At 38.1% G+C, this 61,699-nt stretch overlaps 6 protein-coding genes across 6 annotated transcripts in view; 3 read left to right on the forward strand and 3 right to left on the reverse strand.

Annotated features, from left to right (window-relative positions):
- Nucleotides 1-1,780: 1,780 nt before the first annotated feature.
- LOC143890686 (AP2/B3-like transcriptional factor family protein) lies at nucleotides 1,781-12,523 on the reverse strand. The gene is made up of 7 exons (XM_077395368.1): nucleotides 12,196-12,523; nucleotides 11,996-12,100; nucleotides 11,278-11,312; nucleotides 11,009-11,171; nucleotides 10,637-10,843; nucleotides 9,428-9,518; nucleotides 1,781-1,998 (listed from the first exon to the last, which is right to left on the reverse strand). Exons 1-7 carry the CDS (start codon nucleotides 12,325-12,327, stop codon nucleotides 1,991-1,993), a joined length of 741 nt encoding a protein of 246 aa, XP_077251483.1. The 5' UTR covers nucleotides 12,328-12,523; the 3' UTR covers nucleotides 1,781-1,990.
- Nucleotides 12,524-14,809: 2,286 nt separating this feature from the next.
- Nucleotides 14,810-22,945, reverse strand: LOC143889500 (uncharacterized). Its single transcript, XM_077393743.1, has 7 exons — nucleotides 22,510-22,945; nucleotides 18,605-18,662; nucleotides 18,316-18,396; nucleotides 18,099-18,134; nucleotides 17,322-17,540; nucleotides 17,105-17,243; nucleotides 14,810-15,601 (listed from the first exon to the last, which is right to left on the reverse strand). The coding sequence occupies exons 1-7, from the start codon at nucleotides 22,683-22,685 to the stop codon at nucleotides 15,141-15,143; spliced, it is 1,170 nt and encodes a 389-aa protein (XP_077249858.1). The 5' UTR covers nucleotides 22,686-22,945; the 3' UTR covers nucleotides 14,810-15,140.
- Nucleotides 22,946-23,846: 901 nt separating this feature from the next.
- LOC143890570 (uncharacterized) lies at nucleotides 23,847-24,947 on the forward strand. The gene has a single exon (XM_077395290.1). The coding sequence runs from the start codon at nucleotides 23,847-23,849 to the stop codon at nucleotides 24,945-24,947; it is 1,101 nt and encodes a 366-aa protein (XP_077251405.1).
- A 16,909-nt stretch (nucleotides 24,948-41,856) lies between these two features.
- LOC143890687 (cyclin-dependent kinase inhibitor 3-like) lies at nucleotides 41,857-43,124 on the reverse strand. Its single transcript, XM_077395369.1, has 4 exons — nucleotides 42,743-43,124; nucleotides 42,566-42,609; nucleotides 42,226-42,405; nucleotides 41,857-42,097 (listed from the first exon to the last, which is right to left on the reverse strand). Exons 1-4 carry the CDS (start codon nucleotides 43,070-43,072, stop codon nucleotides 42,028-42,030), a joined length of 624 nt encoding a protein of 207 aa, XP_077251484.1. The 5' UTR covers nucleotides 43,073-43,124; the 3' UTR covers nucleotides 41,857-42,027.
- Nucleotides 43,125-55,415: 12,291 nt separating this feature from the next.
- LOC143889502 (uncharacterized) lies at nucleotides 55,416-59,994 on the forward strand. Its single transcript, XM_077393745.1, has 2 exons — nucleotides 55,416-55,558; nucleotides 58,949-59,994. Exon 2 carries the CDS (start codon nucleotides 58,980-58,982, stop codon nucleotides 59,502-59,504), a length of 525 nt encoding a protein of 174 aa, XP_077249860.1. The 5' UTR covers nucleotides 55,416-55,558; nucleotides 58,949-58,979; the 3' UTR covers nucleotides 59,505-59,994.
- A 1,652-nt stretch (nucleotides 59,995-61,646) lies between these two features.
- Nucleotides 61,647-61,699, forward strand: part of LOC143889501 (uncharacterized) — a 1,347-nt gene continuing 1,294 nt past the window's right edge. The window contains exon 1 of the mRNA XM_077393744.1: nucleotides 61,647-61,699. This exon is cut by the window's right edge and continues 181 nt beyond it. The gene's annotated coding sequence lies outside the window, so the exon portion shown is untranslated.

Consider the following 61,699-nt stretch of genomic DNA (forward strand, 5'->3'; position numbering starts at 1 on the left):
GTTTAACATGGAAAACTTTCATTCAAGTTTATAAACATGCCTTATAATGGAAAGAGAGGGGAGAGGGGTAAAAATACACACCTTTCCATTAAATGGAAGCTTTCTGCAATGGAATGGTGGTTTCTAGTGAAGATTTTTAAGATTTTCAAATCCAATAACGTTTTTTTCCAATATTTGTTGAAAATGGAGGCGTTGTGCAATGCAATGAAGGGTTAGGAAGGCTTTCACATCTAAAAATGAGGTTTTCAGCAATAGAATGGAGCCTTTGGCATCTAACAATAGAGGTTTTTGGGTTTTTCATACGTACGTTTTTTTAGTAGGTGGGAGGAAGAAGAAGAAGAGGGAAAAAGGTGGGTTTTGGGATTTGTTTTTCTCTAAATGTAATCATTTCAAAAAGGTGATTTGATAGGGAGAGAGAGAGAGAGAGTCAAGGGCATTTTAGTCATATGCACTCTTGATTGGTGATTTAGAAAACACCCCTCTTGAAATGTCATAGTCAGTAGAAACCCCTTCTATTTGGTCATTTTCCCAACATTTTTCGGTGGTGGTAGGATGCATGCACGTTAAAGGCCAAAAATGCGGTGGGGCCTGCATTGTATGGGTGATCCAAACCATTCATTAGTTGAGCCCTGATGTAGATAGGGTGTGTTCAACAAATCTTCTTCATTGGATGATCCTAACCCTCTGATCCGTTGAGGTTTCAATACTGTACCGTCAATTTTAAACATGAATAAATCAGAGGGTTAGGATCATCCTTGGATGTTCTAGGCCCCTTTTTCACAAGTTACTCCTTCCCTTACTAAAAAATGAAGCATGTTGTTGTCATTATTGCCAAATGTTAAGTACCTAACCAATACGCCAAAAAGCCCTAAGACTAAAGGAACATGTTAGGTTGGGGCCAAGGAATAAAATTTCTCTTTCAGCCTCAGCCGAAAACTGGTGGAAATTTCGATGAAAATCTTATAATTTCGGTTTCAGTTTTAAATTTCTGTCCCGAACAAAATCTGAAATTTCAGTATTTCAGCCAAAATTTAAAACCATGGTTGGGGCTTGAAACCACTTAGGATCGTAACATTTCACCATTTACGCAAACACGATGATGGTGTTGGCTCTAATATCAAATGTTGTATACCTAACCAATATGCTAAAAAGCACAAGGACTGATGGAACACAAGAGTCTAGACCTTTAAACTACTGAGAATAGTACGCACCCTCCGATGACTTCAACTCCCACAGCCCTTTTCACAAGTTGCCCCCTCTGTGATTCAAACAAAAAATGAGGTATTTGCTCTGATACCAAATTTTAGTTATCCAACCAATACACCAAAAGCCCCATGACTGATGGAACACGTTAGTTAGGCTAGGCCCTTAAACCACTTAGGATTGTAACATAATTAGCCTGGTCTGTGTGGCGAACTTGTCTAACTTCATTTGTATGAGTAGATGCAAAGGTTCTAAACAACCCCTGTATAATACAATAGAATATGGTAATGACAATACAAACCGTCATTCAATTGGCCCAACAGAGTCATGCTTCTGTAATCAATATTTTGAAAAACACAAGTGAAACCAACTTGTGAAATGCTCCCGTCGATTTTAAACCTGGACAAATCATAAGAAATGTCATGCAGAACATACTACTTTTTTTCCTTGCCCCTTCTATCTATCTGATTAATCTAGCATAATTTCCATTCCTAATGTCTATAAGAATAATTTCACTTGGGAATCATTAACTTAAGAAGTGAAAAGTCATCATCAAACAGCATAAATAACAAGTGTGTTACAATGGATTTTGTCATGAGATTACACAGACATGAGTGCAGTAGAACATGGTAACAGATACAAAACTATGAAGAGAAGTGTTAAAGAGTTTCCACAGAAACAAAATATACAGATATAGGGAGCAAAAGCAGTGGACAAAACTGAGTGTTAATACTCTGGTTGCTCCTCCCAACAAGCATAATTTTTGGAAGCCAAATCGCTTGTGGCTTCATTTACCTGCAAAAAAGAAATGAGTGAATTAGATGTTATGTACTACATAATATACAATGCGCATTATTGATGCAAACCCAATTGCAAACTAGTACTAAAGGACTAGCAGCATGCATAGAAGAAAGACGAAAGCAATGGATGCAAAAATAACAACATGCTAACACCAGCAATGATTTCCACACACATCAATTTGCAAAATTAAAAGAAAAGTGGAGTTGTTTTTCAATTTTGCAAAACGATTGTCATGAACTTAGAATACTTCCCAGATTTTCCTGGATTTATTTTGATGGATTCCAAACCTTAAAAAGTTATGTGGATAGTATTGCCTTAAGCAGCCGTTGTACGAAAAATTTGTGTTTTTGTTTCCTAAGAGTAGAAAAAAAAAAGAAGATCAAATTATTCATACAAAAGCACTTCTATTAAGTTGTAAAGCGAGAATCTGAACAGCTGGGACTGAATAGGAATTTCTAGTTAAATTATAGCAGTTTTATAGAAGCTAACATTTAGTTTTTTTCTATGTGCAGGGAAAAATAGATCAATTTTTTCATACAACAGCTGCTCTAAGCATGTGATACGATGAAAGAGTGCAATAGAATAAAAAACAAGGATTGGGTTACCTACTCCTAACAGTCAAAGCGAGCCCTTTAATTCTCAAGAATTAAAATAAATCTTAGTGAAAGAATTTTGAATCAAGAATTAATCAAGGGAGATGATAAATTCGCACCCCTTGTAGGATAATATGTACCCCTTAGTGTGAATTGTGGGCAGACTTTAACGCTTTTTGACGTCAATTCATGTGAAAAGGGGTATGAATTACGCTACAGGGGGGTATGAAGAAATCATCGCCCTTAATCAAATATCCCCTCCAACATTTTACATTTGTAGGCAAATTGGTAAGAAATTATATATAAATAGATAAATCCAGAAATGAATTAAACAAAACATAAAATTAAAATGAGTGTAACAATCCTAGATTCAATTCTAGTTTATGTACCAGAACAAAATGGTACAGAATTGACACAAACGATCTACTGTTTTCTGCGGAACTAATAGAATAGGATGTATGACAAATACGATCTATTGTACAATACGGGACTATTATAATAAGATCTACGAGGGAAATCATTTAAACAGTTAGTGTTTTTATGTTTGTGCTGTGGGACAATTTCCGATCTAGTTTTGATGAGAAGGCTCTGTCAAAATACTCGATTCGGTCGAAATTTCCAAACTTGTTTAGTTCAATCCTCGGGCAAGTCAATCTAGCAAGTGGCTTCTACTAGCTTTGACACACATCAATTATTGAATACAAACTATAGATTTGTGCACAAAAAATTTATAGCCATTAATTTATTTAGTCTATACTATGATTTAGCTAACCCTTGGAATTTATTACTGTGATGCCGTGTCCAACACGACACACGTGTCGACACTCCTTTGGACACTTTTAAATGTACTGCTAAAGTGTTAGACTGAATGTGGGCATTTTGACATGTTCTGTACCATGTCAAGTATGACATTCTATTTTATTATAGAATATTGCATTTTCCTCATTTATTATAAACTCTTCTTTTATTAAAAACTCCTTTTTTTGCACTTCTTTAGCTAATATTTATATTCCCTCCCCTAAACCTAAAACCCTAAACAAACTCTTATTCAAATATTATATTCACTGTATCATATTGGTCTCCATTTCTCATTGTATATTGGAGACGGAAGAGAACTAGATTAAATTGATCAATGCGTTTTATTTGATTAACTCATGTTTTTTTTTTATATTATTACTAATTAATTCTAAGATTTATTAGTTCGTCAAATGAATATCATATTTATATTGTTACAAATTATGATAATAATTAGTAATTTTATATGTATGCACATGTCCTAATTTCTAGATTTTTAGATGTTGCTATGTCAGACTACTCGTATCAGTGTCAAAACTCGACACACGAATCTGTATCCACAAATTATGATTATATATACTTTCAATTTTAGCTGTGTCCATGTTCCTAAATTTTGGGGGTTTGCCATGTCTGACACTCAGTGTTCTTGTCCACAAATCATAGAGTCTATATGTATAAAATGTAGATTCTTGACAATTTATCGATTCTCAAGTGGTGAAAACTCTAAAAAGCAAACAAAAGCAGGACTCCAAAACAAAAGTGACACCAGTCGCTACAGTCGATTTCGTTTTACCTTCACAGAATTCTAGCTTGGCCCTACTGAATAAATCAACAACTCCTATGACTCACTTGAGTAAATAAAATACTGTCTATCAAATATTGACATGCTTTAGTTTCCTCAACTCTATCTTGTCCGAGTTCTTTCCCAAGTACATGTTCTGATGTGAACTTCTATTTCGCCGTTCGTTTTCGATTCAGGATGATTGAAGAGTACTATTGTGTCTGTTCACTGTGAAGAATTCTAGTCATTACTTCTTGATATTGTCCTTGTATGCCAGTGATAGCATTTCATAGAATTTTCTTCATGAAAATTTTCTAAAGGATTCATTAGCCGACCCCAACTAGTTTGGGACAAAGGCGTAGTTGAGTTGAGTTGAGTTGTACGCCAGTGATAGCATATTAAGATGATATGACTTAATGTTAATTCACAAAGAAATTGCGGGTCAATCAAAAGGATAGCTAAATACATTAAAAAAACTAAGAAGATTTTAAACCATTTCAGTATGAAGAATTATAAGTTTATAACCCTATTGATGTTTTAATCGAGAATAAACGAAAATTGAAGAGTCGTGCAAAATTTGAGCTAGAGAGCGCAGAGAATGAGTGTTGAAGATAATCGAGAAGAAAAAATTTAGCAAGAAACGAAGGATTAGCCATCCATCCCTTTTGCTAATCTTTTGTAATGAGGCTCATTAGCAAATTATACCAATATCCCATACACGACAAAAATGCTTTAGCAAAATAATCAAAGATGAAATGACGTTAATCAAAGGTGAAATGATGTTAAGAGGCTCATTAGCAAATTATACCAATATCCATACACGACAAAAATGCTTTAGAAAAATAATCAAAGATGAAATGACGTTAATCAAAGGTGAAATGATGTACCTATTCCTATATAACATGGGCAATATGAAAAACATTGTCCCTAACACACCCTCCTCCCCCTCTCCTTCAGGCTAGAGTTTAGATGACAATCGTGCCTAGCTTAGAGAGAACCTCATGAAGTTTTCCCTTTCCAATTGCCACTATTAAAATCCGTACAAATTTATCTTAAGATTACATGCAAAAATATTGATCACATATCTTATACTCTTCCCCCTAAGAAAATGATAATCTACCTCAATGCGGTTTTGTTCCCCCATGTAATAAAAGATTATAGGAGACCTTCCCCTATTCAAAGCGACTATTTTTTTTTTTTGATCGGTAATTTGGGGTTAGGCAGACCCTCACCAGATATATTAAAGAAACAAAAGGATTACATACAATAATAAATAGCTCCAGAGGAGTCTTCTAATACAATAGAGAGCAGTTCCTGAGGAAGGTCGATAGCATTTATAGGGTGGCCTTTGAGAGGGCAAGTAGTCTTTGAGAGATAATCTGCAGCCTTATTCCCTTCTCTCCAGATGTGAGAAATGGTCCAGGACCTGAAGCTGGTTAGCAAAAGCTCAATTTTTTCCAGGGTTATGATTTTCCTCCATGGGCATGTGATTTCCTTCTGCAGAACTTTGACAGCTACAAGGGAATCAAATTCTATCCATAGGAGATTACAGCGATTCGGATCAACGAGTTGGAGGCCCCTGAAAATTGCTTCTATTTCTAGTTCAGAGATGGAGGACGAGCAGAGACTTGCTGCTGGATAATCAATAGAGTAGAGGCTCACATGGTTACCATTACTGTTGCGAAGAAGCCCTCCAATGCTTCCTTCACCATTAGCCAACGAAGCATCAGCATTTAGCTTAAGGGAGTCGGGTTGAGGAGGAATCCATGAGCATGATTTCAGTTGAGGGGATCTGGAGAAGCATGGCAAGTTCCAAATTTCTGAGATTTTGAAGTTTTCTTCAGTTGATATGTCATCCAGCTTGAGAAAAAGGATTTTTTCTCTAGCTACTCTGAATATCATGTTCTTGATGTTCTGCTTGTGAGTCTTCTTATTTTCATGCACTCTGCTATTTCTTTCCTGCTAAATGAAATGAATGGCAGAGGTGAACAGAATTCGGATGAAGCTATATGATTGTCCTTTCGATCTGAATTTCCTTCTGAGCCATAGTTCTTCTTCAGGTAGGGATCGTTTCTGCTTCTTGCGATCACATATACGCCTAAGGATTGCCCTCCATATACAGGCAGTGAAACTGCAGTTAAAGAAGAGGTGATCAGCTGATTCGGGTTCAGTATAACAGAGGGAGCAGGATTTGTTCCTCGATGGACCTAGGAAGTGAAGGTTATCTTTTGTGCTGAGCCTATTTTGTATAGCCAACCAAGCGGTAGTACTGAATTTCGGAATGTGGCCCGGGAACCAAATGGACGATGCCCACTGGACTTCTGGTTTTGGGGGTCTGATTGTGTTCCAAGCGCTACGGAGAGAGAATTTTCCAGAGGCTTGGGGTTTCCAAATGATTTTAGAATCCAAGTTGTCAGAGAAGAGAGCACCATCTAAAATCATTTTGAACTCCCAAAGTTGGGGCAGAGTCAGGATCATGAAGGACTCTTATATCAAAATGGCTAGGAAAGAAGAGATTTTTTTCAAGCAGAAATCCAGAGTCCAATGGCTGGCCCTTGGAGATTCTAACTCTGCTTTTTTCCACTCTGCTATGGTGGCTCGTCGCAACAAAAACAGTATCCAAGGCACTATTACTCCTGATGGCTCCTACTCCTCAGATCCAGAGGTAATCTCAAATGTAATGGTGGACTTCTTCAACAATATTCTCAACTCAAATGGCCTCAACCCCGAAGCCCATAGCATTCCTGACCCTATTGGAATCCTCTCCCCCAATCAGATTGAGGCCTTATCCAAACCATTCTCCATGGATGAATCAGGGAAACCATCTTTGCATCTGATGGAAGCAAAGCCCCCGGCCCAGATGGTTTCAATGGTGATTTTTATAAATCTTTTTGGTACCTCATCAAAGAAGACATCACTGAGGCCATCCTTTCTTTTTTCATTAAAGGAAAGATGCTCCCGGAACTAAATTGCACCTTCATTACCCTTGTCCCTAAATCCCCTGATGCCTCCTCCCCTGAGAATTACCGTCCCATTGCCCTCTGCAACTTTCTATACAAAATCATCTCCAAACTGATGGCAAATAGGCTTAAATTGATCATGGATAACCTAATTAGCCCTTTCCAGTCGGCTTTCATCCAAGGTAGGACCATTCAAGACAACAGTCTTCTCTCCCACGACCTTTGCCACAATTTCCATAGGAAAAACTCTACAAAAGCAATGTGCATTAAAATGGACCTCCGAAAGGCTTTTGATAGTGTGAACCACCACTCCCTGATCACCTTCCTCACAAAAATTGGTTTTCCAAACATCTGGTGCCTATGGATCCACCAATGCATTTCCACTCCCACATTCTCAATCTTGGTTAACGGATCCCCTCAAGGATTTTTCAAATCCTCTAATGGTCTTAGACAAGGAGATCCTCTCTCCCCCCTTCTCTTTTGCTTTGTCATGGAAATGCTTTCTTGCCTCCTTGAATCCTTCTTCTCTTCTGGCAAAATATCCTTCCCCTTCGTTAGAAAAGAGCTCACCATTTCCCACCTTTTTTTCGCTGACGATGTAATGATTTTTGCTTCCCCAATCCCCTCTTGTGCTGCCGAGATCATTAGATGTCTCAACAAATTCAAATCTTTCTCTGGTCTCGAATTTAACCCTGCAAAAAGTGAATTTTTTTTTTCAGGTTCAGTAAATAGCACTAGAAGAGCAGTTTGCACCATCCTTCGGATGAGTGAAGGCTCATTGCCTATCAAGTACTTGGGACTTCCCCTTATCACCTCTAGACTCACAGCTGCTGACTGCCTCCCCATCTTGGAAAAAATTCAGAAGCGGATCTCTGTCTGGACCAACAAGAGCCTCTCAAGAGCAGGTAGGGCAGAACTTATCAAATCTGTATTAAGCACCTACCAGGTCTACTGGTCGGCGGCTTTTCACATTCCCCGCTCTGTCCTGGAAAAAATTGAGAAAATTTTCAGAGATTTCTTCTGGTCGGGTTGCAAAAGGGAGAGGAAATGGCATAATATTTCCTGGGAGACCATATGTAATCCGAAGAGAGAAGGTGGGCTGGGGATCAGAAGCCTGATAGATATGAATAGAGCTGCTCAAATTAAACAACTATGGCACATTCTCAATGGGAAAAACATCCCCTGGGTCAGATGGTTTGATCTAAAATACCTCAGGAACAGAAGTATCTGGAGCATCAAAATGCCCAGCAACCCATCCTGGGCTGCCAGAAGTATCATCAATGCTAGATCCTTTATCCTCCCGAATGTCTGCTACATCGTAAACCCTCTCTCAAAGCTGAACTTTTGGAATGACCCCTGGCACCCAAATGGGCCGATTTCATCTCAAACATCCGTCCTCTCCAACTTCATTCCCCCTTCTGCTTCCATTCTCAGAACTTTCGAAGAAGGTTGGTGGAATATGATCCTATTCAAAGCGACTATATACCTCAATGAGCAATAGTTTTCTCCATGGCAACAAGTTGTTGAAAACTCAACAACCATGCAGCTAACCGTAACAACCTTAGTTATCAATTCCGTTCCGTTCCGGCTGGAACGCACCGGAATTCCGGTTCCGGTCCGGATGCCGGAACGGAATGCCTATATTTTCTGTTCCGGTCCGGATTCCGGCCGGAATGGGGTTGGAAAGTTGGAAAAATAAAAAAAATTCAAAATTTACAGAAATGCCCTTATGGCTGTTGGAGAGTGTATTTTACATATTTACCCTTGTTTTATAACCGTGGATGTGATGTTTGGAGGGCTATTTTAGTCTTTTTGCAAAAAATTAGAAAAAAATTCAAAAAATTCCCCTCGCCGGAGTGGCAAAAAATTTACCATACCCACTGGATTTTTTTCATATTTTTAACTATTTTTTTTTTAAAAAAATTCCCCTCGCCGGAGCGGAACGAAAAGTTTCGAACGAAACGTTCCATTCTAGTAGCCAAAACGGAACGGCGACCGGAACGGAATTTATAACTAAGGTAACAACCATATACAAGGCCATCAATAGCATGCTAACATAATAACTAAATGTAAAAAGATAGAAATTATTATTATTGGATTCTTAAAACAGTTGCCTTGCTTCAGAGTAAAAGAACACAAAACTAACGACAGAATAACTATAATGTAAAAAGATAGAAATTATTATTATTGGATTCTTTAAACAGTTGCCTTGCTTCAGAGTAAAAGAACACAAAACTAACGACAGAATAACTATAATGTAAATTAACTATTGAAAGTGTTTGGAGTACGTTTACCTGCTTTGATTCGTTTGGCATCAGGAACCAATGTTAGAAGATCTAGAGCTCCATTCACTGCTTCTGAATCATTCACCCTTATTATGTAGACCTAGAAGAGATTGGGTTAAGATAAGTAGCAGACAATTATGGGTTATTGCAGCCTTCAAAGCAATGGTAAAAAATCCATATTTAAAAATAATGCACGAGACCACCAAAAGAGATAATCTCTCTGCTAGAAAGCACCTTCTATATTACTGGTCGAGGCATGCATAACAAACATTGTAGCCGCAAACCTTTTTGTGACATTTGAGAAAAAAGGCATTGGCAGATAAAAAAATAGCATGAATGTTTCAAAGAAAGAATGATTGAACAAGAATATTGAGTAGATGTATGTCAGTATGTAGTAGACACACAGAGCTCGGACTCGGATGCAACCCTTAACCCAATAATCTCAAACTTTTATAACAAATTATTGTGTCTCTTCATTTCTACATTATAAACGTGACTAGAAGCTCGGTTCGTTGAATCAAATTATATAATTGGTTCATTGAATCAATTAATCTTTAGTTCATTACATTTTGATACCAAATTGGTAGTAAGAACAAGGTGGAAAATTTCTTCTGATCAATTTAAAAATAATGTTTTATGTGATGATCATATAATCCAGCCCAAACAAACAATCCTAATAGATAATAAGGAAAACTAGTACAGCACTGTCTCATGTTGGCGATCTGAAAAGAAAAAGGCCTAAACTGAAGAAATTAGCACTAGGATGATTTCATCCAAAAGTATTTGTGATATGAATAAAAAAAAGGAACTTTTACAGTCATTTTGTATTTAAACAATCCATTTCCCTACTTCTAAAGATTTGTGAAATACATTATTAATATGTTAATAATTGTCTATAGCTTTGTGGAAAGGGAATTAAAGAAGCTGAAAAAAATTTAATAACTTTTTGTGTGCTATGCGATTTGTTCCAATATGTTTTGCTTTGTAATTTCAGCATTCATGTTTCTAATAGAAGAAACTAATCAATAACCAGTCAATAGAATAAAAGTATGAATAAGAACCAAGCACAAAAAGAGTGCCAGCCAAAAGATTTGGATTGTTAATGTGATTATGAGATAAAGTATTTTAAGGGGCAGCATCAAACTTAAAGAAAACATTGAAAAACTACAACTAACTATTAATAGTCATAACTTACCAAGGGATCTAGCTAGTTATTACCTTGAATTTTGTAGGGTTAACTAATTGGAAAACCAAAGCATCCCCATCAACTAACTCATGAGCAATAGAAAATCCTCTCCACCCAGCACTTAATCCTGTCTTTTGAGCGAGAAATTTTGTATCATATTCATCGTCGTTTTCATCCACCAAGGTAATTATTTCATCTCTCTTTGGTAGGTTCAACTTACAGAAATCCGTTCGAAGCCCCTGTTGTCAATGTTAAGACAAATAAATTTAGTACTAAAAATGGAATATTATTCACAGTCTATGTATGAAAACCAATGCCTAGTAATCTATCATTGATATATGATGTGAGAAATGATTTATCAATTGATTTTCAACGCTTTTCTTTAGATAAACAAACATGCTTACCAGCCAAAAACCACCAGTGACATGTGATTGGAGCATGGGCTTTACAAAGCTAGGGAATTCAGTTCCTAGATTAGACTCAACCTGATTTGCTTTCTCAATTGCATATTCTCTGGCTTCATCTGAAGCATATACGCGATTCAATAATGATCTCCGGTTATAGCTTCTAGTAAATCCCCAAAAGGACAATCAGATGATACCCAATCTACAAGTTTCAACAAACAATTTTGATCTGAAAGAAAGATTTAGAATCTTTAAATGCACTCACTGACCTTTTTCTAGGTATCTCCACATAAAGAGGAATTGTCTGTCCACACATCATGAGAGGTATAAATCAAAAGCATTGTTATAATATTTAGCAGGAAACTAGCATCCCAATCAATATGGTTCAATATCATGAAACCATAAAATGAATTTATAGTTTTGCCAAGAAAATGATATCCAATAAGTGATTCCAAAATCTATAGAAAATGACCAACATATGATATAAGTACTTACTGCTTGGACCCGGGTAGAACTCACCCTTAAAAGCCAGCTGTTAAGAGGAGGGTACCCAAGTCCTTATAAGCCCATCCCCATCCATTCACTTTTCTGATGTGGGTCCTTCCCTAGGGGGGATTTTCTCCGTCCTTGAGGGTACACAAGGGTTACCAAGTCTTTTGAGGGAAAGGGGTTTTCTCCATCCCCAAAAAGGTACACCAGGGTTACCACTGTTAAAAGTATTTTGAAAATAAAAACGGGTGTGAAGTGACCGTTGATTTGACTTTTTCAAGACGTATTTATTTCTTTTATGGGGATTTGAGCTCCCTTCCTTTGTCATTTAGTGAATGTGGCTCCAATAAATGATGCCCGTTTTTTTTTTTTTTTCAAAACGGAATCCCGTTTTCCTAGCAGTGCTCAAAGTTTAAATAACACCAACTCCAACAGCTTAAGCTTTTGGAGTAATTGGTTGTTGATGAAAGAGATAGAAAGAAGAACGAAATTACTCACGTCCTTATAATCAGGAGGGGGCTTGTTAGCAACACGCGAAGACCTTCTAACTTCAACTAAAGCCAGATCTTCTTTCTGAATAAATCGTGGCTTCGCGGGCTTGGCCTATCAATGACAAGAAATGTGGAAGATAAAGATTAAAAAAAAAAAGGTTATTTGAAAGATAAAATGATTCAAAACAAAGAGGGAAAAAGACGAACAGGGGAGGGCTTTGGGGAGGCATTTTTCAGAGTCTGAGAGAGCTGGGAGAGGTTGAGATCTTCCATCCTTTTCTTGTTTTCTTCCAATCTTTGGCGACGACATTCCTCGTAGGCAAGCTTACCCACCACCATTTCTGAATAGTTTCAAAAATACCCAGTTGTTCAAATCTTCTAAAAGATAACAAAAGAGAAGAGGAAAAACCAAATACGGAGAGAGAGAGATAGGGGAAGATGAAAAGGCTGAAAACTTTTTTAAGAGAAAAGGGGATGCTATTTAGGAAGCACTGGAAATGACCGTTGAAGTCCTCGTTTTGGGGTAGAAAAAAAGAAGTAAGGGGCGAGTTGATGAAGCTCACTCAGTACGGATATGAGCGCCAGAACAAATTTAAATTCAAATTAGGTGGTATAAGGGACATTCCTTTGTTTTGATAATGGCACTTGTCTTTATTTCTAATTTTCTATAATGTATTGGTATTCCGGGCCCATGCTATGCATGGGTGTAAAATGCTGGGGCCCAGACCATCAAACACGAGGTGTCAAATGATGAACCCCACGCTCATTTATAGGTTTGAATAGAGATGATGGACCCCACCTCATAATATTATTACGAGTAAAATCGTAGGGCCCCATCCTATGCATAGGTTTGGGAATATGGTGGGTCCCACCCCCATCAAAAAATTTAGCTGTAAAACGGTGCCCCCATCCCATCCATAATATGAGGTGTAAAATGGTGGGTTCCAACTTCCACCCTATGCATGGGTTTGTGTGGAGATGGTGAGCCCACTGGATCAAAACATGAGGTGTAAAATAGGGCCCCCACCTAGGCTAAGCATGGTTATAAAATGTTGGGCCCCACCCATCATAGCATGAGGAGCAAAATAGCAGCACCACGCACCTGATCAAGCCTAAAATGGTGCCCCTGCCCATGCTATGCTTGGGTATAGAATGTTGGGCCAACCCTATTAAAACAAAACATGTGGTATAAAGAAAAGGTTTTCCAACAAAAAAAATTCTTAGAAATAAAGCAAATGGCAGTAAAAAGAAACACGTTTAGTATATGATGCTGCTCAAATTTGTAACAGTCTAACAAAGTTTGGAGAGCCCGGATTGGAGGTCCTGCCTCTTGCTGGATTCTGCTCGGCGAGCCAATCCAACCTGCGACCTGCGTCCACAAACAAAACATTAAGGACCAGCAGGAGTCGAAACTCTAGGGGAACCCTTCGACACTCAAGTCAAATTGAGGCTCCAAGAGAAAGGAGAGCTGAACGGAGTTATTAGGAGGAGATCACTAGTATTCTCAACGGGTATGCGCACCTGAGGGATTATCTCACCGAAGGGGTGGAGTGCCAAATGTATATTCTCGTGGTCCTCCTCTTTTGAATTGGGGGGGGGGGGGGGGGGGGGGGGTTCCCTCTTTTAGGTGGGAGTTCCAGTTTCCTCGGCGTAATGTGTCGGTGACGTGTAACGCATATATAGCTGAAGATATCGGTGTGGCAGTGCATGTGTGTTCAATCCTGGAAGGTGATTCAACAGGATAGGATATCCGGTGGTGACAGCTTGGCAGCTAATTTTAAACAAGCCCTTGTACGGCAAAAACCAGATTCTGATGGTGTTAGCTTATGATGGTGATAGAACGTCCAGGAGCTTCCTTCTGGATGATGCTAGGTGCTTAGTAAGCCAAAGGAGAGGGGGTCGAGCAGGCTCTACTCGGAGTCGGATTCGCCCATTGACTTGACCGCGTGGCTTCGGTATAGTGGTGGCGCGCCACGTGTAACTATCATAGCGGGGCTTGCTTTTTCCACCCCCAACAGTATATTTTATAGGGGATTTGTTGGGCACTTTCACAGAAAGTCATTTTGCGGCAGTCACTGGCCCTCACATGAATTAAATGAATAAGACAAAATGTGTTAAAATGTATTCTCTCTTGCAAAAGTGAGACTCATGAGCAAGGTACTTGTATGCTGCATCAAGGCACTTAGTACTAGCCCCTTATCGAACTCATTATCCAAACGGCAACCATAAGTCCATCCAAGCGAGGTTTTAAATTTCGACTGAGATATGAAATTTCGGGTTTCGGTCGAGACTGATACCTAAATTGGGTAAACTTGAAACATTGCAAAATTTCGATTTAAGGGATATCACCCAAAAAATTGGATTTTATTCATTATTTAATACTATCTCGAAATTTCGGTAATTTCGCCAAAATTTTGTATGGATACGGGATAAAAATATGATAAGAAGAGAAATTATATGGTCGCCGCCCTTTATATGTAAAGGGCAGAGAGAGAAAATATCTACCACCTTGATATTTGATCAAGGTAAAAGTAAAAAAAGGAAGCTCATGCTGGATCAAAAATCAAGGGGAAGAGTTTTTTCTCTCTCTGCCCTTCTTGGTGGACCGTCGGCCACCATATAAAAACTCAACAAAAGAAATTATATGGTGGCCTTTCTATCATAATTATTGACTAAAAATAGGTGACCTTGTGACTAAATCTATTATATGTTTTCAACAACATTTACCCTATGAAATCTCTTGCTCTCTGAAGATGTAAACAACCTCTTGTTTTTCCATGTATTTCTGCGCATAACATATACTTCCTAATAACTTTGCAAAGAATTGAAAGGGCAATTTTTACATTTTTTTTTTCTACAACTGTTATGTTAATGATGATGATCTTACTTCCACAAGAAGCTCACCTGTAAGTAAGTTTAATACCTCCATAACCTCCTGTACATTTCATGCCAAAAAAGGGCTACAACATATAAAACAACTTCACCCTGCAAAAAGCAAAACACCCATCACCTTTGATTCTACCTCTCATCTGTAGTTGTAAGCGTATGGGGGCAAATATAGTACAAGCTCTCAATCACTGATCTCTTTCAATCCCACCATGTTTCCATAACAGGCATTTTCAAACTTGAGTTTCCTTTCACATTCAGGAATTTTACAGTCTGGAGCGGCGAATGCATTTCATAGGATTGAAAGGGGCATTCCGACGGCTTGAATAAAAAGTTTGCTTATTTAAGGACCCAATTGGCTTTATGTCCCAATCTTCAATGTTCTTGGGTACACACACATCGAAGAGGATTTTTCCAAGAACGCTGTGGGCGCTGAGGCTTGGGGGGTTCTGTGGATTAATCAATCTTTCCTTTTGATCATCCTGCACAGAACCCACATCTTTACCTTCAAGATAATCCATTGAACTAGGCAAGAAAAAGTGATCACTTGGCCCGTTTGCCACTCTACGCAGACTTTCATTTGAGCTCACTGCTGCTTCATGCAGATTGTAGACAGACTCAGATATCTTGTTGGGTTTTTGCATCCTCTGAGAAAATATAAAAGCAGCCTTCTCAAGTAATTCGGTCACAGATGCTTTGTAATCGTTTGGATTATGCCTCAAGTGACCTGCAAGGGCATCAAGTCACCCAATTTTATTTTATTTTTTAGTGGTAAAAAATTCGACTGCAAGTAACAAAAAAGCAGTTAATTGATTAAAATTGCTACAATTGAGACAATAAAATGTTTATTTCTAGTGCATATTGATGTAGAACGTGATAAAATTAGGGGTTTTCACTAATCTTTGCTTGATTGCAATTAATCTCAAAGGGTGCTTACATAGAGCACTTACATGATTAACAAAGAATGAAATCAAGATAATTAAAGAAACAATCCCCTTCAAACGTATGTGGATTGAAAATCAACATACCTTTGATTACAATGAAATTCCCAGATAAAATGAAATTAAACTTCAATTATGTACATTTTACATGCATGGGGCCTAGAATGGGACTGGTTGTAATGGGTTAGAGTTGTGGTTTCCTGCCAGTTCAACAACTTCGATTATGTACTTTCACATGCATGTGGCCTAGAACACCCTTTCTTTTATTTTTTATTTTTGGGTTTTTTCCTTGTATGTGTGAAATCCTTGGATTAGAATATGGATAATTAGGCTTTTCATTTTTGTTTTTATATACCTAAGTTTTCCTCTTTTAGGGATTTTATTGCTGTGTAAAATATTTGCATAAATGTAAACCTCATCATAATATAGTAATATAAGGCAGATAATAGCTACAAGGAAATTTAGATTTATAAGATAGTTAATACCTAAAGGGAAGTTTACAATTTTAAGGTTTTAAAAAGCCTCACGTGGATACATATTTTCCCATTATATTTAGTATAGATGAAAGGTAAAAAGATAAATATTATGAATATGGGTTTCGAAAATAGCCTACAAGCAAATGCAAGTGAGGGTTGAACCAGCACACTCGAGTTAGTGCCCATCAATCTTGAGACCTTACCCAAGAGGAAGGGAAATAGGAATGTGGGAAGAGGTGTGAGATCATAAAATTGGCCCAAGAGGCACCATAAACTGCTAAAAGGGAATCAGAGGAAATCTCAAATATAATCAATTGAAATACCCATAACCGACTACACCTTATGTTGGAAATCTAGTGACAATTATTCCTTGAATCACAAAATACAGAAATCAGATTACTCATATTGAAAGAATAGTATATTATTTTTCATTTAGAATTATAAAGATGTGTTGATTAGTTTGCGTAAATGCCTTCCACACAAATATGAAATGTCTTCTATAATAATATGCCCTATTCTTCAAATAAGATGCATGGTAATCCGTTTAGTTCCTCGTACAAATAAAATAATATCTGGATCGCAGGTAAGAAATAAAGATTAGAAAAAATAATTGTTTCATTTAAACCTTAGATTCACAACTGCCTACATCAATAAAGCATAAAAATCAAAATCTTTTCATTACGCGATTTCTCATCATACTTAAGATGCTGGCGTGTTTCATGCATAACAAATAGTAACTTGATGTCTTAACCTACTTTCCAAAATCCCTAGAATTAAAAAGGCATGTATCATGGCATATCGTTTAGAACAGACCTACATGAGGAGAACCGTTCCATTTCACTAGTTTAACATCACCTCCAAGCTCTCGGAGACGCTGGGCAAAATTGCAGACTATTTGATGGGGAGCAAGGTCATCATCTTCTGAGCATAAAATGAGAAATGGACCCATGTTCTGCCAAAAGTGATGCTAAATAAATTGCATAGAAAAGGGAAATGAGCACTTTGAATGCATATGAGTTGGAAAACTTACAACTGAAGAGTACAGGGTCTGCCAATACTTAGCACGTTGGGCTTCAAATCTGCTTGGAAAGAGAGAATCCAGACCAGTAGCAATGGCTCTTGCGATCCATGACACTACCCTTGGCGGTTGGGCCATGACGAATTGAGAACCCAAACCACTGGTAAAATCTACAGGACTAGAGTCATATATATGTCCGCAAATGCAGTTTCTGACCAGCTGATATTCATCCTTCACAAGAAAAGAAAAGGATAATCAGGAAAACTTCTATAGTATTACTTTCAAATTTCAGAGACAATAACTAAATGAGGCTGCTTGTCAGGATTCCATACATTATACTATATCTTAAACAGAGAGTGAATGAACTCAAAAGCTCTAGATGCTCGCTTGAATTGATAATCTGACTCCTTCGGCAGCACTTATCGTAAATTTTTGCATAATTTTTGACGGATATCTTGGAAAAGTTTTCATAACAGAGTGAATCATGAGATAGTATTCCAGTATATACTATTCGTCCAATTGCAGAAAGAAAGCACAATGGTGGAGAAAATGAGTATATCATTTATAAGCATTTACTTGCAGCGGTTGGTAACTTTAATCACTACCATTACCTTGGGATTTATTCTGAAAATTCAGAACACACTAAAATATACATCAGGAATATTAGACTCCCATGGGCTCAAAATGCAGGGAACTACTTTCTGTTTGTTGCATTTACTTGAGCTAAACGACATAAACTACATCAAGTAAAATTAAATCTCAAAAAATATATAAAAGAAGAAAGCATACCAGATCAAGTTGTGCTTCACACTTCCCATTAATTATCTGCGGAAAATGGCAGAAAAGATTAGTAATTATAGCCAAAGTAGCAATCGTTCACATCCACTTGATTTTTACCAGCGAATAGAATTAGGAATTAGAAACATAAATGAAATCGGTGCATATTAAAAAAAACAAATCACATCATTCACGCAAATGGAATGTTGAATTTTTTTGAAAAAATTACCTGAAGAACCTTGTACATGCAAGCTTTTGGTCCATTGGAGAATGCTGCAAATATGATGGGTAATGACCTAATCTTCACTTCCTGCATTTACAGTCCAACTAAAATGAATAAACAATCCTCAGTCCACAAATTGAATTTTACTGAAACCACAACCCAGAGGACATTATTAAGATGTACAATCAAATCATGCATGAGTTCATACTTTATGGCAAGTTCACTTGGAATATTGAATGCGGTGACTACTGAATAGAAACCCCGATTGTAGTGGGTGTACCATAATAACACTGACCTTAACAAGCTCATCAAGAACACCACATGCTAGTGTTGTAGCCTTCTCAGGAAAAAACCTGTCGCAAATATTGCAACTTAAATATATAGGAACCGAAATTTTCAACCTAAATAATTTACTTCTCCACAAAAAGCATAGTAGTAAAGAAATCATCCTTAGCCTTTCCAATCTCCTATATCCTCTCTATAAAAAAAATCTGAAATAATATGTAATTTTAGAGAGCATCAGTAAGTCCTGACTCCTGAGAGGGAATCGAACTTCATAGAAACCAGGACAAAGCACTTTTTCCATCCATGCTTAGTGAGTTTGAGGAACACTTTAAACTAGGGGTGGTACAAAAAAATAAAGATTACCATCAACAGTTACTGAAAGATGACGGTCAGAAATGTAGTGAACCAACAGTTTCCTTTTTGAACTATGGTAGAAACATGGTATAACTAATCCTGGGCACTTTTTCCTTTAAAGAAAAGAAACCCCACGTGGTGTAAGTAATCCTGGGCACTTTCCCCTTAAAAGAAAAGACACCCCAGCAACAATACACTGTGACTCTTGTTCATACCTCACACTAGCCTAGAAAGTTAATACTACAAAGATCTTAAGTGGTGAAGGGATTTAAATTTTTTTTTTCTTTGAGTGATGACGAGTGAAAGGAATTCACGATTTTAGAAGAAGTCTTCATTGGACACATTAGCCTTCTACAGTTATTTGCTTTTCCTAGAATAATTATCCTTGGAAATTTTTTATTATTATGAGTATCCCTATGCAAGTAAAAGCAAGCAACAGTAGAAGGGAAACTTAACAAAGCCAATAAAGTAAGCAAATAAGTAGTTTTAAAAGTATAACATCTAGCTTCCTTATAGGTATTTTCGATACATCCTCTTCACAGTTATAACATAATGTTAAATCAAACTCATGTATTTCAATACTTGTGAAACCTGGCAACTCATTCTATCAACAAGCACGTTACGGTTGACTAAATCACAAGGCAATAAAACTATAGTATAGAAGGTCACTTATTAGAGATGAAATCTCACTGCAACTGAAAGATATTAAATAAAACATATATTGATTATTGAGAAAATCCAAGCTCTAGAGCTAAACTGTAGCAATAAAAATAAAAATGAGCTTACAATTCTGGTTAAATAAATCAGAGTCTAACATCCATAAGCATTGAAGCTAAATCACGCAGACCAATTCACTATAAGTACATGAGCAAATCTAGCCAAAAAACGTGTGCACACAATCACACAGCCACAGGTACCCATGCTAAGCATCATACTTTTCAGAATGTGACAATTCTGGAAACAAAATAGTACTCCCTCAAGAGTTGCGCAATGCCACTGTGTGCTTTATATTCTAAATCATTGGAGGAGAAATATTATTAATATCTCTGTATACTTTCGTTATTGGAAATTCTAGAATAGTCGGTGAGTAGTGATTTATCTTTCCAGTATGTCCCAAGGAGTGCCAGTGAGTTGGTGGATAGGTTGGCTAAATCAGGTGCAAGTACAGAAACTTTGTAAATAGGATGATCTCTGCCCTACGACGTAGCCTTCTAAATTTACTTTCATAAATCCAGTTATCTTTCTCAAAAAAATGAGTGTAGCAACACCCTTAAGTCATCTGATAGAATTCAAAAACTCCCATCCAATCTAAACCTTCAATTCTCTGTTTAATAAATAAAAGCTCCACCTCTGTCAATTGAGAATCCATTAGGGTGTGTTAGGTTGCACAAAAGCTTGGCAGCCGTCGGAATTTGGCTTGGATTTGGAATGCCAATTCATGTTTGGTTGCAAAAATAGCATTGCACTCCCCTTTGACTCCCTAGGATGTCTCCCATGCAATAATTGGATGTCTGTTGACGTGGAATTCTTGTCCCCTCCTTAAGACTTTCAAACCAAATTCTCCCCAAAACAAGGAATTTTGCTTCAATTTTCTAGGGAATGATGCTCTCTCTCTCTACCTATATTGGTAATGACACCCCTACTTATTCTCTTACTCCTTGAGCATATGCTGCGGAACCAAACACTACTTACACTATTCTCCGATGTAATTTGTAGAAAAATCAAGTGCATGTCTCCTCCCTTTTGACTTCTTATTCCACTACTCTCTGAGCCACCCCTATCGCATCCAAACATAGCCTTACTGTCCATCCCGCTTGCTGCCAGTGCACCATTAGCTCTAGGAAGGGCTTGTAACTATCCATTTTCCCTAATTCAATTAATAGAATGCTAGAAAGACTTTGTACAGCCCTATCATGCCTATGAATGAGAGATTTTACGAAATCAATGTCAGACATCCTCGAGTACATGAGGAACACAGTCACACATATCTCCCACAAAGGTAACACAAATTTTTTAGGCAAATGCTACTGCTATTCATATGGAAAATGATCAAGCCATAGTACTGAGATGGGGATGCCAAGTGTGGGGGCCCACCAATAAAGCTAGATTATACAAGATAGACAAAGTAGCAAAACTCTAATCTTATTCATGTTTAAGAAACCTGTGGTATAAAACAACTAGCATTTGTACTCACAAGAAGGGATTCACATCTTTGACCTTCATCATGACTCGTGAGACAGATCTTGTACTTTGTGTTTCAATTTAGAGGCGTATACACTTCATCCAATTCCACCCAAACTCCACCACACAAAGGAAATTAAGTTGATTTTGTGTTGATCTCATGTACTAACACAAACATCGGGACATGCAATCTCCACTGAAGATCCTCATAACCCAAAACCTTGTAGCTCTACTATCTAACCAGCGAAAGAAAAACCCCTTCTCCTCCACTCCACCTCTCCCCAAACCCCCACAATGTTTGCCTATAGTAGTTCAAACGATTGAGCATCCCTATATATCTTGAAAATCAGCAGCCACTGAAAATCCGGCAATTCTAGATTATGATACCAGTTGGGGGTAAATTTCGGCATCCAATCACAAGTTGACACATGGCACTAGAAAGCTCGAAGGTTGGAGAGGAGAGAAGGGTAACTTCACAGCTCTCCTGGAAGCCCTAGAAACCCTAAAACTACAGCTCCCAAAGGGATAAACTTTGAAACCGAGAATCCAGGAAATCAGCCCAATCAGTGGGAAGTCCCAGAAAGGCAATATACCTTTCTTGCCTAGGACTATACTCTATAAAAAGGGGACCAAAACTCAAGGTACACATCTCACATTTGATGTTCATATTCATTGAGCCCTCAGAGAGCTCAGCCCGTATTGTTGCCTATTCTAACTTAGGCATCCGAGAGTCCCCAGAGTCCAACTCTGATCCTCCTTCGGAGGCTGTTACCCATCCGTAGGTCATCTTCTCGGGAGCCAGTTCAGCACGTTCGTTGTCCGAGAGCCTAGTCTATTACATTTTAGGGGCAACAATACCCAAGGCAATTCCATACATAGCATGATCCATGCTAATTGATGGAACCATCGAGATTACCGACAGAAAGCAATCAACCACCATCAAATTAACATTCTCAAGAACCCAACAAAGACAGCTAACTAGGACAAAATCAGGATAAAGTAACTAGGATAAAATCAGCACAACCCATAATCCAATCTTTATCTAAACAAAGAAAAACCCAATCTTTAAAAGATACCCATTCAAATTTCGTCGAACCCAACAAACTACAAACATCAGAAAACAATACTAACCTAACTAGGATAAAATCAGGATAAGTAATTAGGATGATATCAGCACAACCCATAACCCAATCTTTGTCCAAACAAAGAAAACCCCATTCTTTACAAAAAATAAAAAAATAAAAAAAATCATTCAAATTTCGTCGAACCCAACAAACTACAAACATCAGAAAACAATATAAATCTGATAATTCAACCAATAAATCAACAACTAATGATTAAAAGCAAGAAAAAAAGTTGGGGAAAGATGAAGAGAGTCACATATTAAGAAATTCGGGATGACAAATGAGGGAATTCCATCCGAGGGAAGCATAGAGCTGAACGTAGGGCTTCAAATGATTCTCCAGACTCGAAATCCAAGCGAAAATAACGACGATTCCTTGAACCTTTCCTACCTCTTTTCTCCCCCAATAAAACCTACCCCCATCTCCCCACATTTTTTCCTCCAAAACCCAGAAAAGAATAAACGAAGCAGAGAAATTTAGGGTTTTATTCGTCCCTAGAAACCCTCGATTTTCTCCACCTCAAAAACCTGTTTTTTTATCTCCGCTTCCCATTTTCTTCATCTAAATCTCTCTATCAATCAGACTGAAATGCATGACAGAAAGAGGGAGAGAGAGAGAGACAGAGCTTAGCTACTATCTGGTACTAAAATGCGCATGGATGCGTAGGCTAACTTAGTTTTGTTTTAGCCATTCCTCTGTGGGTTGTCTTTTGTTTGTGCATAATGCCCTCTTTCATTATCCTCCTTTTTGTTTGTTTTATTTGTCTTTTTCCCCCAGTTTAGTGGGTTACATTTAGCATTGCTGTTTAATAAATGATAAGGACTTTAAGAAGAGAATGTGCCCCAATCATGAATCTGTTGTGGGTCCCATAATAGATAAATTGTATTGCAAAATCAACAACCCAATCGGACGATCCTGATTGCACAATCTTACAATACTAAGCAGAGGCTTGCATAGTAGTTGGGCTAGTAAGGGTCCCAGTATGATATGAGACAGGTTTAAAAGGCCTAGCCTAACACATTCCATTAGCTCATAGGCTTTTGGCATATTGGTTAAGTACCCAACATTTGGTATCAGAACTAACATGTCCTATGATCGAGTCATGGATGGCATAATCTGTGAAAAGAGCCCTAAAAAAGTGGGATGCTGAAGTGTGGTGGAATGTTATTGTCATTAAGTGGGACCTGCTGAGGTATGGGACCAGGTTAGACACAACCTGGTATTGGATAGGCTTACGGTTAGATACCTAGCACTAAAATAGATGATTTTCATGCAATGAATTCTGCATTATGGTCCAATTATTGTAGGGTCCACTAGATATTTAACATTGGGTGTGTGCCATTTTTATGAGGGATGTCAACGTGTCATTCTTTTTTTAAAAGTAAGAATTTATCTAGGACACCTTAAATTTTATTGATAAGAATAAAAGATAGAAGACGACATAAAATCTTGCCTCTAGGCCTCAGGAAACAAGAAAACTACTTTAGAAAACCCCCTACCCCAATAAGGAAAAAACATTATTTATTGCGTATATAAGGAATATACAGTTACACGTGGTCGTATCTAGCTGCTCATCTGGACTCTTTTGGAAAGATGGCTCAAACTATGAAAAGCGCCTGGAATCTCCTTCGTTCCAAATCCCAGAAGGTCCAATGGTTCTCATCCATCTGGTTGAAAGGGTCTATCCTCAAGCATAGTTTCATTGGCTGGCTTGCTATCCAAAATAAGCTTACTTCTCGAGACAGATTGGCTTTTCTTGGCCCAAACAGAGAGACAAAATGTGTTCTCTGCAAATCCTTGAGTGAAAGCACTGATCACCTGTTCTTCCGATGCTCATTCTCAGCCTGGATATGGAGATCCGTGCTTTGGAGATTCTCTATCCGTCGAAAACCCTTTAAATCTCTGAAAGATGAAGAGGACTGGATAAGGACTAACTTCAAAGGTAAGCTGCAAGCTACCACTGCTCTCAGAATTGCTTTCAATGCAGCCATTTACCATATATGGTTCGAAAGGAATTCTCGAATCCACGAATTGAAATCCACTCACAAGCAGAGTATACTCTCTGATATTCTCTACTCCATTCGAACCAGTTGCATCCACCTCCATCTAGATGAAGCTCCATCTTTCAGAGGGAAATGCCTAGCCAGTAATCTCCACCTCCCCTGTTTCAAGGCCACACAACCAGCTAAACTCTGTTCTTGGGTCCCTCCGGCCACCCACCTTGCTAAGATTAACACAGACGCATCTCTTTCTGATGTTGGGGGAGGTTTAGGAGGATTAATTAGAGAAGGCTCCGGCAAGATTACAGCTGCTTTCTCCAGTAATTATGATCCTAGTCCCATCCAGGAACTTGAGTTAGAAGCCATACATTATGGATTAAAGCTTGCCATAACTCTCAACCTGCATTGTGTGTGGATTGAATCTGATTCCCTGTTAGCGGTCAATGTCATTAATGGCAAATCAGAGTGCCTCTGGAAAAAGTTGCAGACTCTCTACAACATTCAATCCCTGCTATCCACTATGGAGACCTGGGAAGTTTCTCATGTTTGGAGAGAAGCCAACCGTGGAGCTGACTTCCTTTCCAAGATAGATTGCCCGGTTAAGGGGGAAAACATTCCTGTGCATCGTCTTTCTAAACCCCTCCTTGACATTGCTGTGGAAGATTCCCTGGGAGTCCTTTACCCTCGAAAATAATGTTGTGGCTCTCCTGTTTCATTATGAGCTTGCTGCCTAGTCTGTTAACCTCTTCTGAGGTAGTCAGACTCATAGACCACAGTGTTAGCTATTATTTTGCTGCTCTTTTGATTTATTGGATTTTGTATTGCTGGGAGCTTGTTCCCTTCTTGCTGGCCTTTGAGCCTCCTTAACTCTTGTACTTTTCTGGTTTTTTTTAATGCATCTGGTCCGGGTCTTGCCTAACCCCAATTACTCACCAAAAAAAAAAAAAGATGGCTCATATCTACTAGGAATGTGCCCCATTCCAGGATTGTTCGAATAATTAGGGGTGTCAATGGACCGACCTTTCTTTCAGTCACAAGCTGTTCGGATCCTTCATATACTTTATTGGTCAAATCCAACCCTGTCCCCCATTCTAGTAGGACACAATCCTTCATATCCTTTATTTTGTCTTATTAATTTATTGGTCAAATCCAACCCTGTTCCCCATTCCTGCGAATGTGAGTGGCCAAATGGCTTTCCGCAAAATTGCCAGTAAAACCCATATCTTTAATGATCTTATATGTTATAGGGCTACTGGCAAAACAGGATTTTGTTTGAGAAATTGATGTTAGGAAATTATCCTAACGGTGGATGTGGGCATGTGCAAGATCAACGGCCTAGATCATTTTGTTAGTTGGTTTTGTGAAAAGGCATTAAGTGAAAAGCCATAAAAGAAGGGGTGTAAATGTAAGAGGCTTTTGGGGAGGGAACCAGCGTGATGAGGAGTTGTGTTTCTTCCCATAAATGTCTATTTATTCTCTCATCCGGTCCCTACTTGCACACAACAATTTCTACATCATTCTCTTTGCAATCCACGGCAAAAAAGAGAGGAAGTCGGTCCCCATCACCGTCTGTTGTTGAGTGAGGAGAAATACCGGAATGGAATCCTTCCAGTGATAGCAAAACGATATTCGGCTTTCGGTATGTTCCCTTTACTGTTTCAATTTCAATCCATATGGTTAATTGTGATTTTCTCAAAGTTGGACCCCCAAAGATCCGTTGCCCGTGTTCCTTTTATGATGAACACTTACATGTGATATCAGAGCCACAGTTCCGGCGAGAAAATCGCATTAAAAGTGATTGAAATAGGGTTTGTGAAAACTTGTATTTTGAGTGCCGCCATCAATTCTAGAGTTGGATCGATGATTAAATGGCACTGAAACATTACTTGTGTTCCCATGAATCCAACGCAATAAACGGTTCGTCGATCCGATGTTTGGATTGCGTTTGGCGGCGATTTAAAGATGAAAAATTTTAACTTTTGGGGAAGTTTTGGACTTCGCCGGAAAACAGTGTGCTGCCGACGACCGACTTGTCCAACCGGAGATTTTCCGGCGTGGTTACGAAGTTCGTCGAGAGACGAGTCCAACGGCGTATTGTGAGCCTCAATCGGACTTCAAACGAAGCCGCAATAATAAATCGAACTTTGAGTGTTTTTTCGGATTTTGCTGGAATTTTCACTATTTTAATGAAGAAGATGATGAATAGTGTCGGGCTTGGCGGGCCGAACAGGGCCGCGCGGGCCCATCAAGGATCCGCGACGGGCTTTTCAATTAAAAAGGGCCCAGTAAACCCTCTAAGCCCACCAGACCGCTTGGCCCAACCTTACCTGAACCGGCCCATAGGCCTAAACTTCCCAAATCTGTGTTTGACTCGGTTTGGCCCATTTTTGTTAGATTTTTGGCCAGATTATAGTGGTTCTGGAGGTTTTGCACCCTTCTGAATCCATTGTTTGGGTCAGTTTTGGCATTTGGTATCTGTATCATTGTAGACACCCCATTTTGACCGTGCCCTGCACCTCATTGTTTTGTGCATAACTTTTTCAAATCAGTGTGTATGGACCCCAAATTGTACCCTGGGCTAGCTTAGGGTCCCACCAAAGTTCCTGTAAATTTTCGTCGAGATCTGAGCTGATTCGCCTAGTGAGCAAGCCTCGATAGTGTCGCGGTGCAAATTCAGAAGGGGAGTGGATTGTCCATTCAGGAAGGTGCCCATATCAATCCAGAAAAGAAGAGAAAATGTGCCCTGTTTTCTACTTGGACCACCCTCTGCTAATACAAAGGATGGCCATAAATATATTAGAGGTGGGCTGTCCATGGAAAGTAGAGCATGCGAATATATCATTATCCCTTTTCTACTTGGGCCACCTCTTCGTAGAATAAAAAAAATGCACTAGGTTGAGGGGGGGTTGTCCAGGTAATGAATAGGGGGGGGGGGGTGAATTTCTTTTTTTTTCCCTTTTAAATACCCAACAAGTTAGGGTTTGGCAAAAGGGGGGAGAGCCTCATTTTCTGTAAAAAAAAAAGGATTTCACAGCCGCATAAGAGAGAGAGAGAGAGAGAGTTTCCGGCCGGCCTTCTTCTCCGGCCTCGTCTCCGGCAAGCCGGTCAGAACCGCCACCCCTTTTCTTCTTTTCTTCTTCTTCTTCTTCTTCTTCTTCTTCTTTTTCTTCCAACCGCCACCCCTTCTTCTCCGGTGGGTTTGCCGGAATCCGGCAAGGTCCTCACATCAACCACCACCATCAACCTTCCACATATCCACCTCCACCTCCACCTTCGGCCTTGCCTCCACCAGCCGCCACTCCCTCTGCATCTCCGTCAACCCAACAACCCAAAACCCATCTCAACAGACCCTTCTCCATTTCCCTCATTACTCGACCATCAACCACCACCACCAGCCACCATCTTCCCATAAAAAACCCAAACCCAAACCCATCAAAACCCATCTCCAACCATCGCACCTTCATCTTCCCTCCAACTTTCGGTCTGCCTCCACACCCCCGACTCCGGCCGGCCATCCCTCAAGCTCCACCCCCGATCCAACCTCTCGCCGGCCAAGCCACCATCCCCCTTTTCGCCAGCCAACCTCCATTAAATCCACCTTCTTCCCCTCTGCATCTTCTTCTTTTCCCACAAACCCACTTCAATCAATCTCCAATCCCTTCTCTGCAACCCAGCTCTGAACATCTCCACCCTTTTCTCCTCTCCTCTGCCTCAGCCGCCGTCCCCAACGCCATTCCCAACTCCGGTCGGAATCCGGCCATCTACCACGGAATACGGTCATCCCCCATCCACCGACAGCACCACAGCCACCAACCTCCACCTCCCAAAACTCAAACCCTCTTCCATATCTCTGCAAGCCCATCTCAACCTCCATTTCTACTGTTTCTAACTCAAAACCATTTCTACCATACCTTCATCTCCTCTTTTAAACCCTTTTTTTTTTTTTAATTTTTTCCGGTGGTTTCAACCGGAATCCGGCTGTATCTCCCTAATTTTTATCAAACCCACCTTCGATTCTCTCTTTTACAAATGACTCCCCATTAAACCCTCCTCTGCCCATTTCAAGACCTTCTTATTAAACCCCATTTCTAACTATTGAAAAACCAAAATTCCCTACAAATCTGAAGGTCAGAGGCAATCCTTCTCTTGCAATATCATCATCATCTTCAAACCATCGGGTTTGGAAAGAAGCTCGAGGTAGGCCAAAGGAAATCGAAAAAAATTTGGAATTAGCCACTTCATCAGGTAATTTAAACATGTTTATTTTACATATCTCTAGCATTCCATTCTGATCTTATGATAGAAAATCTTCAGTTTAATACTTGTTTGATTTTTCCTCTGTGTGAATTCACACCTTTGATATGAGCTGATGTTTGAGCTCAGGGATTTTGTGCAAAATAGGGCAGTGATATGGTGTGAGTGTATCTGTATAGGTGTGTGTATGTAGATGAACGAAGATATGTGTGCATATGAATATATGTATCTGTTTGTGCTCAATAGTTTAGATTTTTGGTTTCGTTTGAAGCACTTAGTTGCTGATTTTGCAGGTATATGCACTCACAGTTATGGATTTTGCCTTATTGAAAGCACCTAGCTGCTATCTTATTGATGTATTCACTGGTTTGGTTCTTCACAGATTTCTCCCTTTACTGTTTTAGTTTCACTGGTTTATGCGATTCATACATTGGTTTGGTTCCTCAATGATTCGGCTCTTAATTGGTTCGGTTTCTCGCTGATTTGTATGGTTTACACTGTTTTGGTTAGTATCTGTTGGTTCAAGCATCATTAGAATCTTGGCAATCTGATGGTCAATGGACATGTTATTAGCTGCTTGTTTCGTTTGAAATCGTCAAGCGTTATATCCTTGGGATTACACCTTTGTTGTTACCCTCATGTTAATCAAATACTTTAGCACGGTTCATATCAGATTTTGTACCTTTGTATCTTAAGTGTCACTTTAGTAACCTGTGGGTTTGTATATCTCCTATTCTTCTCTTATGGTCTTCCCGTACCCAACTTCTGTATCTATATTTGTTCTTCTGCCCGATGGAATGTTCTGAAATAAGTGCAGATAAGCTGGGTTTAAATATAGCATTCATTTGGCATATGAAAAGAATATCAGATTGAGCGTGCTGGGCTATATATAATGCTTACCTTGATTTTTCTTCTTTATGGATGAATGAGAAAGGATGATAGGTGGAGCATGATTGAATGTACATCTTATGTCTCAGCAGAAAGGTCAATCCTTTAGGAGACTATCTTGGTCTCATTAGTGAAGTCCGCTCCTAAGAGACAGGCTTTGTCTCTAGAAATTCCCCCTTGGGAGGCTTGTATAGCTTCATTTGTGGGGCGCCCTTATAGGCAGAAGACTAACATAGTCTTTTTAGTCGCCCTGTCCTTGCCTATCATTGCTAGGGCGATGAAGGCGCTAGCCCAAGCCCATCCTTAGGGGACTTGCTCAGTCCAAGTAGCATACCCCTCCTTTGTATAGTAGACTTGCCTAGTCTTTTAGAGGCCTTTTAGGTATAAGAACCCTTCTCTGGGCAATGATAAGGTTACTTGGAGCCCGTCTTTATGTTTTGTGGCTCACCGCTTCGCACTTGGATCTGCACAAGTTGATGTCCCCTGTATGCACTGAAATTTTTACTAATTGGAATTATCATAATCTTTTGATATTTCTAATACTCTTCTTATCTTAAGCATTGAGTTAGGTTCTGAAGACAATAATGAATGGACTGTTCAGGTGAGATTATCTTGAAGCTTATCATATTTGTTTAATTTTATTTAAATAAATTGTTTTAGGAAAGAAGGAGATCAGATGACTACTCTATTCGATATTATCGACATGAGTACTGTCTGATTTCAAGGCGGGATTAGAAATATTATCATGTGTATTATGATATCAGATGATTACTTTAGCATCATCTGATTTCATCCCCATATTGGGGTGGTGTTTGTGGTTGGGCATAGAAGTGTCTGATATTGTTTTTGCTTTATTAGGCTATCCAGCGGCTGGTCTGGACTAATTTATGTTGTTTATCATTTTATGATTGCTATAGGTTGTGTATTTTTTAATTGAAATTTTTTCTTTGCTTAACACTTGATTTATTTTTATAATAATTGAGTGGAAATCTGAGTTTACTTGATAACCTTTTTCTTCACTTTGATTAGAGACTAATTCAGTCTTGTTAGAGCTTTGCTTGCTTGGGATCTTGGATCGTTTTCTCTGTTCTTGGGGCACTAATTTTCTTGTTGTGGATTGTCTCTTTGAGACACTTGTTGTTTGTTCGGGGTTTCCCCTTTGGATTTAGGGCTTTGCCCTAGTTTGTGGTGTTACTTGCGTGTTCCCTGGAAGATTGAAAGCATTTAAAGGTTTAAAGCATTGGAAAAGCTTTAAAATCCAAAAACATCAGAAATTCGAAATTAAAAAAAAAATTGAAAACTTTAAAAATATCAAAAACATTTGAAAAACATTAAAACCGTTAAATCATTTGAAGTGTTAGGTTTTAGTTAGGAAAGTTCGATTTTCGAACTACGTTGGCTTGATCCTCTCTCACGAGGTACGTAGTGCAGCTCGGGATTTTTATCCCAAGTCCAGCCAAACTTTTGTAAATAATATTTTAAACCTTCTTCAAAAACCTTTAAAACCTTGTTTTCAACAAGATCTTCCTCTAGAGTTAGGAGTTTGTCCTAGATAGAGAGTTTTAGAGTTAGGAGTTTGTCTTTGATGTGTTGTGTGGTTTGTTTATGTTTGTGTTAGAGTTAGGGGTTTGTCCTAGAGTAATAGGAGCGCCTCCGTCCGGTCAGTTGGCGATTCACATCGCCGACTGATGACTAGGTCTAAGATGCGTTAGTGATCCCATTGTTTTCCTTAGGAAATACAGCTTAGTTACACATAGGTTGTAGGAACCACCTGCATTAGCTTAAGGCTAACTTGCATTTAGTTAGGGCATATAGGGTGTCCTAAAATCTACAATTCACTGGAATTTAAATAATCGTACAATAAACTTTAATAATTGGTCCGGTCTTTTAGATCGAGTTTAGGATAGAGGGCTAGGTGTCTTAGGCATCATAGCTTAGAATAGGCGCGAAGAACTACGTTGCCTTGATTCTCGTGGAGGCGGGGATACGTAGGCTTCTTTGGATGAACATCAGACCATCCGATGACTCAGGCTAAATCGTTTAGAGTCTTAGGATTTGTTGTGTTGTTATATTGTATATTTTGTTGTGTTTTCTTACTTTCTTGTGCAGACCTTATACCTGTAGTTGTAGCATGCATGTGTTCGTTCACCAGAACTTAGACACCAGTTAGGTATGTCACTCATAACCTAGCAATCATTAGGCGACACATCTTTCATTTTATTTTATGGGTGCTTATTATCTTTATCCTCAGAAAATGCATGCTTAGGTAGACGACTCCTGAGGATTGTTCCCATTTCACATGATTTTTGCCCAAAACTCTTCGAGGTTAATAATAAATGGCATAAGAGATCAAGTGTTCGCACTCGGGCGAATTGGGGGCGCTCTTCGGACCTTCTCCATTCGTCATCAGGCATGGACCTTTTGTATCTCTGGTTATCCATTGCAAACAGAGCATTTGTTTTGGTTCCATGGCGCATCCATGGATGGCGACTCTGAGTTATTTTCAGATATATCTTGGTTTCGAGCCCTGGCTCCGGATCAGGATGTATCTCTTTCTTTTTATATCACCACTCATGCTATGCTGTGAGGGTGGCAACAGTTTCGAGAGTTCCTTGGTAGAGCTCTCCTTCACGTTGTGGAGATCTTAGAGGATTGCAGGAGGGATCTCGCGTCCCTCGCCGCACCCGTCCTCGGATCGGGGTCCACAATCATATAGGTATAGTATAAATTCAAAAACTTTTGATTTTTCAAGTTGGTTTTTGAGTCAAATATTTTAGGGTTTTAGCCCAAGTAAAACTGGTTCCGAACGTTTTGCAACCCTTTGAAACTATTTTTGCTATCCATTTTGCCATTTGAGCACTGTATAATACACTTATTGTGTATTTTTAACACTTTTGACTTTATAAATTTGGTTTTGAGTCAAAAGTTTTAGAGTTTTGGGCTCGGATTAGATTGGTTCCTAAGGTTACAGACCGTTCTGGACCTATTTTTTAGGTCATTTTTTGTATTTAAGCATTGTATGATATAGTTACAGTGTAAAATCAAGACTTTTGGTTTTGTAAGTTTGATTTTAAGTCAAATATTTTGGGGTTTTGGACTTGGGTTAGACCATTCCTATGGTTTTAGACCATTATGAACCTGTTTCCAAGGTCTGTTTTGGTATTCAGAGTCTGGATTTTAAAATTCCAGTGTAATTTTATAACTTTTGGGTTTTTTAAAGTTGGCATTGAGTTTAATTTTGATTTCAAACTCTTAAAGAATTAACTAAATGCCATGGAGACCCAGTTATGTAAAGTTTTGATGTTGTTTAATGATTAAAACTCGGTCAATAAACACCTTTGGTTTCTAATTCTTAACTTAAGAACCCCTATATGTTGTTTATATGCTTTATGTTTTGCATATAACTTAAGGGTTAAAATGATTAGTTGAAATCATATATGGGACTAAACTTTTAACTTGAATGCACATTAGTTCATGCCAAATATGCTTAAAACCCAAGCATATGGTTATAATAAACTGATAGTGTGTATTTTCAAAACCTAAAACATTGAATTATGTTTGATCATGGAACTTGAAAGTTGGTTTTGTATACACAAGTTTATTACATTGTTCATTATTTTTAGTTGAAATTGAACTATATCTTGTTATGATTGGTCACTAAATGAATGAACAAAGAACTGCGATTCCGACTGGGAAACAAAATCGCTTAAGGTTAAGTGGTTAATTTTGAGAACCGTGTCGCATACAATGACACATTTATGGACTATGAACCACTTTCAATTGCGACTATTTGTCCAAGAGCAACACTTAACCCAACGGATGACTGTTGTTTTGCACAAATAGGCGGTGTGAGAGGGCTAGGCCTGGGTAACTTGGTTTGGGGTTATGCTTCTGCCCAACGGTGATGTGCACCTCAAGTATAGGGTTATCTGGCCCTAGTTGGTCTCATGGGAGAGCCAATTGTGTGCTGTGGCACGGCCCAACGGACGGCCCACGATGACACGTCTGGTGTCTCGCCAGATCACAGTATTGTGATTTCCTGAATTGAAAATCGTTTGTGTGTTGTGGCACGGCCCAACGGACGACCCACAATTACACGTCTGATGTTTCGTCGGGGTCAAATTTTTTGTGTTTTTTTGTGATTCTGGGAAATCTAACTAATTTTCCCTTAAGATAGATTGACTGAGTATTGTATGTGAGAACCAATTGTGTGCCATGGCACAGCCCAACGGACGACCCACGGTGATACACCGGTATCTCTTCATAATCATGGTATTGTGTTTTCTAAAGTAGAAACCAATTATGCATCATGGCACGGCCCAACGGACGGCCCATGATGGCACATATGATATCTAATTAGAAGCACACTTATGTATCATCATGATTTTATACATTTTAGTCATTCTTTTCAGTTGGATTGATTAAAATCGTAGATTGAGTTAATTAAACTCCATTTGTGGACTGAATAGGTGTTATAAGAAGTGAACATGTTTGGAACTGCAAGTCTGTGTCTGTGTCTGTGACATTGAAGTTGTTGGTATCTTAGTGTCTTTTCTAGATACCGATTATGTTGAGTACTTTAGTGGGTCAGAAACCTTAGCAAGTGATGGAATAGATCTGCATAATTCAAGTCTACAAAAGGTTAGACTATGTATCATTGAATGACAGGCTCACTAAACCCACATCTAAAAGATGCTTATGAATAGTGGGAGTTCAATGTTAGTATCACTCTAGTAGTAATGGTATACCTCCATTTTTTATGCAATTCGAGATGTTTTTAAGACTCGAAAATGCAAAGGAGTTTTTGATTGTAGTTAGTGAATATTTTAGAAGATTATTGTAAGCACTTGCAAATACCCTTATGATGTGTTTTGATAACCTTAAAGTTTATTCACCAAGGTTGTAGTTTTGAGCACACTTTGAAAGGCTTTAGATTCAAAACCTTGGTTGTGCTCATTTTCGACACACCTCTTGGTTATTTTAAATGACAACATTAGAGTCCTGAAGATATAGACTAGTCTTAGCATTATCAATTAAAGAGAGTGAACTTAGTATTAAGTGTCATTATCTTGAATAATAAATGACACGTAAAGTATGGATCCCTTAAGTTCGATATGACCTGGAATTAATACCATATCTTTGTATATTATGATTTCTATTTCGTAAGTACTCCGGAAAAAGATTTCTGAATAGATTAAGGCATTACTATTCACATTTAGAATTCTATGTGAGGTCTTGGTGCGAGTTAGGTGCTTAGTAGAGGAGAGTATACCATTATATCGGGAAATAGAATAAAGGTGGTTGTTGAATCCATTATTACTCGCCACTCTTTTCTGAAATTTTGGTTTCATATGAACTAGAAACCTTATTCTAGAAAGACTTGATTCCTTTGGCTATGAATCAAGGTCTGGAAGTATAATAGATTCTCTCTAGTTTTTCATTTCCCATTTAGTGATTTTGGTTCTCTTCAGGGCAATCCTTATTGACTTGGATTGCACTTTTCTCAATGTCAGACTTGGCCCACCTTGCATTAGAATGAGATAATTAGTATTGTTAGAAATAAATAAAATCGCGTGAACAAGAATTTATCCAATCAGTGGCTTAAGTTTTTTAACCACATATCTAAGGATAGTTGGGTAAAAGAAGAATTCTAGATTCACATGATTTTACCGATTTAAACAATGATACGGGGTACATTGAAGGAGAAATATACAAAGATTAATCGGTTTAGAGTGTCACCAAGAGTATTGATCTACTAAAGGTCATTCACAATGACATCTTGGATCTTTGGACTCTGACAGTTGGTGGCGGAAGGTGTTACCCTTTTTGGTTAAATTTTCTAGCCATATTTAAATGTGTCTTTCTAATCAGAAGTAGGAGGCCCTATCTTTGTTTGTGGTCTATAAGGTAAGAGTCGAGAATTAACTTGACATAAACGATCAAAACAATAAGGGTCATTTATGCAACTCTCTGTTGCCTAAGATTGTGGGTTAAAACTCTTAAAACACACATGCATTTTGTGATCCAAGTAAGGCTGTGCCTAAGACCCTTTAAGATTTATGGGTCATAAGTAAGCTGAAATTGGAAAACATGCAACTTTGGGTTGTTTTCATAAGGCAAAAGTTTATAACCCACGAATATAGTGATTAAGCTCTATGACCATAAGTTATAATTTCATAGATTATCTTAAAGTATTTAAGGGTTTTAGGTTCTGTTGATTGACCCATAGTACGTATATTGTCAGGATTAAATGTGCCAAGACTTCTAAAGGATGGTGACCTTAGTGGGAGTGTAGTGTCTTTAGTAAAATCACCTTTAAGGATAACCAGATTGTAGTACCGGTACTAGTGATCCAAGAGAAGGTGGTACCAATGCTCATTGGAACATTAAAAGACACATATAAGTTAACAACCCACATTATAGATGTTTTGGTGGTGACGACTACCGAACAATCCTTGAGGCTAAGGAAAGAAGCACATAATCTGTAGACTTAGAGATTCTGCTTAAGGTTTAGAGCAGACTTCCCGACAATTGTACATAAAGTTTCATCAAGTACTCTCTATGTTAAGTTTTAAAGAATTGTCACAGGATAATGGATATATCTTAAGGTCAGAGGAGTAATATTATTTTTCTCGTATTATGTGTTGATGGTATACTACTTGGTAGTAGTACTTAGCCATGTTCAATGATATTCATACAAAAGAATTCAGGTGAAGCATCCTACATAATAGGAGTTTAGATTCACCTAGTTGGGACTCGAGGATTGCTGAGATTGCAAAAAGCCTATCTTGGTAAAGTCCTAAGTATTGAACATGGATAAATTACTCAATTTGTAGTGTTCCTATAGTTAAGGGTGATATATTCAGTCAGTTCCAAGGTCCCAGGATCGATTCATTATAGGAGCAGATAAAGAGGTTCCCTAATAGTTCCACAATTGGGGTCTATTGAATGTTTAAATCTGCACCTATCTGTGTATAACCTATATGGTGGGCAAATTTAGAAAGTACCAATGTTATTTATGTATTAATCATTGGAAATTTGCCAAAAGCTTATATATTGTCTGTAAGAGACTAAATGTTTAATGCTCACATAAAGTAAATGAGATAACCCTAGTGTAATTGGTTAATCTAATTTCGACTGTTATCGGAACACCTAGAGTTCTGCTCTAGTATATTTTGCAGAAAGTCCTAAATCGTGGAAGAATGTTAAATTGACACTCAGTTGCTTCCACCTTGGGTACGGAGTTTTTGTGTACTTCAAGGCCTTGTACTATGCCTTGAAGCCGCGGAATTTTGTCTCAGGATTTTATCTTGTTGATAGTCGACAAGTTACTGAGAATGTATTGTGATAATTCCGTTGCGGTTTTACAATTCCAAGAACGACAAATCAAGTAATGGGGTCAATGTATTGACATATTGTCGTGAGGAAGTACAGAATCAGTGTGTATCTGAAGATTACATAAGCACCGCACTTATGTTGGCGGATCCTTTGACTGAGGGCTTATCACCAAAGCTCTTCAGAGAGCATGTAGCGCGCATAAGGTTGGTTGACACTTTTGATAGCCTATGACAGTGGGAGTCTGCATTAGGTATTGAGATACACTGTTGTGATCACATTTTATTTTATGATTCTGATATATATTATTTTCTACCGCTCCATTTTGTGCACATTACGTAAATGGATTGTGAGTAAGAGGTAGAATGTCTGTAGACTGTTTTGGACCATATTTACATCTTATGTATGTATGCGTTTACATTCATGTTAGTAAGTATTACTAATGATATAATCGTGGGGTAGGCTATTGGGTAGAGTTGGTGACCCAATGGTTACATGGTTTATTGTTAGTAGTTTTTGCTGAACGGAATATTGTGTTTATTATCTAACTAACTTAAAGATATGATCCTTATGTTTGGTTCAAAGATCTTGCTGGCCAAGTTGGAGAATGTTAGGAAATTATCCTAACGGTGGATGTGGCATGTGCAAGATCAACGGCCTAGATCATTTTGTTAGTTGGTTTTGTGAAAAGACATTAAGTGAAAAGCCATAAAAAAGGGGTGTAAATGTGAGAGAGTTTTGGGGAGGGAACCAGCGTGATGAGGAGTTGTGTTTCTTCCCATAAATGTCTATTTATTCTCTCATCCGGTTCCTACTTGCACACAATAATTTCTACATCCTTCTCTTTGCAATCCACGGCAAAAAGAGAGAGGAAGTCGGTCCCCATCACCGTCTGTTGTGGAGTGAGGAGAAATACCGGAATGGAATCCTTCCAGTGATAGCGAAACGATATTCGGCTTTCGGTATTTTTTCTTTACTGTTTCAATTTCAATCCATATGGTTAATTGCGATTTTCTCAAAGTTGGACCGTCAAAGATCCGTTGCCCGTGTTCCTTTTATGATGAACACTTACAATTGATGCTGCCAAAATCTGGATCCAGGATTAATGGCCGGTAGAACTCCAATATGTGATGGATCTGCGCTCACAAAAAACACATCAGGAGTGCCAGAGTTGTGACTCTGGGAGACCACTCTGACGATTAAGTCAGAAATCAGCACAGCAGGAGTGAAAACCAAGCAACAAAAGAATTGGAGAGTAATTCTTGCTAGTAATTAGAAGAGGATTGAAGATGCATGTAACTTTCAGTGTGGGGGTCTTTTTATTAAGGAGCAGTTCACAACATTTTGGGAAACTTCCCTCAATAAGAATATTTCATTATTGAACAATTTCCTTTGGAGATAAACACCAAATTTGCTCATGGGAACTGGTTTCTATATAGGTTTACAGATCTTATGTAGAGTTGCTATGCTTATTAAGTTGGAGACATAAAGAATCCTTTCCACGCTCATGTTCTTGGAGGCATGTTAGATTTCCTCTTTAGGCTCAATGCCACGTGGATTTTACCCCTAGGAAATCTTATGTTGTGATACATGCCAAGATAAGGAAGTGAGGTGGAATCCCCACGAAATACAAAACCCACTATGGAAACGGGCCAAACTGTTGGTCAATTTCACTTTTTGTCTTTATTTTCCAAACATTGGAAGTGTTTTCCTATAAGTTCTATTTACCTTTTTATGTGAAGGCCTAGGCAATTTCACAGCAAGGTACCTTACGGGACCTCTTTTTAGAAAGAGAAGAGCCGCCTCATGGCTCACACATGAGTTTCTCTTACTTTTTTTAATTCATACGGGTGGCACTTCTCTCTCTTTCACGGGTTGCAAAATTGCTTTTGCTAAATTCCCTTCTCAATCCCCTCTAGGAAAAAGCCCATATTGCCCTTTTTTTCGTGCTGGAAGACAGAAAACCCACATCACCCCCATTTTACATGTGCTATGTGATTCACCCATATAAAAAATTAATGAGAAACTAAGTGATGGATCAAATCAAGTGACAATAGCATGATCTCGATTGTTTATCCCGTGGGCCCTACCATTTGATGCATGCCCTGGCCTTAGAATCACACTTATTAGATGATCTTAACCGTTTGATTTGTGACCATGACATGGTTCTTTTTTTTTTCCCTACGGATGCGCGTGGTTTCCGGGTGATTACGTGCATCCGTAGGGAAATAATCCTACCCCCGCCGCTACTACGGGAATCGCTTTTGCTTTCTTTTCCTGATCCGTGCGCCCTTAGCTGCGGTTGAGTCGTTGCGTTCGGTCCATAATCGTAGGTATCTCACTTCACTGCTCCGGACGGACGTTCGCCCTTTCCTCTCAATCGGCGAGGCCTATATTCTCAATCGGCGAAGCCTCACTTCTCTTTAGTGGTGAAGGGGGTGGGGACACCCTTTGTTACCAAAAAAAAAAAAAACATTCTCTTTTGTCTATCGTACTTCTCTTTACTAAACTTAATGGCTATCGAAGTAATTTAAAAACCCATTATAGCTATTATTAAATACACTATAAACGTACATTTCTTTATAAGCATTAATATCATTTATCTTTACATCTGAATTTCTATAAATATCTATTAAATACCGTTTACATGCAAATGTCATGATAGATATTAAGTTCTTTTTATAACAAACAACTTTATTAAATGTAGGAAAATGATATGGAGATCAAGAGTCCATTGTAACACCATTTAATTTGGGTACTAATTTCCCCACTGCGATATTTTGATAATGGCACTATTCACTCTATTCTACGCCTTTTTATTTGGCTTCTAACGGCTATTAAAGTACTCAAGATGTGTAAAACAAAGAAAGTAGAGCCGCTAGCAAAATATAGTTGTGTGAATATCATTTAATGGCCACTGATATTGGCACTACCATGTTTTAATAATACACAAACTCAGCTTATCTTTTCTTTTAAAATTGGCTATTGAGAGCTTTTTGGGAACTGTAATAACATTTGATACCTGTTTAAAAAAGTAGACAAGATGAGTTTGTGCATTTATTTTAATACATGGTAGTGCCAACATCAGTAGCCAAGAACGGAGACCAACATTTATGTAGAGATTTTACACCCTTTCTTTGATAATGGTACTCCTTTATTTTACACTATTTTCCACTATTCTTATACTATTCTTGCCTCTTATAATTCTCAAAAAGTTTTTTGTTTTAAACACGGAATTTATCTAGGAATCAGGGGGCTGCACCTTAAATTTTAATGATAAGAAAAATAGTTAAAAAGGACATAGAACCCCACCTCTAACTAAGGGTTGCAACTTGGGTAGGGTAGGGTCGGGTTTAAAGAAAAAATAACCCTACCTGACTCATACAGGTGTACGTACTATGACATTCTTAAATATCTCTTCTATAACGTAGTAAATTAACCCGAGTTGTATGCTAAAAAAAAATAAAAACCCTGCCCGACCTGATCCAACTTGAGAAACCATCTTGGGTTGGGTCGGGTTTACGAATCTCCGATTTTCCTATAAAAAATTAAACCCGACCGGACCTGCAACCCTACCTCTAACCCAACATGATAGAAAAAAAAAAAAAACACCTTTATCTTGTGCGGAATACTCTCTACACAGGAATATCCTTTTAGAAGGTGCCAGACCATTAGATCTTAATTGGACGGTGATAACAAGTAAGCAAGTCATGTGCTTCATTAGAGCCCACTGAATATCATCACTGGATGAAGATCCAACTATTCGAGGATAGCTACTATTCTACTTTGCGGAGTTCCACACTATATCACTCCAGCTATCCCATTTTAAAAAAATATATAAATATATTCTCTGAACTCACTTGTTTCTTTGCAAAAATCTGAATTGGGATTGGCAAATGCACGTTAATCAATGGAAACCATCATAATCAGTTTAGTAAACAGAGATGAACATGCAAAACAACTCACCCAAAGTGTTGAATAAAATTAAATACTATGAAAGAAAATGATAGAAAAAGAAAAAAATAATCAAAAAATGGGATGTAGACTCACAGTGAAAGCAACATTCTCTTTAAAAGGAAAGAAATTGAGTGAGAACCCTTAGGCTTTGCTTTTATAACATGGGCACCAGATCCAATGCAACAAAGAGAATGGATAAAATGAGGTGCAGTTCAACAAATCACATGCACTCCCCTCTTTCTTTCATGTATAGAGGGATGATATTGTCACTATCTAGTAGTTTAATATGGAGACACCTTTCTTTATTTTAAGACTCCTTTTAACATGCCATCTGACTCAGGGAAGAATTAACTGTATTAATCTGACTACTTTAGCCTACTTAATGAGTTTTTTTTAACACTAATTAAGAAGTACACATACCTAGAAATCTTCTCTTATTGGATGATCCTTTAAACCAGTGTGATGATTGGAGGTAAGGTATGTAAGATGGGGGGGGGGGGGGGGGGTGGAAAGGAGTGAGGGTGTCATTATTAAAATAGGTGAGTGCGGAAGTACTTAATAATGAAGTCATAAAAACAATAGAACATGGCTAGCACATGGGAGAGAAGATGGAGACACGTTAATGCCCCCTTAGAATTGGACCAAAAAAAAAAAACCCAAAAAAAACCCACAACTCACGTTAAAATTGGGGCGCATAATCCTACAGGGGGCGAAAAAGTGATCTCCCGTCTTCTTCCTTCTATTTGTTTTTTTTTTAAATTGATTGATGATACTTCCACACCGTTCTTTTATTTTACAACTTTTTTCAGACAACTGATATTTGCACTACCACGTTTTTGATATCGACACAAACTCACACTGTCTTTTCCTTTTCGATTGGCATTTGGCAGCTCAGAGCTTTTTGGGAATTGTAATAGACTTAGACAGCTGATTAAATAATAAAAGACAAGGTGAGTTTGTGTCCATCAAAACATGGTTGTGCAAACATCAGTTGTTTTTCTCGTTCTGAACCTTACTACACAGAAACAACAAACAAAGAAAGTTTCAAAAACAAGAATAGGAGATAGATGGGTGGAGATTTACCGAAAAGTAGAGAGTGGAACCAAAAACAATCTGGTGCATCACCCTTTCCCAAAGAATTCCACTAATAAGAAAGAAGAGAGAGAAAATGAACGAATTAGGGCTCAAATTTATTGAAACGTTCTTCTCCCAGTGAGGGATTTGCAGAAAAGAAGCTTCTCCGTATACATTACAGATAACAGAGAAGAGCTAAGGATCTGTGCAGAAAAAAAAAAAAAAAACAGAAAAGAATAATAATAATAAAAAAGCCCTTGAATTACTCATGCTTTTAATCGCACCCACTCGTATCGACCATCCAATGGCAAATCCTTCTCCACATCGTAATTATACCTGAAAAAAAAAAAAAAGGAGAGAGAGAGAGAGAGAGCGGGCAGGTTAGGAGAATTCTACTAAAGTGCGCACCCATGCTAAGTGTCTTTATCATGCGCACGTGTCATTTTCGTGTTTTGTTCACTTACTTTTCTGCAAATCGCTTTTTCTCGTCTTTCTCGGCGACGGAAAAAAACTCTTCGATCTCCGCCATTGACGGAGTAATCCCAGCCGTTGATTTTTGCCTTGAATTCGCCTCCAAAGGCCTCTCCGTTGAATCCAGATCGTCCGATTCGGCGGGAAGATTACACGATGAAGTCGTCTCTCTCCTGAAAGAAAAATCAGATACCGGAAAAAAAAATGAAGAAAGAAGAAGAGAAAATAAATAGATACAAAAAAAAAAAAACGGAAAAAATTCAAACGAAAGACGAGATATCACTTTTAATTTCAGTAAAATAAACGAGAAATCAAAATAAATAACTAAGAAACCTTTCTCTGCAGTCGAAATCCGGTGTGATTTCAAAACACTCACCCTAAGACAGAGAGAGAACAGAAAAAAAAATTAATAAATCCAGCAATTAAAGCGGAATATAACGAGAATTCAAAAACTGAGAACTGTAGCAAATCAAAATATAATTCGAATTTGAAATCCGATTTCAATTTCACCTCCAGATCTCCTGATCTCAAGCTCTCAACCACGAGCTCGCACGAACCGTTGCTAGAACAGCGAGAGATCGGAATCCGGTCATGGCTAGGGCACCGATCTGCCGGAATCCTGCCGGAATTTGTTGATTTCCGGTGAGAGATCCTCGCCAAGCTTCTCCTGCTGCTCCGGAGATTTGAGAATTCCTTTGGCGAAATCCTGCCGGAATTTTTCCTTTTTCCGGTCGCCGCTGCTAAAGCTAGGGTTCTCGCTCTCGTTCGAACTCCGATCTGTGCTGCTTCCATCACTCCTATCTCTCCAATTCCTTTGCATTTTTTCATGTATTTTCCCATCTCTCTCTCTCTCTCTCTCTCTCTCTCTCTCTCTCTCTCTCAGCTGGTTCTACTGAAAAACGGAAGAGGAGATCGTCTTCTTTATGAAAGGAAAAAGGAGAGAGATGATTTATCAGATCGGATCGGACGGTTGGGATTTATTCCACGTCGCTTTCGGTTTGGCATTCTTAGACTCCGTTAACGGGAGAACGGGTTCTTTGACGGCGCCGTTAGGAGGTGTATTAAGTATCAACGCGATCCGTAGAAGTTGTAAATTGGGAAATGGGACACAGACACGTGGCCTTTTGTAGGCCGTTGGTTATACGGGCTATGCCGGTGAGAGCTTGATCCTGACTGGGTGTAGCCGGTAGCTGCAACAGATTTTACTGCCCGTATCTTGCGAGGATGATGTTGTGTCTGTAGAATCTGAAATCGGTCCGAAGCGTAATTATCATGTATGGTGGTGAAATTACAAAATTAGCCTTGTTTGTTTGGCTTCACTGCACAAGATTCCTTCTAACTTCCCAGGAAACAGATTTGTACTTAAAAAAGTAAAGGCCGTTTTACTTTTTGGGAAATGTTATCAGCACTACTGTATTTTGATGAGGGCACTTCTCCTTTTATTAAAAGTACGGTATGGCCCGCACCATAGGATGATCCAAACCGTCCATTAGATGGCCCGTAGTCTAAATAGGTTGTGCCCCAAAATTCATTTCCATAGGTTGATCCTAACCCTCCGATCTGAATGTTAGAGAGTTGATACTAAACCTCTATGTTAGAGGGTTGATACTAAACATGGGGGAGAACTTCCCTTTAACAACTACCATTTTAATAAAATTTTGCAATAAAAAATTATGAAAACTGTATCCACCACAGGTAATTTTCCTAATTTAAATCAAGTTATTTGAAGATATTAATAAAATTAGTAATAAAAATAGCTAGAATTGATAAGGAAAATGACAAATACGCCCATTTTCATTACTTGGGACACCCGGCTGCATTGTACGTGGCAATCAGGTCACTTCATTCCTTCATATGTGAAGTACATCAGCCCCTCTGCAGTCATAGATAATGGTGACCCCACCGCATGTGAATGCTTTAAATCAAGAAGGAGCGGTTGTTGAGATCGCTTACACCCAATTTCGGCAGAAGCGATCATTAACACAATGTGGAAATGATCGGACGGCTGTCATCAATCCGTTCGATTCACATACACCAAACATTCAGTGTAAGTTCTTTACATGTAGAATCATTCCTCCTCGAAGAAACAAGACTCCTATAGCATGAGGGCCCATTGATATGGATATGTTCCATAGAAAAATATTGGATGATGAAGTAATGATATTGGGAATCTTTCCTATAATAGACTTTACAATCTTAGTATTTACACCCGCTTTGTCTTTATTTTGCGAACAAGTTCCATTTTTTTCATGTTTTTACCTTCTTTTCTTAACATTTTCACCTGGTTTTGCTGGTCATTTCTTGAGAATGAAATTGTTTTCTAGGAAAAGAGATTCAGTTTCAAGAAAAGAAAATTAAAATGGGTAGAAATGCTCCCAATTTTAGGATATATATAGATATAGAAGGGGGATAGGAATACTCTTTAAAAACTCCTTGCATCAATCATCAGCTCCATTGGACCACTTCCTTTTGCCTTAGCCGAATTTTCCTCCGAGCTTGAGTTTTTCTCTAGCAAGTTAATTAAAGTTCTTCTAACTTGTCCGAGTCGACTCCCATTTATTACGAAGTATGAACCATTTCCCTTTCTAGTATGAGTATTAAAACATCACTTATGAAGGTTAAATGGGGGTTGGAGTGGAAATATCACTTCTCATCACAAAAAAAACAACACATTAAAACAATGCCTGAGGTCTGAAAAGCCCATGCAAAGCACACCCGAGAAAGCTGCGGGAAGTGAAAGGCTTGAGTCTAAACCAAAATAGTAACAAGAAGATGGTGAAGAAGAGCGCCCCCAACAAAAGAAAATAGAACTCCTCCATCAAAGAAAAAACTGAAGAAGAGCCAAAGAATAAGAAAGCTTAGCCAGAAGATGATAGAGCACCTAGATCACAGTAAACATAGCTTCATCTGAGTATGGGGATGGGCTCTAGGGATTGTGCCTCCCAAGTCCCACCAATTGCTCAAATGCAGCTTATGTATTTTTCTTTTCTCTTGCTTGTTTTGAGTTTGTCTTCATGGGTATCATGATCCTTGTTGTTGTTTGGCCCTCTTAGACATTGTTCTAAGGATTGAGCACCAGTCTTGCTCCTGCTATTGTATCATCTTTCTTTATTTAATATATTGGTAGGGGTCCGCCTAACCTCAACTTACCCAAAGAAAAAAAGCTTTAGATATTTTATACATGTACCCGTCCTGGTTGAAATGAGTAGAATACCTTTCTAGTGAACTTAGATAAGCAAACTGAATGAGATAATAGTTCTATATATCTGCTCTATTCATTACCTTCCCTTTTCTAGTAAAAGAGCCTTAGCCATGCTTGTGAACTATTGCGCACACTTGGGATGGGAGGAGAAGGCTTGAAAAGTTAAAATATTCATGTGAAAGGGACTAAGAAAAAGATCTAGACAAGATGCACATGGTCTAAATGTTATGGTGAGCTGTGGGCACAGAAAACAAGATTATATTTCCTTTTGGTTACATTTGATGGGCCCACCAGTTACAAAAAAGGAGTCCTAAAACTTTATTTAAAAGTGTTATTTTCCTAGTTTAAATGAGTGTGACTGTGGCAACAATGATGTATAGGGGTCGACCATGTATTCCACACAAAATGTGATGGGCTTATTTCTCTTTTTTCTTCCGAGTATTTCTCTTTTTTCTTCCGAGTATTTGAAGTATTGTTTTGAAACACATCAAGTCAATTCGTAACTTATCGAATCCTTTTCACCTTGGCCGAGTTCTTGCTCGAGTTCGAGCTTTTGCTGTAACAAGTCAATCAAAACTATTTTGACACGCTCAAGTTAATAAATGGTTGACAGCAACTAAACATGATACACCCGGGTCAACTCAACACCTTTTTTTTTCGACTCGATTGAGTTATGGCCTGAAGTTTTGCTCTACCAACTGAAAAAAAAAAAACTCCTTTGAATAGTCTAAGTTAATAATCATGGCAATCATTGACCTGTCCGACTCGACTCACTTTTACCTTGGTCGAGCTCTCGTCCGAATTGAATTTTGAATGCTTGTTTGAAGGGCAAGGGCTTGGTTAACCCTTTGTTTGCTTGTGAAAGAAAAGCAAGACAAGGGTGATCATGGGTCAATAAGAAGAAAGGAGGGAGAAAGAGAGAGCAATGAGAAAAGAGAAGAAAAAAGTAGCAAAGGAATCAAAGACTTTATATACTTTATGGGGGTGTAGAAACTAAAGAGGGTGGGGGTAAGGGAGGATTCTTAGTGTCCAAGACATGTCTATCAATCAAATGGGATTAGAGGGAGATGGGGGAAAAAAGAGAAAAAGGAATTACAATGGATCATTAGAGGTGTCGAAAAAAAGAGGAGGGAGGGGGCATCTTTTTCTAGGTACAACATGTCAACCAATGAAAAGCATTTCTTTGTAAAGATTGAGGCTAAGGTCTTTCAACAATGTAAAGTCACAAGGAGGTCGAGATGTTTGTTAGAAAATGGGTGTCAGATTTTTAGTGGATGGCCACCTGCCTATTTATTTGGATGACACTTGGAATGCTTGGACCATGTCACCTGTAACTCGGATTAGACCACTTGGACCACGTCATTCTTATGGGGTGTACTTTTGTTTCTTTACTTCTCTGACACTTGTGGGCTGTTTCGATGCTGGACTCTTTTTTTTCTTTTCTTTTTTTTATAGAAAATGATTTTTTTGAGCGTTTGGTAAACTCTTTTTTCATGAATTTTTACCCCAAAATTTAAAATCTTCCTTGTTTTTCAAAGAAAAGTGCAAACTTAATAAACCTTGGAAATTCATTTTTCATACAACATTTTTCCAATTGCATATAATATTTTATCTAACATGTTCAGCATAAACACGTGGTATTCATTGGAATTTCAAATGCCAATGAATGCTGATTCCTCCTGTGATTGCCAATATTACATTGAAGTTCCATTTGATTCCCCAACATGCTCCATGCGTCATTATTATTATTATTGCAAACTTGGCACCCAAGTGGCACTAATGTCCCATCTAGTATATCTTCCAAGTAAATTCTATCAAATGATAAATTTTTGGTTGATAAATTTTTGGTAGAAAAATAGTTGAAAAGGTCTTGTCCTCTCTCTCTCTCTCTCTCTTTCTCTCTCTCTCTCTCTCTTTTGGTATGACACCCATACTTTTTCCTCTCTCTTCGAGAAAACTGACGCACAACTAAACACTACTTACCACTATTCTACTACTCTTTTAGACAAATCAAATGCTTGTCTCCTCATTTTTAACTTCTTATTCTACTACTATCCGAGCCACCCCAGCGCAACCAAACATAGCCCCTTTGTTTGGTTGCTCAAAGCAAGAAGATAATCAGCGTTTGAAAACGCCTGTGATATTGACGAAAGATATATCTTTCGTCAATAGATGTTCTTCCACTAATCTGCCAACGCATGTTTGGTTGCTATTTTGCATATTGAAAATCCCTTGGACTCCCAGACATCTTCCAGACTTTATAATTGCCTTTTTTCCTATGTGGCAGCAATGTTCCCTCCTGTAATCTTTTCCCAATCTTTCACTATTTTGGTGGAAGAAGAGAAAATTCTTGTCTTATTTTCTCTTCTCTCTTTCTCTCTTCCACCCTCTATTTTGATAATGACACCCCTACATCGTCCACTAATCTTGTCGAGGATTGCCGCGCAACCAAACGCTACTAACCACTCTTCCACTATTTTTCTCCCCATCTTCCATGCTTGTTTACTTCACTTTGACTTCTTCTTCTACTAATCTCCCGGCCACCTTTGAGCAACTAAACATGGATATTTTACCCGTACCCAATTTTTTGGGAATAGAAATTATATTGATCAATCAAAGTCCTCTATGTAAATAATAGTAAGCAGGCCTCATTATCTTGTTTGTTGTTCACCAATTCTATTATGTTAATATTTTAGCCAAAAATAAAGATAGACTTGAATGGATGATAGCAAGTTTCCCCATCCATGAATAAAATAAAGTCGGGCTTGTTGTGCCAAAAAAACCCTTTTGGGGGTTTATAAATGGAAAACGATTCATAAATATTTTTCTTCTACGTTTTAAGTGGAAAACGATATTTCCAATTAGGTTTGCTAATATTTTTACTAGGTAAAAATTATTTCAGATAAAACTTTTCTGAGGTTTTTTTTTGTTGGAAATGTTTTTGTAGAAATAATTTTTACTAAGCATTGCAAAAGCTTGGAAAAATCATTTTTTGGGTCATGATTGGCCACTATGAAAAAAATATTTCATGGAATATTTGTGGGTCCGATGAGAGGGAGATGGAGACCTCGAGAGGGTGGGAGAAAGGGAGTATGAACAGCTCCTAAAATCAAGAAAACAAAAAACCATTTCTAAATAGGTAACAAAATCACTTTTACAATAAATAGAAAGCAAATATTTTTCTCAACTTAATAGAAATATTTGTACTTTTATAGAAACAAGTGCATTGAAGTAAATACTTACTGGGGCACGTTTGGTGGCCATGAAAAATTATTCCAAGGAATATTCATGGACCCCACTATAAAAACAGTGAAAAATAATAATCTACTTCAAATTGGGCTTTTTTTCCCCTTTTTTCGAGAGGTTTTCATGCTTCACTGGCTCCCATCCTCTCAACTCACCCCCCTTTTTACTCCCATTTCTGGCAACTTGGCCCCATTGATATTCCTTGAAATATTTTGTCGTGGTTGCCAAACGTGCTCATATGACTCATATTCTTTATGCAATGACCACCAAACTCTATCAAGCGGAGGTTTTCTCATGCCACCCATTTGATCATGGGTGCTTAGTTTATACCTTGGAAATTGTTTTGAAAATATTTTGGGTTCAGGACCCGAATTTTTTTCTAGCATCTTTAATGTCATCTTCATCCCTACTTAATCCATTAAAAACAGGAATGCAATCATGGTAAGAAAAAGCAAAGAGAGGAGAGGCAACTCAAGTTTTAATAATATTATTAAAATTGTGCCATCCATCATTATTGCTCTGTTTGGTTCTCCTATTCTGAGAAAAATAACAAGGAATGTAATTCTACTAATTCGCCCAAGAGTGTTTGGTAAGGAATTTTACAAAATTAAGTCAAACAGGGAGTTTGACCGCCGGGGATGTCAGGCGCTTGTCGGTGACGTGGAACCCATAAAATTCACTCAAAATTTGCTAGATGAATTTCTCCGAATCGAAGAAAAATGGAAGAAATTCTCAAGGCAAATGCTTTTTTCTCGTAATTGTCATAACCTAGTAAATTTGATTGTAGTTTTTTTGGGTAATTGTCATATGTTAGTACTTATTTTTTTCATAATTGTCATACTTTGCTACAATTTTTTCGTAATTTTTCATTTAAAACTTACCACTTCTCCACAAATCTCAATACATGGTGATGATTACTATTTTTTGTTATGTGTTGCTAGCCACCTTTGGCCCGGTGTTACTTTTGCCAATCTTTGCATCAAAGAATGGGCTTGTTGCCTCGGAGAAGGTTGCTAGCAAATTCCTATATTAAAAACAATGAAAATGTTATCAGCACTACTGTATAGATCGGAGGGTTAGGATCAACCTATGGAAATAATTTTTGGGACACTACCTATTTAGGCTGTGGTCCATCTAATGAACGGTTTGTATCATCTTATGGTGTAGGCCATACAGTAATGCTGATTACATTTCCCCAAAAAAAAAATACTCCAAAAAACCTCCTTCACCTAACGCAACCAAACAACTTAGGGAAGATTTGCTCTCAATCTTCCCGTTGACTGATTTGCTTTTAATTCCCCTTTAATTCCCCTTTGACTTCTTCTTCTCTAGATCTCCCACCCATCTACAAGCAACCAAACAGAGCATATGGGAAATTTAGCTGCAAAGATATAAAGGAAGGGTAGCCCTCACCTATAATGAATGCGCCTAATTGTATGATAATCTAAACCGTTCAGCAAGTTGGCTCCCACCATGTATAAGCTTCCAAAGAAGTGGCCCATATTGGCCAACTACATTTAGGGGTGTTCCTTCGGTTATAACCGAACTGAATAGACTGAAATTTGATAACCGGAATAATTTCGATTATCAAATTTCAATAACCGAAACCGAACTGAAATTTCTAAAAAGTGAACCGATTAAAAATTTGGTTAAAAGAGGGAAAAAAACAAAATCTCGGTTTGGATTGAAGGGCTAGGATCATCCGATTGAAATGATTTTTTGAGTACAACCTAATTAAGTTGTGATCAATCAAATGGATTGTTTTGATCATCCTACGGAGTGCCAATATAGTACTTTTTTTTGGAAAAATAATGGTTTTTATCCATAATTTCGGTTAACCGATTTTTTTTTTTGAGATAACCAAACACGAACCCGAATAACCGAATTTTCAAAAAAAAAAAAAAACCAAAACCGAACCAAACCGACCAAACCAATTTGGTTCGGTTCGGTTATTCGGTTATAACCGAATAATGAACACCTCTAACTACATTTTGTCAAAAAAATTTATATAGCCCTCTCTTGTGATGATGATAATTCACCAAAATCCAGAACGAGGATAGAGGCACAAGTTGTATTGCGGGAAGTCAAGAATGAAGGAGTGGCCCAATCTGCAGCGAGGAACATGATCCGATCATCGTCTGCCACAGAGGGCCATGGGGCCCTGGTTTTAAATTCGACTGAAATCTGAAACTTCAGTCCATAATTTCAGTTTTCGGTTGAGACCGAAATCTGGTATACCCAAAACGTTACAAAATTTTAACCAAAATTTTATTAGAAATTTAAGGAATTTCACCTAAAAATCTTGATTTTGTTCATTATTTAATATTCTCCCAAAATTTCGGCTAAAATTTTGTATGAGATAAAATACTTTTTTAATTTGATTTCTTATCGGCCGAAATTCCGAAATTTCAGTTTCAGTGAGAGGACCGAAACGCAATCCGAAACCGAAATTTGACCATGGTGGGGGCCCAAAGTCTGAAGCAACGGAGCATTCTTTTCTTTTCGTTTTTTCGTGGGCCCATTAGAGGTCATCTTTTCTTCGTAGATGTTTTGTCAGAACCCGAAGTGGAGCTCCCATAAAAGCTCTTTATCTTTCTTTCCTCTTGTGGGAGTCCCATCTGAAATGATATGAGCCGCCCTTTCTATTATTGAAAAGGACTCAAAGTGGAGGCCCCCAACTCTAATTAAGTAATGTGCTGGCTCCGAGTCCAGGTCTGGAACTGAATCTAGTTTTACGGACGCCCTCTTTCCTCTTCGTCTTATTTAGTGGGCCGGGTCTAGGTTCAAGCATGGTTTTAAATTTCGGATTTCGGTGGAGACCGACACCGAAACCACGCAAAACCGGAATGGTCATTTATTTCGGCCGAAATTTCTGAATTTCGGTAGAAATTTTGGTTTTTCCGAAATTTGACACAAAAAATCTGTTTTTTTTTAATATTAATTTAATATTTCACTGAAATTTCGGCCGAAATTTAATAATGAATAAAATATTGTTTTTGGCTTTTGTACCAGATTTCGATTGAAATTTCAAAATTTTGGTCACAATATCAAAATTTCAAGGCCCAAAACCGAAATTTTAAACCTTGGGTTCAAGGGTCCAAGATCATCTTTTCAATGCGGGACCAAGCAGAAGATGGTCAACATGCTTCACCCATTAGACCGACAGATCCGATCACATCCACTAAGGGACTATTTGGATACATGGATTTTAGAATCCTGGATTTCCTCAAAATTGCAGTTGGGAGACAAGAGAAGAGAGCAGCCGTCGTTTTCTGATTTCTAGCCCTTTTTTTCGACAGCAAAAGAGTTGGTGATCGTCCCATGTTTCCAAGTTTTAGAAATCGCAGAATGTGGGAGAGATTTCTAAAACCTGGTTTTCTTACTTAAAATCCAAGAAACACTGCCAGGACAACATACCAGTGATCATGACCTCTTTGACACTGTTTTCAAACTAAAACCTGGATTCTAAAATCCACATATCCAAACGGCCCTAGGGTGCAACTTGGGTTGGGTTGGGTTGAGCTTTTGCTGAAAAACGAATAGGAATCAATGTGAACCTGATCCGATTTTAAAGTAAAAGCTCAATCCGAATTCCCAAAAATCGACTGAGTTGATCCACTTAGGCCAATCATTAGTAAAGAATACTAACATTCATATTTTAGATTTGCTAGGGACCATCACAAAAGACATTTGCAGTAAAGCTGTTGCATAACAAATTCTGTCCTTATTCATTTAATTCATCTGAGGTGGCTGCACTCTCATGCAACAGCCCGTCCGCAAAATGCCTTCTGCCATGATCCCTAGCAATCCCTTCATATTTTTAAGGCCCAGATTCGAAGAAACGGGTGAAGCGATTCTATTGCATTTCTTGACTCATGCATAGACTTCTGCTCGGCAATGAGAAATCTGCGACACGGTTAAAGGCTTAAAGCAAGTCAGGTTTGATCGATCGTAATTCTATTAATTTTTCTCATTTCCTGGAAAAAAAAGATAGCAAAAGTGTGCTGTAGTGAATGGGTGGTATTAGCAATTCTCTTTTCTGTGAAAAAAAGTACTAAGAAGCAAGGTTTAAACTTTCAGTTTCGGTACCCGTTTCGGACCCTGAAATTTAGAAATTTCGGTGAAATATTAAATTAATTTAAAAAAAAACAGAATTTTTGGGTCAAATTTCGGAAAAACCGAAATTTGGACCCAAAATCCGAAATTTCAATCGAAATTTTCAGATTTTGGTGGTTTCGGTGTCGGTCTCCACCGAAATTTTGGATTCCGGTCGAAATTTAAAACCATGCTAAGAAGTCAAAATCTCATCAAAAAGCAATCTTTTGAACGTATAGAAATTTTTATCAGGAAATTATTTCCATAGGAAAATAATATTTTTAACATTTATAACGTGTTCGACATGATTCTAGTTGGCTCGCTGGAAGGCAGAAACAGGAGAATGATAATGACTAGAATTAAACCGCATGCTTCAAATTAAAAAAGAGAGGCAAAAACTCAATTCTCCTGTGCCATTTTGTGGGGATATGATTATTGTTGGGATCAACCTATCTAAACACATAAACTAGGTAGAGGTGGGACCTGATAAGTTTCTCTTAGGAAGGATGTCAAAAATAAGAATAATGATATGGTAACCAAGAGTAGAACTGAACAAATAGCCTTTTCCCATGTTAACAATCTTTTCCTTTGTTTTTTTTTTTTCCCTTCCGCACATCACTCTAAAAATAACTTTCTTTTTAGCATTTTTTTCGAAATAAAATATGGCATAGAAAATTTAAAAAAATTCAAATAAAAAAGAATATGTAGATAAATCATAATTTTGCCAAAGGCTTTCACCATAAAAAATAAAACAAAAGATTATATTTAAATAAAAAAAAATAGTACAACATCCCACTTTATGAACAATAATTAAGGCTGCCCTACCCTAAGGTACACAGGAAACACTTGCTTGCTAATTTCTTTTTAGTACAAGACAACATCCTATTTACAATATAGTGTTGGCCCACCAAATCAACAACTACGAAAACAAGCGTGGTAATATCATACAACTATGTGCCATAATTTGTAGGCTTTGAATGTACGGTTAGAAAAAAAAAAAAAAAAAATCTTTACTGTTGTCAAGAAAGCTTTCACAAGATAAAACGGTTAGGATATAGAGTTTATCTAACCTTAATCGGGATTTGATTATTCGAGATTTCTTTTGCACGACAATACCAGAGGATGTTCCATTACAACAACGATATGAAGCTTTCAAGCCCAAGAATAACCAAAAGTCTTCAATGCGACGTTGTATTCCATTCAGAAAGTACTATTAAGACGAATGCTTATACGATGTTGTTGGATGACATGATTATTGGTCATATGTTGTGCATTGGGTTACTGGTGTACGGCATCAACTTGCTTCCGGTAACTAAAGCTAAACTTAAGGACGAGTTTCTTTCAAGTGGGATGGGTCTGATGTAGGAGGTTTTATCTCTTTAGTTAGTTAGCATAGGTTTAGAGAGAATGTTTAGGGGAGTGATAAATCGACTCCCCATGTGTCTCTCTCTCCTTTGGGTTAGAGAGAGAAAGAGGAGAGAGATAGACACATGGGGAGTGATTTATCATTTTGGGGCTTCGATTTATGACTGCCCTAATGTTTATCATAATTTCTCTTAATTTCTTAGATAAAGATAGACTTTATCCTAGTTTAAGAGAGTTTAGTAGGACTCTTGTTTGTTTTCTATAACAATGGGCTTTCATAATATGATTTAGTTCTTTCAGAATATCAAGGTACTGAGACGATTGGCTTTGAGCCTCGGAGGGTGTCCGTTCATACTCACAGATTTCTAGACCCTCTTCAGAGATTGGTCCATCTTTCCCAGCAAACATATGAACTCTTCATAAAGAGTCCCAATATAGAAATACTTTTCAGAAATTTTAAAATCGTCACAGTTATCCTTCCCTTCACATAACGGTATTTGAATTTGGCCATGATCACCTCTCCATTAATTGTCATCCGAAATCTGTCCAAGAGTTAGAAATGGAAGCAATTCACAAAGGTGTCACCATTGCTAGCAAATTAGGCATCAACAACCTCTGGATCGAATCTGACTCAATGCTTGCAGTCAATACCATTACCGGAAAATATAGATGTCTTTGGAAGCAGATCCCAACGCTTGCAAACCTCAAATATATCCTCGCAAATTTCACATCTTGGAGAATGTCCCATACTTGGAGAGAAGCAAATGCCGGCAGCGTATTACCTTTCAAAGTTTGATTGTCCTGTAAAGAGAGATGACATCCCTACGATACCCCTCCCTTGATCTTTTGAGTATTGTTTGTGTAGACTCTCAACGAGTCCCTTTCACTCGTTTGTAATCTTTTCTTTCAATAAAGTCTGGTAATGGTCTGCCTAACCCTAGCTTACCTATTAAAAAAAGTTATATATTTATTCGCCTCTATTTTTAACCTGGGACAGCCCCCTCTAGTGTATTAAAGACCATGGTTTCAAATTTCAACCGAGATTTCGGTTTCGGTCAACACGGACACTGAAATGACCTAAATCTGAAATTTCCGAAACGTACAAAATTTCGGTAATTTCGGCGAAATTTTAAACAAAATATTAATTTTTTATTCCTTTACGCCGAAATTTCGGCCCAAAAAACCGACATTTCGAGCGTCAATACCCAATTTCGACCGAAATTTCGGTTTCGGCTAGGTCCGAAATATACGCCGAAACCGAAATTTCAAACCATGTTTAAGACTACTCTTGTTTGGAGTTGTTTCAGACGTGCTAGGTTTTGGTTTATAGGGTTTTTTCTCTTCACCCTCCTTCCAACAGTTCTCGCTCTCCCCGGATTGTAAACCAGAAGGCGAAGGGGTCTTGAGTCTCAAATCAGGTAAATGGATCTTGATTTTGATCAATCCGAGCCGCTGAAATAGTTTTAAATTCTGGGTGTTGTTTATTGGGTTTGGATGGTATCAAGATGAAGGGTTCTAGTGTTAGAATATTGGATTATGAATGATTTTCTCCATGTTGATTGCGATCACGTAAGTTTCTCCATGTTTTTTTTTTGGTGGAATGGTAGGGTTTCTCCATGTTAGGCTTTGAATGTTAGAATTCTACTATTCAATCTATTGCTACGAATCACACTATTTCCTATCTTGGGAATCCATGTGAACCAAATAATTCTTCGATTCCATTTGTATTGTTTACACACCAATTGGACCCTTCAACCACACTATGTTATATACTCTGGGAATCAATGAGAACCCAAAATTTCTTTGGGTCTGTTTGGGTTTTGCCTCTCATCTTCACTTTGAGCACAATTTATTTTTTAACTTGAAATCTAATTGGACCCTTCAACTTCAGCTCCTTCTTCGTTAAGATCAACTTCAGTTCATTTCAAATGTTCTAGAGCGAAATTCTCCTAATTATTATTACATCTATCTTCGACTACTATCACAACTAAAACTGTACCAAACATATATATACTATCAGTGGAAGAAATCTGACTTATCTAGATCCACTTATAGTTGGTAGAGTCACGTGGTAAACATCATGCTGAGCAATGTTAGCCCAGAGTTTACTGGGACTATCACATGAATCCTATGCTGATGGACCATAGAACAAATAACATGAGATTTAATAATAAACATATGATGAGCCCATACCTGGGATCTACAAACTCCACTGATCATGCCATAAGCAGTGCCTAAGTATCACATTGATACTCCACAAAAATGCAAGTTCAATTCAGACTCTATCATGCTTAAATGCTTCAAACAATAAAATTTTAGCAGGTGGAAGTCTCTTGTTAAGGAGTAAAGGTTGGAGGTTTGTGGAAGAAGAAAATGGTTTGACAATGATTCATATACAAGATGATATGGTGAATGTTATTGACAAGGAAAGTTATATTAGATACTCTAGGGGTGGAAGAAGATTTTGGGGAAGAGATGACAAACATGAAAGTGGATGTATGATTATCTAACATATAGAGTTTATAGACAGAATCTTTGTCGCTTCAGTGTGGGCTGGGAGAAGTGTTAAATGGATAATCTTGATGCTTTGAGAACTCAGAATCTTGATAGCCTAGAAGCCTAGAGTTTGAGTTAAGGTGGATGTTAGCATGGGGTCGCTGTTGGTGATTAAATTTCAAATATGTGGAAATGAATTTCTTTGGATTCTAGGAAGAGTGTGTTTCCCAATTAATCCTCACCCTAGAGGAGATTTCTGGGATAAGCTTGATATCCTTAGAAGCGAGTTTGGGAGGAGACTGCAACATGCTTTTATTCCATGAAAAAAGTTGAAATGGTAGCATACTGACCATCGTGAGGGTTTTCTTTCTTGATTTCTTTTACTGACATGAGTTGTTTGATTTGTTGCTGTGTTGTGTTGTTTACTTGGACAAATAACAAGAGCAGTGTCTTCCCAATGTTACCTAGAATGCAGTTTGTTCTGGTACAGGGTACACGTATGGGGTACACGTTGGTTGGTTTGTTGCTGTCTTGTGCTAGGTTTGAGATGTTGGTTTTATTATCTCACTTAGTTTTCAATTTGACTAGCGGTTTATTTAATTTAGTGCGTTCTTTCGAAAGGCTGTGCCTGAGTCTTCTGGAAGTCAGAGTCCGATTTTAGAGAGCTTCACTCAAGCCTCCACTAAATGGAACAGGCTTGTCAAGGTTTGAATTATGTCATATAGTTCTGCCAAGATGAATTTCAAAGGCATTTGTACAATGCTCCCCGTTTTCCAAGGATGGATTTGTCGGATGAAGTGTGTAGATAATTTGGACAGAGATCAAAGAAATTTGGGCGATGCTCAATTTTTTTTATAAAAACTGTAAAATACTGCCATTCAAAAAAAAAATGTAAAAAAAGTGAAAGGGGCAATTAAGAACATGTGGAGTAGGTGGAACAAATGGATGCTTTCCAGTGGTAGATAATCTTGGTTTGCTGTCACTGGTACATTACGGATGGTCTTTCATTCTTGTAGGAATAAACCCATTGTCTTTGAGTGTATTTATGTCACTGATATCATAACAAGGAAATTTCGGATTTCGGTCGAAATTTAAAACCATGCCGCGGATTTTATATATAAAGTTAATGGACAAACAAGAGGAGGACACACCGCCTAGTCTCTGGAACCCGAAATGGAAACCTTAGGAGCATGATAACATAGAGTGATTAGTGAGTGACTGGACGGCCTCCAGCCTTTGGTTGTGCCATCTATGTTAAGCTTGAAAGAGCTATTAGGGGACCTCTTCCACTAGATCCAGGAATCTTTCTGAGCACTAACCGGATGATTGGAGATGGCGAGCTGTGATAGCGAGAGGGACTAGCATATTGTTGGGAATTTAACCGGGTAGAACTCACCCCTAAAAGCTAGCCATTAGAGGGAGGGTGCCCATTCCCTTATAACCCATCCACATCCATTTCACTTATCCGATGTGGGACTATTTGCTTTTGCGTGGAACCCTGATGCATATTTAGTTCCTTGAAGGGGGAGCTGAATTTCTTCTTCTTGAGATCTTGAGAAATAAATCTTATTACTCTTGTGTGTCTGTGTGTGTGTGTGTGTGTGTGAGAGAGAGAGAGAGAGAGAGAGAGAGAGAGAGAGAGAGAGAGAGAGAGAGAGAGAGGGGGCTTCCATTCTCCTCGAAATCTGGTATCCGAAACGAATATTTTATTCCATACTAAATTTTGGCCGAAATTTTGGTGAAATATTAAATTAATATTAAAAAAACAGATTTTTTGGGTCAAATTTCGGAAAAACCGAAATTTCGGCCGAAATAAATGACCGTTTTGGTTTTGATGCATTTCGGATTTCGGTCGAAATTTAAAACCATGCTGGCGACAACCATGAAAGGATACGGGTTTTGACGAATTGAAAGTAGATAAGCTTGAAGTTTCAAAGAGAAGTAAATGCACTCCAGATCTTGCGGGCTAATCCGCTGTCAATGAATAAGTGATTTATGTTTTGCCTCCTTCTGATTCCCTTATATTGCTTTTATGATTCAATCTTGCTGTATTATAACTGTTTCGTAGATGATTTAATTTTTTATGTTAAGTTTCCATTTTTAGCAATGATATGGAAATGGAAATCCGTTGGATGTTATGAAATGCACATTGCCATCTTTGCTGGATCAGCATCTGTTTTCCTTTATGCTCCATTTCTTTGGATGTAAAATGGGCGTTAAACAAATTTTCCACCCATTTCCCACGTTAAAATGGGCATAAAATTTGTCTCATTATCTTCGTATTGCTTCCTTGTCTGTATTGATGCTTGCAGTGAAACTGAGAGCTAGTAGAAACTTCATCCAATGCTTCTGGCCGGAAAGAATTCCATACGAAAAACCCTCTATGATGTTCTTTCTGTGAAAGAAGATGCAAGCTACGATGAAATTCGGGCAAGCTACAGGGCTGCTATTCTCGATTCCCATCCAGATAAACTGCAGGGGAAATTCAACGCATTCGAACCCCACCATGAAATACAAGAAAGATTTCTGATGGTACAGAAGGCTTGGAAAATGCTTGGCGATATAAATTCTCGGGCAGTTTATGACAATGAGTTAAAGGCTTCAAGACAGGACTTCGAAACTGCAGATGATGTCAAAATTGAAGAGATGACAGCGGAAGATAGTGGGGAAGTTTTAGAGCTCTATTATCAGTGCAGATGTGGTGATTATATTTCTGTCAATTCGATTGAGCTTGGGGAGATGGGTTTTTCTTTGGAAGGGAATGAGAGAAGGGAATTACAGACAATTGAGGCAGCTCCAGCATCTATTGTTCTTCCTTGTGGCTCTTGTTCTTTGAAAATCCGTCTGATTCTCGAGACTAATTGTTGATTATTTCAACTTATTTGTCTTCTTCAAATAAGTTGGATTCTGTGAAATGATTGCCATCAGCCCATGCAGTGGGTTAGGGAAGCAAAACCATGGGAATTTTCCCCAAGATGGAGTGATCTTCAATCCATGGCAACTGATTAGAGAAAGATCAGTCTCAGATTCTGTGAAATGATCTGGACCATTGATGTTGTAAGCGCACCAAGGGAAATCATACACCATTCAATCAATGGAGAGTTCCACTGATTTTTATTTTAAAAGTCTTCGCAGTTAAAATTTAAAAACTATATTTTACTATGGTACAAAAATATCCTTGATGTTATTTTTTAACTTAAATGCTAAATTTGAGATGTATTTGAAGTCTATTATCTTTCAGATTCACACACAGGCGTCCTTGCAGGTAAAGGGCGCCTCCATTAGTCAAGTCCCATTTAGAGGAATGTAGCATTTCAACATAATAAAACTATAAAATTCGCACCATCTTCCTCTTTCACCTGTGTTCTACATATTACAGCTGACATGATAAAACTAAAAACAATCTCATTCGAATCCTCTCTCTCTCTCTCTCTCTGAACCCTAAAATTCATTCGGGGGGTCCTTCAGACCATCTTCTCAATTCAGCTTTGGGTTAATTGAATTGCATTATTCCTCGCCAGTCTTCTTAATTGTGTAAAATAATAGTAGGACCTAAGACACTCTGATGGATGCTCCTATTCTCAATGGGATGTGACATACACGTAAAATAGGATCCGTGGATCGGACCCAGTAAAGACCCAATTGAGTTAGAATTCAAATGGATCGTGACATGAACATAAATAGATGTGATCCGAATTAGATCTGCTGACAACCGTATTCAAATGGTTAGTCAATGTTCAGTTTGCGCACCCTTTGGGCTGGCTGCCGTTAACCCATTGGATGTTTCTATCCTATTACAATCTCGACCGTCCATACCCATCCATACCCACAGTGCCCCTAGCTTCCATCTGGTAATCTACCCATTGGATGTGGTGCAATATTGAAAGTATGGACTCATCCAACGGTCAGTATTATTCATCTAATTGGAGCAATAATGAAAGTATCCAACCGGTTGGGACGCGCGGCTCTCACATTAGAGAAATTGGAAGAGGAGCTCCGGTCTCTCCAAATCTCACTCTCCCACTCTTTCGCATTGGAGAAATTAATCTAGTCCACCAATGGTCTAGATTAATTGATCTATAGACTTTGGATCGAATGGTTAAGAATTTAGTGTCTATGTAACCAATCTAGTGGGACCCATTAGATGAAAGATCTCGATCTTGAACGAGATTAAACTGGTGTGATTTGGGGGTTGTGACCAATCTAGTCGGACCCATTAGGTGAAAGTTCTTCATCTTTTACAAGATTAGATTTATTGGTTAGAGTAAGAAACCATCAAATGTGGGATCCATAGACTCACATCTGATCCAAAATATAGATGGCTTGTTATTGGGAAAGCCAATGAACAAATATATATGTAAGCATTACATCAGAGTCATCTAATTATTTAGTTGTTGGAGCTCAAACCAGATACTTTTTTTTTGAAATAGCACAAACCAGATACTATACAAGAAATTCCAAATTCTTCACAAACAGAGTTTGCTACAAGGTTGCCGTTGGCAATTTTAACCCCAAAGAAAGAACTAAAACTCAATTGAAACTCTGAACTGACTATGAATGAATTCTTATTATTCGAAAAAAAAAACAAACATAAGGAGTATATAAAGGCGTGCCTGTAATTTTGCAGGAGAGCAGGGAAAGTATTCCTACTTTGGACTCAGTTAGGTAGCATGTCTTAGGTTAACGTTAGCTTAAAGTCGATAGTGAAAACTATGTGAAACCCCCAAAAATTCTAGGCCTTTGAATTGAAAGTTGAACAAGTGAAATGGCCATACCATCCATGTCTATCTCTCTCTTCTTTGATGGGTAATCTATGTAATTAATTTACATGACAAGTGGTATTTGATGATCTCCTATAACTTTGGCTTTACACCAAAGGGTCGGATGGAAGGCATTGTTTTGAATAAGCTGCAAGGCCACTATCATCCAAGTATTTGTTTCCCTTATTCAGCCTTTTCACTTGTATACATGTGTATGTAATAAGACATATTTGTATGTATATATAGCTAATGTCTGTATGCTATCATCACAAAACAAGCCCCACCAACTTTCTCTAGCCACCT

The sequence above is a fragment of the Tasmannia lanceolata genome, unplaced genomic scaffold, assembly GCF_043159265.1.
Source record: "Tasmannia lanceolata isolate RefF3 unplaced genomic scaffold, GAP_Taslan_0.1 ptg000013l, whole genome shotgun sequence".
In the NCBI taxonomy this organism is placed as follows: Eukaryota; Viridiplantae; Streptophyta; class Magnoliopsida; order Canellales; family Winteraceae; genus Tasmannia; species Tasmannia lanceolata.

Coding starts and splice junctions, on each gene's coding strand:
- LOC143890686 (XM_077395368.1), bottom strand. CDS start 12,327: ATGGTGGTGGGTAAGCTTGCCTACGAGGAATGTCGTCGCCAAAGATTG. Junction 12,101..12,195: donor CCTCCCCAAAGCCCTCCCCT/GTTCGTCTTTTT, acceptor TGTCATTGATAG/GCCAAGCCCGCGAAGCCACG. Junction 10,844..11,008: donor TCACTGGTGGTTTTTGGCTG/GTAAGCATGTTT, acceptor CATTGACAACAG/GGGCTTCGAACGGATTTCTG.
- LOC143889500 (XM_077393743.1), bottom strand. CDS start 22,685: ATGTGGGGAGATGGGGGTAGGTTTTATTGGGGGAGAAAAGAGGTAGGA. Junction 18,397..18,604: donor TTCTTGATGAGCTTGTTAAG/GTCAGTGTTATT, acceptor CTGTAAATGCAG/GAAGTGAAGATTAGGTCATT. Junction 18,135..18,315: donor GCATGTACAAGGTTCTTCAG/GTAATTTTTTCA, acceptor CATTTTCCGCAG/ATAATTAATGGGAAGTGTGA.
- LOC143890570 (XM_077395290.1), top strand. CDS start 23,847: ATGGCTCAAACTATGAAAAGCGCCTGGAATCTCCTTCGTTCCAAATCC.
- LOC143890687 (XM_077395369.1), bottom strand. CDS start 43,072: ATGGGAAAATACATGAAAAAATGCAAAGGAATTGGAGAGATAGGAGTG. Junction 42,610..42,742: donor TGAGATCAGGAGATCTGGAG/GTGAAATTGAAA, acceptor TCTCTGTCTTAG/GGTGAGTGTTTTGAAATCAC. Junction 42,098..42,225: donor AAAAAGCGATTTGCAGAAAA/GTAAGTGAACAA, acceptor TTTTTTTTTCAG/GTATAATTACGATGTGGAGA.
- LOC143889502 (XM_077393745.1), top strand. CDS start 58,980: ATGCTTCTGGCCGGAAAGAATTCCATACGAAAAACCCTCTATGATGTT.